The 71646-nt window shown below is 43.5% G+C and overlaps 4 protein-coding genes across 4 annotated transcripts in view; 3 read left to right on the forward strand and 1 right to left on the reverse strand.

Annotated features, from left to right (window-relative positions):
- Positions 1–10524: 10524 nt before the first annotated feature.
- LOC137835408 (uncharacterized) lies at positions 10525–13758 on the forward strand. Its single transcript, XM_068643911.1, has one exon. It carries the CDS (start codon positions 10525–10527, stop codon positions 13756–13758), a length of 3234 nt encoding a protein of 1077 aa, XP_068500012.1.
- Positions 13759–14806: 1048 nt separating this feature from the next.
- LOC137835416 (uncharacterized) lies at positions 14807–15391 on the forward strand. Its single transcript, XM_068643919.1, has one exon. The coding sequence runs from the start codon at positions 14807–14809 to the stop codon at positions 15389–15391; it is 585 nt and encodes a 194-aa protein (XP_068500020.1).
- A 13828-nt stretch (positions 15392–29219) lies between these two features.
- On the reverse strand, positions 29220–34387 carry LOC137821106 (transcription activator GLK1-like). Its single transcript, XM_068625537.1, has 6 exons — positions 33403–34387; positions 32733–32873; positions 31769–32077; positions 30822–30878; positions 30469–30573; positions 29220–29724 (listed from the first exon to the last, which is right to left on the reverse strand). Exons 1-6 carry the CDS (start codon positions 33919–33921, stop codon positions 29575–29577), a joined length of 1281 nt encoding a protein of 426 aa, XP_068481638.1. The 5' UTR covers positions 33922–34387; the 3' UTR covers positions 29220–29574.
- A 37177-nt stretch (positions 34388–71564) lies between these two features.
- LOC137835425 (uncharacterized) overlaps positions 71565–71646 on the forward strand; it is a 2769-nt gene continuing 2687 nt past the window's right edge. The window contains exon 1 of the mRNA XM_068643932.1: positions 71565–71646. This exon is cut by the window's right edge and continues 2687 nt beyond it. Coding sequence (XP_068500033.1) covers positions 71565–71646 — 82 coding nt within the window.

The following is a 71646-nucleotide window of genomic DNA, read 5'->3' on the forward strand; positions in this document are numbered from 1 at the left end:
AGGGTGGGGGTCAGGAATGTTATGTTGGCATCCGACACCCTCTTCCAGAATAGGCAGAGGTCTCGGTCCAAAGCTCCCATGCTATCAGGACTTCTGGGCCTCCTGAAGCAGCTCTTGGACTCCTTTTTCCCCTTGTCCACCCAGTACAAGGGGAAACCGTCGAGAAGGGAAGTATCTTTATCGTTTGCGCGAACCTGGATGAACTTCCCCTTCCAGTCCTTGTATGATTGCTGGAAGATGGTAAAAATGGATCTCCCAGCAATGGCATTCAGGCTGACCCACAGGCGGTCTCCTGGGTGCTTGGCCTAAAAAAGAAACAAAAACACGTCCACCGACGCAGGCAGCCCCAGGTGGTCGCACATTATTTGAAAGGCTCGAACAAACGCCCAGCTGTTGGGGTGAAGCTGGGCGGCAGCAATGTTGAGCTCGGTCAAGAGTTCCCTCTCGAATCGGGTGAGGGGAAATCTGAGTTTGACTTTCTTGAAGAAAGTTGTGTAAACAAAGCAAAAGGGCCCGTCGGCGCTCACTTTGTCATCAGCGCATACTGGCAGAGCGGCGGGGCAAGGCAGCACCATCATCCTCTCATCGTGCTCCTTGTGAAACGATTGATAGGCCTCGTCCCCCTTTGTCAACCGCAGAACTGCTCCCGCAGTGTTCACCGACGAGGTCTCCTTTAGAAGGGTTGGGGTGGCCCAAGGATATAGTGATTTGAAGTCTGGCAGAGGCACGGGGGCTCCTCCAGCGTTTGGTGGAGTCGCCTGGGCCAGAGCAGTTTGGGAAGATGCAGGCCTCTCAGCCTGCGAAGAGGAAGCGCCACGAACTTGGGTTGGGTCGTGCGCTTGTGAAGAAGGGTTTCGTGTTGATGGAGGGGGGTTCGGGGTGATCTTTGTGCGAGTCATGATAGCAACTGCAAAGGAAGAAGAAAGGAAAAACAATCAGGGGGTTACAGAGGCTGACTCGGTCATGGAAGGAAGGTGAAACGACGAACGAATGTGAGTTCGTTGCGACGATCGGCAAAGCCCTAAGTTACGCAGAAGAGAAATGGAGAAACGACCCACAGCGTATGCACCAGGCAGTTACAGGATGATGCAAATCGGTGAAAATGCAAGGAAACCCAGCAGATGAAGGAAAGTAATTACCTTTCAATGATCAGGAAGACGAGGGAGGAAGATGGTGATCTGGAACTTTGAAGAGCGTCGAGAGTTTTCGCAGAGGGAAGTTAGAGCGTTTTGCAAACACGAAGAAAAGTGATGGAACAGTGGAACGTAATGGGTTTAAGGGTTTTCGAAATGGTTTTGGGAAGCGCTAACGGCAGATGAAGATAGCCGTTGATGAAAGCCACGTGTCGAACGATGCGCGAAGGGTTTGGTGGAGCGTCAGAGCAGCAGAAAGTACTATCGCTTGGAATTCTGCGTCAATGCCACGTAGACCGGTGTTAACGAAGGCTCTTTCAGTCTTTTCGCTAGACAAGTCTTCGCTTAAGACTGGGGGGCTTGTGTACCGCCCTGGTGGTCGGGTATGATGACGTGGCACCCTGCTATAGTGTAGGCGTGTTGACAAGGCGCCAGGTTGGCAAGAAGGGAAGGAAGTCGGGAGGCACGTGTAGTCGCCGATTGTTAAGTTGGCGTGTTCCGATCTCCAGCTTACCAGAATAGGCGATCGCCAGGTTGAGGATGAAGTCGCCAGATGCAGACTCAGGCGACCAAGCAGTCGGAGATCGCCAGAACAGGCACATCGCCGAAGATAAAGGAGAAGCAGATTATGAAGGCGGCCGGCGAGACCACAGGGAAGGTGTATGAAGGCCCTAACTCGCCAGTTTCAGTAGAGATCGCACTCCTAAGTTTGCTATGCACTGGGCAGTACCATGCATACGTAACTTAGCCAAAATGAGAGTAGAAGCAGCGCCAAGTCAGGGAGCCTCCAGATGATGGCACGTGTACAGTTGGATACGAGCCACGTGTCCAAGTCTGTAACTGCCAGGAGAGAGAAAATCACCAGGTATATAAGAGCTCTTAACGAACTTTCTGAGGTACGCACGTTCAGTTCATACACTTTACGCTTGCGAGTGACAGAGCTGTTTGTGAGAGAGAGTTTGCACGGTTCTAGTTCTTAGTATTTGGTGATACCGTCACTGACTTGAGCGTCGGAGTGCGATCGGCCGCAGCGGCGCCGTGTCGTTTCTTTGCAGGTTCTTGAAGTAGATCCAGAGGAGGAACGAAGGAGATAAGCGGTGCGCACGTCGATCCTTTGACGAGGCATTCTCCAGCGCTCCGGAAAACAGGCAGGATCAAGTGTGAATCCTGATTCATCAATTTTAACCCCACTTTTATTGGCAACCCATTTACACTTGAAAACTGGAACGAAAAACTTAGTGTAGTCAACCGCCCATATCTCTTCTATAAACCCATAGTATGCCATTGATGCAAGTACTGGATTTGTATCTTTCGAAGTCGAAAACTGCATTGACTCGGCTTCAAGAGTAACACCAAAATTTTAAACTGTACTCTTTTCATCCATGGACTTCGTGTAAAATATACAATTATTCACTTCATACGCTGTACATGAGATGACATCAAACTTCAATCCAGCAGCCAACCAGGTCAAGGTCTCTGATGTCGTTGAATCCTTGAACACCTTGTCTTTAAACCAAGGCATGAAAGTTCTATTATGTTCCATCAAGACCCATTTCTCTGCTTGTCTTGGGTTACTTGCCTTCACAATGGCTTTATGAGCTTCTATGTAAGGTATAACTTCATCAGTGTTATTCAATATGTACAAATGTGCTCTTCTGATCATCAAAAGGTAACTTTTTTATCACTCCCACTGATTTTTGTTGCATTTTAATCGGTTTGCATCATCCATTAACTGTCTGGTGCAAACGTTGTGGGATGTTTTCTCTGTTTTGCTTTTCCTTTTCTGCGTTTAGGGTTTCTAGACCTTTTCTCTGCGAGCCCCCCCTTGTTCTTCTATCTCCTTCTCTTCTGTCGAGTCTCTCTGCTTACGAACTTTCATATCTTCCCTTTTCATCTTCTTGCAGCTTCTTCGATGGCTCGCTCCAAAATTACACCCAACCCTCCTCCATCTCCTCGCACGGCGAACTCCCGTAGGGCAAGCCCCTTCTCCTTCCGCGACCCCCCAAGGGACCCTAACGTCCCTCTGAGCCAGGTTGTGAGACCCGCGCCTTCTCGTCCCAACCAAGCGCAGCCAAACCCACCTCACACCAGCGCAGATGTGAGGCCCCTTCCCAACTACAAGCAACTGTATCTGTGGGCCTTCGCAACCCTGCTGGATGAGACTTCATCCATCAACTCTGATCGCGATATCCTCCGTCACAAGAAAGGTGACCAAACTCACCTTTCTTTCAGCAAGGAACACGATGACAAGGTATTTGTGCATCCTTGTCCCCCTGGTGAGCCCATCTGCACTGATAACCAGGGTCACGACGGCGACCCCTTCTGCTTCATCTACGCAACGATGTTCAAGAAAGTCAAGCTCCGATTCCCCTTCACCCGCTTCGAGAGGGAGCTCCTGACTGAACTCGACATAGCCCCCGCCCAGCTTTATCCCAATAGCTGGGAGTTCGTCCGGGCCTATCAAATCCTCTGCGCGCACTTGGGACATCCGACCTCAGTGGACGTGTTCCTCTATCTGTTTGAGGCCAAGAACCCAGGCGATCGTTTATGGGTTAGCCTCAACGGGGTCGCCGAGAGGACTATCCTTTCCATCTTCTAGCAATCTTACAAGGACTGGAAGGGAAAATTCGTCCGCGTTTGCTGCAATGACCGAGACCCCTCCCTCCTCGACGGGTTTCCCTTGTACTGGGTGAACAAGGGAAAGAAAGATTCGAGCTTCAGGAAGGCCAGGGAGCCAGAAAAAATGGGGGAGCTCGACAAGGACTTGTGCAACTTCTGGAAAAGAGTTGCCTCTTCCAACGTGACTCTGCCTGCTTCCTCCATCATCGCCTACGAGTTTCTCGAAGGCCAGCTTGCGTAAGATACAACTCAAAGGTGATGCCAAGGCGGTGAAGAGGAGGATTGAGCGAAGATACAACTCAAAGGTGATGCCAAGGCAGTTTAGAGAACGCTCTCAACGAAGAGCTCTGAAGCTTGCGTAAGGACAAGAAGGAACTGTGCAAGAAGCTGCACGACAAGCTTCAGGACGCCGTTGAGCTGGAGAGCAAAATCGTTCCTATGAGGAAGCGAATCGCGGAGCTGGAGGAGGCCCGAAGGTCCGACGTGGAGCAAATGTCCAAACTGGAGAAAAGGTCGACCGAGCGGGAAACTCTTTTTGGCAAGGTCGAGCAAGATCGGGATAAGGCAGCCAAAGATTTGAGTGAGACAGCTACCGAGCTTGCCCGAGTTTGTGAGGAGAACAGCGGGTTTACGCAAAAGATCGACGAGCTTCAACTTGAAATCACCCGGGTTCGTGAAGAGAACGACGGGTTCAAGACAAAGATCGACGAGCTTCATCTTGAGGCTGCCCAAGTTCTTACTTCCGGCTTTGGAGCGGCTTTGGAGCAGTTTGCTTGCAAACTCCCCGATCTCGACCTCTATGAGTTTTCAGTGTACAATGAAGTGGTGGATGGCAAAATGATGCCTCCAACTTAACTGCCCCCATCTGCCACTTCAATTCTATCACCTTGAAACCTCTTGTAGTTAACTTTGATTTCCATGTAATGACTTTTGTTCTGCTCAAACTGTCTGATATTCATGTGTATATATATCTATGATCTTCTAGTTTTATCCGTTGTGCGATCAACTAGCTCGACTGGCTGGCCTTTACTCAGCCTGATTAACTTAACACAAACTGGCGCTTAATTCTCTGGAAATCAACTTAACTTAAGCAAAACGGTTAGGCTGTAGCAATAACGTTTAACGCGAAACCACTTATTTGGCAATAAGGGCGTGGGTCGATCTTAATATCTGCAATCCCATTCGCCCGCTCTGCCGAAGGATAAGCGAATTTCTATGCTATCGCCGCCGCGTAATGTTCTTTCTATTTCAATCCCAAGCCATGGGTTTTCGGCAATGCCGTTTTCCTTTAACTGCAAATGTCCCCTGCGGGGCCATCACATGGCTCCACCTTTGCTCATCTGGAAGGAGAGCTGCCTTCCGGATCTCCCTCTACCTTCCCCGAGTTCTTAAACTGAGATAGCTTAAATCATTGTTCCCTCATCTGGGGGTAGAGCCGCCTTTCGGATCCTTCTCTACCTCCCTGAGTTTTAGAACAATGATTTAGGTGGTGAGGTGTCCTCTGCGAACTTCCCCCAACCACCCTTTAACTTCTAATTTAGCTGGTCTTACTAGGTCAATATTGGTGTTTCACTCGAGGGAAAGGAGTTTTTTCTCCAACCCTCCTTTCCCATACTTAAGATTATTAACACCCCTGACTTTTCAGCTTCAGCTTGCCTGAACTCACTCGAGGGTGAGAAGGACTTTTTCTGATGCCTCGACTTGCCCAGGGGTTACATCTCCTCCCCCCTTGGGTGCGTTGAGGGCTTTCAACTTGCCTCAATTTGCTTATGCAAAGAGGTCTTGTGATCTGCTCTTGCCTGTACTCGCTCAGGGCGAGGAGGGCTTTAATCTTTTCTCGCCTACACTCGCTCGAGGCGAGGAGGTCTTTTTGATCTTTTTCTTGCCTACACTCGCTCAAGGCGAGGAGGAGGTCTTTTTTATCTTTTTCTCGCCTACACTCGCTCAAGGTGAGGAGGTCTTTTTGATCTTTTTCTCGCCTACACTCGCTCAAGGCGAGGAGGTCTTTTTTATCTTTTTCTTGCCTGGTGGCGGTCAGAAAATTTAATACTTGTGCCTCCGATCGTCGGGTGGCGGTGAGGACTTAAAACTTGAACTTGCACCTCCGATCGCCGGGTGGCGATGAGGGTTTAAAACTTTATGTTTCGAAAATTTTGTACTGGATGCATGCGATTTGGATTTACCATTGTTTAAAACTACACAAGGGCAATAAAATCTCTCCCCACAAGCTTGAAAAACAAACAGCATGCAAACTTAATAACTGGGAAACTTCGATAAACTTCGAAACCTTCTTTATTGGGTGGCCTCATTAAAAACCTAAGGAAAAAAGAGTGCCCCCTTGAAAAATTGTTTAAACTGATACATCTTAAATTGTTCGAGTTAATTGCTACTTACAATGCCTTAACTGTAGTAAAACTTGAGATGGGTGGCGTTCCAAGTGCGAGGAATCGCCCCTCCTTCCAGCGTCTCCAAGCGGTAGGCGCCGTTCCCGAGTGCTTCGGTTATTCTGAATGGTCCTGTCCACTTGGGTGACAATTTGTTCTCCATCTCGTACTGGTGGGCCTTCCTCATCCCCAGGTCACCATCTCTGAACTGCCTCGGCTTTGTCTTGGAGTTGTACTTACGCTCAACTCTTCTCTTTACTGCTTCGGCCTTCACCCGTGCTTTCTCCCTGACCTCATCCATCAAATCCAAGTTCATTCTCCTTTCTTCGTCCGAGTCTTCTGCCACAAAGTTCTGGAATCTCGGCGAGCTCTCCTGGATTTCGACTGGAATCATCTCTTCGCATCCATACACCAAGCTAAACGGGGTTTCATGGGTTCCCGATTGCTCAGTGGTATGATATGCCCACACTATGCGGGGAACCTCCTCGGCCCAAGACCCTTGGCCTTTTCCAACCTCCTCTTCAAGCCTCTCAGCAGAACCCGATTAGCGGACTCCACTTGCCCATTCGTTTGCGGGCGTTCCACGGAAGCAAACACCTGTTGTGTCCCAATGTCCTCGCACAGCTTCTTCAATAGGTGGCTTGCGAACTGAGTCCCATTGTCTGATACTAGACGCTTGGGTACGCCAAAACGACACACAATATTCTTCCACACGAAACTCTGGATTTTGTGCGCGGTGATCTGGGCTACTGGTTCTGCCTCAATCCATTTCGTGAAGTACTCGATCGCCACAACAAGATACTTCATTTGCCTGATCGCCAACGGGAAGGGTCCCAGAATGTCGATTCCCCACGTGTGGAACGACCAGGGGTTGTAGATTGACTTCAACTCTTCTGGGGGCGCCTTGTGCCAATCGGCGTGCTGCTGGCATTGCTTGCAACGCTGGGCATATCTCTTGCAATCTTCCCTCATTGTGGGCCAGTAATAACCTGCGCGGACAGTCCTCGTCGCCAGAGCTCGACCTCCAATGTGGCTCCCACAAATCCCTTCGTGGAGCTCGGCCATAATTCTCGTGCACTTCTCTCCGTGTACGCATACAAGAAGAGGGTGTGTAAATCCGAACCTGTACAGCTCGCCGTCGATGAGGGTAAACTTGCTGGAACTCTTCTTTATCTTTTTGGCCTCTGTTGAGTCCATTAGGAGCACGCCATCGGCCAAGTAGCGCTGGTATGGCATTATCCACGTATCTGGCTCGTGGATAGCGCAAACTTGCATCGTTCTTACTTCTTTCGCTAGGCGCGCTCTGATCCTCGGCGTCCTCAAAGTTTCTTGCGTTAGGGATCTATGGCCCCTCACCGTCCTTTCCGTCGACCTGCAAACATGAAGAACCTGGTGGTCTGCCACGAATGCTCGAGCTGTTTTCATGGTTTCTTGAATAATAGTCCTCTGTCTGCCCCCCTTGCCCGAACTGGCGAGCTTGGCTAGCAAGTCAGCTCGGGCATTCTACTCTCTTGGCACGTGCACCACTTCGAACAAAACAAAGGATCTCCTTAACTCTTGCACGTACTCCAGGTAGGTTGCCATCTGCAGATCTTTGGCTTGGAACTCACCAGTTACCTGCCCAGTGACCAACAGCGAATCACTTTTGGACATCAGCACCTTTGCCCCCATCTCCTTTGCCAGTAGAATACCGACGATCAAAGCCTCATACTCTGCTTGATTGTTGCTTGCTTTAAAAGCGAACCTCAGGGATTGCTCTATCAACACCCCGTTAGGTCCCAACGAAAGTCATCCTTGGCGTTTTGCGCTGTTCCGGAGGACAGCTCGACCACAAAATCGGCGAAGATTTGCCCCTTGATCGGTCCCCGGGGCTCATACTTGATGTCAAATTTCGACAGTGCCACCGCCCACTTCACCATCCTCCCAGCTACATCCGGTTTCTTCAAAACCTTTTGGATGGGTAAGTCAGTCATTACCAACACCGTAAAGCTTTGGAAGTAATGGCGCAGCCTCCTCATCGAAAATACAACCGCTAGCGCCGCCTTTTCTAAGGCCTGATACCTCACTTCTGGGCCTTGCAGCACCTTGCTAACAAAATAGATGGGTTTCTGGACCTGATCTTGATCCTGGACGAGCACCGCGCTTATTACCCTATCAGTTATGGCAAAATACAGCCTGAGTGGCGTTGCTGCTTGGGGTTTGCATAGAACTGGCGGGCTCGCCAAGTATTCTTTGAGCTTTATGAAGGCTTCTTCACACTCCTTCGTCCAGACAAACCTGTTATTCCTCTTCAAGCACTGGAAGTACGGGTGGCCCTTCTCTCCACTGGCTGATACGAATCGGGACAGGGCGGCCATCCGCCCCGTGAGCTGCTGCACCTCCTTCACAGTGGCAGGGCTCCTCATTGCCAAAATGGCGGCACATTTGTCGGGTTTGGCCTCGATTCCCCTCTCCGACAAGAGAAATCCCAGAAATTTCCCTGCCTCTACACCGAAAATACACTTCTCAAGATTCAGTTTCAGCTTGTACCTGGCTATCGTAACGAACAATTCTTCTAGATCGGCGACGTGCCCGCTCTTTTCCAGGGATGTCACGACCATGTCGTCAACATATGCCTGCACATTCCTCCCGAGCATAGGGGCGAGCACCTTGTCCATTAGCCTTTGGTACGTGGCCCCTGCATTCTTCAGCCCGAAGGGCATCACCTTGTAGCAATAGCATGACCTTTCTATCATGAAGGCGGTCTTTTCTTCATCCATGGGGTGCATCTTGATTTGGTTATATCCTGAGAAGGCATCCAGAAAACTGAGCAACTTGCACCCCGATGCACTGTCTACCAGGGCGACTATACTTAGCAAAGGATAAGAATCCTTTGGACAAGCCTTATTCAGGTATGTGAAGTCAACACACATCTGCCATTTCCCGCTGCTTTTCTTGACCAGAACGACGTTGCGAGCCATTCTGGGTACTGGACCTCCCTGATGTGGCCTGCTGCAAGGAGTTTCTGCGTCTCGTCCTTGATCGCCTGCCTCTATTCTTCGTTGAACTTTCTCCTTCTTTGGCGGACGGGTCTGACTTGGGGATCCATTGCTAAGCGATGGCACAAGAAATCGGGGTCGATTCCCGGCATGTCCGAAGCGGACCAAGCAAATGCATCCAGGTGTCTACTTATCACTTTGGCAATTTGGTCTTGTATCTTGCTGTCTAAGGCCTTTCCCAGTTTGAACGTCTTGCCATTTGTACCGTCCCGTCATCGGGCGTTGACCGAAGGTCAGAGTCAACGCATGATGGGGGCCCCTCGAGGGACCCAAGGAAGAGAAGTCAGCAGGTAGACCGCTCGAGTCGTCAGCCAAGTGAGGCGTCGCCCAAAGAGAAGCATCGCCCGAGGGAGAAAGGCGTCACCGGAGAGGCTTCGGGCCTCGACAGTCCAGAATAACAGTAAAGGGAAGAGAAAGGCGGCTTCAAGGCCGCAAGTTTAACACCAGAAGGGGATGCCCTAACTCATGAAGTATCCACGCCACTGCTGGGAGACCCTGGAACATATACGACCCGTGAGAGGGCCATAACCAGGGAGAACCACGTGCATGGTATGAGAGAAAGGTAAATATACCCCAGGGAAAGTAACCAGTGATTGGGGCACGTGATTTGGCACCCAGAACGTCAACCCACGAGCTGGAAGCACTTCGTAGGAAAGAAGGCTCACACGATAGAATAACCCTAAGTTGGGTGACGGCGCTGTGGGACCCTCTACACAGAATAAACGATCAAGTCAAAGGGACAGGTTGCAAGGCACACGTGCTCATTAAAGGTTTCAGTTAAAGTTTGCCAAGGTACGCGTTAATTCAGTTAAGATTCGAATGTTCCAAGGAATGTTTTTATACGCTTTCAATGCGCTTTAACGCGCTTTAAAAAGATTAGAGGTGTATAAAAAGGGACCTGGGGGGCATTTGAAAAAGGGGACCGAGTTTTTAACCTATATTCACACAGATACATAGAGAGAGAAACCCTAGTTGTCTTCGCGGCGCACTCACAGTGGGCACAAGGCAATTAGGGCAACACCATTCTAGTTCTCAGTTTTTAGTCACTTAGCACAGTTTCTTCGACCACCTCCCAAGGGTGTGTCACTTTGATGTTTCTCGCTAGCTGACTTGATCGTCGGAGTGCAAACGGCCGCGAGGGCGCCCCTTTGTTCACTTCTTTCAGGTACTCACAAACGGAGCAAGACGAAGGTGCCCTAGCTCGCGAGGACAGGCCACGCGCAAAGACGATCCCGGTCAGCCGAACGGAACATTTGGCGCCCACTGTGGGGCTGATATAAAACGTCAGTCCCACCACACACGTTTCACAGCTCCAAAACCCGGATAAGTTGAGAAAGTTTCCAGAAAGCCATGACAACCAGATCTCCGCGCTCCAGGAGCGAAGAGATGACCATGCAACAACTTGTGGGCATGGTGCAAGGGCTGCAAGAAGCAATGGCAGCCTCAAGAGCAGATCAGGAACGCATGCAGGCGGATCTCACAGCCTCTCTGGTGAAAAACGAGGAGCTCCACTGTACCAACGAGGAGCTACGTCGCGATCGGCGCGATGTAGACGAACCTGAGACTGCCTCCCCACTTAGGGAATTCACCACACCGTTCTCACAAGCGATCTTAGGAACAACAATCCCCAACACGTTCACAGGGCCCAAGGTGACCTTCAAAGGAAAGGAGGATCCTGAGGCACGTCTCGCGGCGTTCCACACACAGATGATGTTGGTCGGAGGCTCTGACGACGTAAAATGCAAGCTCTTTATGAGCACTTTAACCGGAATGGCCCTGGATTGGTTCGTCAGCCTTCCAAAGGGTCACGTCACGTCCTTTGCTCAACTCTCACGACTATTTAGAGACCAGTACTTAGCCAACAAAGCCCCAGCCCCGGTCTCGTACGACCTTTTCGACGTGAAACAATTCCAAGGGGAGACCCTGAAGGAGTACATAAGCCGCTTTGGAGCGCAAGTGGTAAAGGTGGGTACTACCGATGAACCCATGATTGTGTACGCATTCAAGAAGGGAGTACAACCCGGGTCTTTTGGTAAGTCGCTTAACTGCAGGCTTCCCAAGACATTTGCTGAAGTAAGGCGACAAGCGTTGGAGCACATTGCCTCAGAGGGCGAGGCATACGAGAAGTGCATACCTGCTGCACCTGCACGACCAAGGGCGCAGATATACACACAACCCGCTAGGGTCCACGAAGCTACCACAGAGAGACAGAACCCAGACAGAAAGCGCGCCTACGAGGCGAGGAGGGCCCCGCCAAGGGCCCGAACTGAAGGAAGGAGAGAGGGGAGTAGACCGCTGAGGCACAACTTTGTGGTGGAGCTCAAAGACCTCATCGTTGTGCCCAACATAGCAGTCAGATTGAGGCCGCCAGCGAAGTCTGACAAAGTCCTGGGGCCCCACAAGGAATCATGGTGCGAATTCCACGAAGCATTTGGACATCACATTAACAACAGTTTGGCGCTGGGCTATCAGTTGGATGAACTCGTAAAGAGTGGCTTCTTAAAGGATTACCTCGCATGGCCCGCGACAACAACGACCACAACAGTACCAGAGGAGGGCCAGGCACACGAGATGCCAGTCCATGGGGAGGTTCACACCATTTCTGGTGGATTTTCTAGAGGGGGGCCCACGGCCTCTCAACGTAAAAAGTATGTGAGGTCAGTAAGCTCAGTTGCAGAAGAATTCCCGGATGATCCTTGGGAATCAGACCTCATGTTCACAAGGGCTGACCTACGGGATGTCGTCCCGCACGACAATGACCCCGTGGTCATCTCGGTAGTTACAGCAGGAAGGAGGGTACATAGGGTTCTCGTCGACCAGGGCAGTTCCGCTGATGTCATGTTCTGGACGACCTTTAACAAGCTACAGTTGTCCCCGGACCTTTTGAGACCCTACACCGGATGCTTGTATGGATTTGCAGATAACCCAGTGGAGGTACGTGGGTACTTGGAGCTGAGGACGACGTTCACTGATGGAACGGCGTCGCGTACCGAAAGCATCCGATACCTGGTGGTTAACGCCAACTCAGCCTATAACATTTTGTTGGGCAGGCCCGCCCTAAACAGGTTGAGGGCAGTACCTTCCACTCGCCACATGAAGATGAAGCTGCCAGCCCTTAGCGGCAAAGTGATAGTCATCAAGTCGGACCAGGAAGAAGCCCGAAAGTGCTATGAGAACAACTTAAAAACAAAGAGAGGTGTGGTCATGGTAATTGAACGACCACCCGCCTCATGTTCATTAGCAGAGCCAAAATCCATGGAAGAAGCGATGCCTGGGGATGACGCATGCACAAATGGAAGACGCCTTGACGCCTCGCCTATGGAAGAAGAAGCAGAGGAGGCGACGCCCGACGATGCGACGCCTATAGAAGAGGACCCCATGAACGAGTCTTGCCCGGTAAACGCGCAGCGTGAACAGCCTCAACCCGACGACAACGTGGTGGAAAACCAAATAGCAGGAAAGGCGTTCAAATTAAGACGCCACTTGAACCGAGAAGAACGAAGAGAAGTAACGACAGTGATCTCACGACACCTCGACGCGTTTGCATGGACCGCGGCAGACATGCCTGGCATCGACCCAGATTTCTTGTGCCATCGCCTTACCGTGGACACTAAGGTCCGCCCTGTGCGACAGAGGCGGAGGAAGTTCAATGAGGAGCGATGCCTCGTCGTGAAGCAAGAAACTCAGAAGCTACTAAACGCGGGGCACATCAGGGAGATACAATACCCTGAGTGGCTAGCCAACGTAGTCCTAGTCAAGAAAGCAAATGGGAAGTGGAGAATGTGCGTAGACTTCACGGATCTAAACAAGGCATGCCCGAAGGATTCGTACCCACTCCCCAACATTGACACGTTAGTAGACAGTGCCTCGGGCTGCAAGATGATGAGTTTCCTGGATGCGTTCTCAGGTTACAATCAAATCAAGATGCATCCCCGGGACGAGAGCAAAACGGCGTTTATGACAGACACATGTAGCTACTGTTACAAGGTAATGCTGTTTGGTTTGAAAAATGTAGGCGCCACCTACCAGAGATTGATGGACAAAATCCTTGCACCAATGCTAGGAAGAAACGTGCAGGCCTACGTAGACGACATGGTGGTAACCTCGAACGAGAGAGGGCGACACGCGGCTGATCTGGAAGAATTGTTCGCCACCATATCAAAATACCACCTGAAGCTAAACTCAGAGAAGTGCGTCTTCGGAGTAGAGGCGGGAAAGTTCCTAGGATTCATGCTCACAAAAAGAGGGATAGAAGCGAATCCTGACAAATGTGCATCCATCATCGCCATGAGGAGACCAACCTCAGTGAAGGAAGTTCAACAACTGACAGGGCAAATAGCAGCATTATCGAGATTCGTATCAGCTGGTGCGGAAAATGGCCACCACTACTTCCAATGCCTCAAGAGGAATAGTCGTTTTACGTGGACAGACGAGTGCGAGACAGCGTTTATCAAACTAAAGGAGTACTTGGCGACGCCACCTGTGCTCTGCAAGCCACGGGTGGGCGTCCCCCTCCGCCTATACTTTGCAGTAACAGAGTGGTCCAGGAACAAGACCAGGTACAGAAGCCCATATACTTCGTAAGCAAGGCCTTGCAAGGCCCAGAGTCAAGGTACCAATCGCTAGAGAAGGCAGCACTAGCAGTGGTATTCTCAGCACGAAGGCTTCGCCACTATTTCCACAGTCTTACGGTGGTAGTAATGACGAACCTTCCCATCCAGAAGGTACTCCAAAAGCCAGACGTGGCCGGAAGGATGGTACGCTGGGCAGTGGAGTTGTCAGAATTGGACATTCAGTACGAGCCCCGGGGATCCATCAAAGGCCAGGTCTATGCTGACTTTGTAGCGGAACTTTCTCCAGGAGGAGATCCTCAAGAGTTAGAATTAGGGGCACAGTGGGTGCTCTCAGTGGATGGATCCTCCAACCAGCAAGGGAGTGGCGTTGGAATAATCCTCGAGGGGCCTAATGGGGCCTTAATCGAGCAAGCTTTACGCTTCGCCTTCAAGGCAAGCAACAATCAGGTGGAGTACGAAGCCCATATACTTCGTAAGCAAGGCCTTGCAAGGCCCAGAGTCAAGGTACCAATCGCTAGAGAAGGCAGCACTAGCAGTGGTATTCTCAGCACGAAGGCTTCGCCACTATTTCCACAGTCTTACGGTGGTAGTAATGACGAACCTTCCCATCCAGAAGGTACTCCAAAAGCCAGACGTGGCCGGAAGGATGGTACGCTGGGCAGTGGAGTTGTCAGAATTTGACATTCAGTACGAGCCCCGGGGATCCATCAAAGGCCAGGTCTATGCTGACTTTGTAGCGGAACTTTCACCAGGAGGAGATCCTCAAGAGTTAGAATTAGGGGCACAGTGGGTGCTCTCAGTGGATGGATCCTCCAACCAGCAAGGGAGTGGCGCTGGAATAATCCTCGAGGGGCCTAATGGGGCCTTAATCGAGTAAGCTTTACGCTTCGCCTTCAAGGCAAGCAACAATCAGGCGGAGTACGAAGCCCATATACTTCGTAAGCAAGGCCTTGCAAGGCCTAGAGTCAAGGTACCAATCGCTAGAGAAGGCAGCACTAGCAGTGGTATTCTTAGCACGAAGGCTTCGCCACTATTTCCACAGTCTTACGGTGGTAGTAATGACGAACCTTCCCATCCAGAAGGTACTCCAAAAGCCAGACGTGGCCGGAAGGATGGTATGCTGGGCAGTGGAGTTGTCAGAATTTGACATTCAGTACGAGCCCCGGGGATCCATCAAAGGCCAGGTCTATGCTGACTTTGTAGCAGAACTTTCACCAGGCGGAGATCCTCAAGAGTTAGAATTAGGGGCACAGTGGGTGCTCTCAGTGGATGAATCCTCCAACCAGCAAGGGAGTGGCGCTGGAATAATCCTCGAGGGGCCTAATGGGGTCTTAATCGAGCAAGCTTTACGCTTCGCCTTCAAGGCAAGCAACAATCAGGCGGAGTACGAGGCGTTGATTGCGGGGATGCTTTTGGCTAAAGAAATGGGTGCTCAGAGCCTCTTGGCAAAGAGTGACTCACAATTGGTCACAGGACAAGTAACAGGGGGATACCAAGCAAAGGAACCCCAGATGGCAGCATATCTGAGGCACGTCGAGGTGTTGAAAAGAGCCTTCGCTGCGTTTGAGCTGGTGCATGTCCCCAGGGAGCAAAATGCCAGAGCTGACCTGCTCGCCAAGCTGGCTAGCTCAGGCAAGGGGTGAAGGCAGAGGACCGTAATACAGGAGACCCTCAAAACGCCGCGAAAATTCGTTGCAGATAATAGGGTGGACGTCCTTCATGTTAGTACGACAAGAGGAAAACTAAGGAGTCATCGCTCATTAATTCAAGATACGGTGAGGGCACCCTGCATCAGTACTTACGCAGCCGCGCCAGATGAAGAAAGGAGTGTACATGTGTGTGTTGTGGAGGAAGGCGACACGTGGATGACCCCTTACAGGCGATACCTAGCGGATGGAATCCTCCCAGCGGAGCCAGAAGAGGGCAAGAAGATTAAGAGGAACGCCACCAGGTACACCCTAGTAGATGGGATATTGTTCAGAAATGGGTTTACGCACCCTATCTTGACGTGTGTAAGCGGCGATGAGTGCACCAGGATAACGGCTCAGCTCTACGAAGGCATTTGTGGGAGCCACGTGGGAGGAAGATCCTTGGCATCCAAGGTGATACGCGTAGGGTTTTTCTGGCCAACAGTAAGAGAGGATTGCGTGCGATACGCCCAGCATTGCAAGTAGTGTCAGATGCACGCTGATTGGCACAAGGCGCCGCCTGAGGAGCTGAGATCCATATACAGCCCGTGGCCTTTCCATACGTGGGGGATTGACATCCTAGGTCCATTCCTATTAGCGATAAGGCAGATGAAGTATTTGATCGTTGCCATCGAGTACTTCACCAAGTGGATAGAGGCCGAGCCAGTACCACAGATCACCGCGCACAAGGTACAGCACTTTGTTTGGAAGAACATTGTGTGTCGGTTTGGGGTGCCAAGGCGTCTCATTTCAGACAATGGCACCCAGTTCGCGAGTCAGCAGTTGGGAAAGTTGTGTACAGAAGTAGGAATCAAGCAGGTGTTCGCGTCAGTCGAACACCCCCCGACAAACGGGCAGGTCGAATCAGCAAACAGAGTTTTGTTGAGAGGATTGAAGCGCAGACTAGAGAAGGCTAAAGCGGCATGGGCAAAAGAAGTGCCAAGGATTGTATGGGCTTACCACACCACGCCTCAATCCTCCACTATGGAGACACCTTTCAGCCTAGTGTACGGATCGGACGCCATGATCCCTATGGAGATACACGAGAGCTCGCCCCGTTTCCTAGAAGAATCCAACGAAGAAAGGAGGGTGAACCTGGACTTGATAGATGAGGCTAGGGAAGAAGCGAAAATTAAGGCCGAGGTCGTGAAGAGAAGAGTGGAGCGTCAGTAGAACTCCAAAGTGAAGTTGCGACAATTCCAGATTGGCGATCTGGTCATGAGGAAGGCTCACCCCTACGAATTAGAGAACAAGTTGTCTCCTAAGTGGACAGGACCGTTCAGAGTAACCAAGGCCAAAGGGAATGGGTCGTATAAGTTAGAAACCCTAGAAGGGGGCCCCATCCCACACAGTTGGAATGCGACGAATTTAAAGTTTTATTTTAGTTGAAATTTTGTAAAGGGGACACTCTTTTTCCCTCCCGGGGTTTTTTAACGAGGTCACCCAAATAAAGAAAAGAAAAGTTTAAAGATATTCCTATGCTAGTTTTTTTCCCTTTCATATGATCTAAGATCAAAGGTCAAAGAAACAAAGACAAAGATGAGGCATCGCCAAGGTAAGGCGTCGCCAAGGTAAGGCGTCGCCAAGATAAGGCGTCGCCAAGATAAGGCGTCGCCAAGATAAGATGTCACCAAGAGAAGGCGTCGCCAAGATAAGGTGTCGCCAAGATGAAGCGTCGCCAAGGTGAGGCGTCTCCAAGAGAGGGCGTCGTCAGAACAAGGCATCGCCAGAAATAGGCGTCGCCACCAAACAGTCAAGCAGAAGTCAAGTCCAGGGTAAGATAACAGGTATGCCAGTATAAGTTAAAATCCGGGCGCCTAGTCCTTGAATAGGGTTTAAGGGATTCCTTTGGGACGCCCCCTCCTCAAGCAAGAATAGCTAGCCCCGGTACCAGATAAGTTAAAATCCGGGCGCCTAGTCCTTGAATAGGGGTTAAGGGATTCCTTCGGGACGCCCCCTCCTCAAGCAGGAATAGCTAGCCCCGGTACCAGATAAGTTAAAATCCGGGCGCCTAGTCCTTGAATAGGGGTTAAGGGATTCCTTTGGGACGCCCCTCCTCAAACAGAAATAGCTGGCCCCGGTACCAGATAAGTTAAAATCTGGACGCCTAGTCCTTGAATAGGGGTTAAGGGATTCCTTCGGGACGCCCTCTCCTCAAGTAGGAATAGCTAGCCCCGGTACCGTACAAGTTAAATCTGGGCGCCTAGTCCTTGAGCAGGGGTTAAGGGATTCCTTCGGGACGCCCCTTCCTCAAGTAAGAATAGCTAGCCCCGGTACCATACAAGTTAAATCTGGGCGCCTAGTCCTTGATCAGGGGTTAAGGGATTCCTTCGGGACGCCCCCTCCTCAAGTAGGAATAGCTAGCCCCAGTGTTAGATGATAAATACAAGTTAAATCTGGGTGCCTAGTCCTTGATCAGGGGTGAAGGGATTCCTTCGGGACGCCCCCTCCTCACGTAGGAACAGCTAGCTCCAGCGTCCGATGTTCAGAACAGTTTAAAGTCCTCAGTGCATCTGGGGAAAGGGGAGTACCCCTGGGCAATGTGGAGGCACCAGAGAAAGCCCTCCTCACCCTCGAGTGAGTTCAGGCGAGAACAGATTAAAAGACCTCTTTGCTTAAGTAAATGGAGGCAAGATTGAAAGTCCTCAGTGCAGAACCAGGCCAGCAATGTTTTAGGCGTTAACATAGAAATGTGCATGACACTTAGCAGTTCAGGCGAACGACATTTCAGATATTAAGATTGACCCAAGCCACTGCCCAGTAAGTGATCTTGCATTAAGTGTTATCGTTACGAACTAATAGTTTGTTCAGTTAAGTTGATTTTCACAGGATTAAGCACCAATGGGTGCTAAGTTGATTTCTTTAAGGCAAGAGTTAGTCAGCTATAACAGATGATTACACAACAGAGTAAAGGCGAAACAACCGAGAAATGCATCAAAGGCAAGTACCAGTTGAGCCTTTGATATAGAAAAGAAAGCATAAACGGATAAGAGTGCAAAAGAAGTTAGAAGCGGACAAGAATGTAAAGATGAAGTTCAAATAAGCATTAAAATAAATCCATAGTCATAATTACAGACAAGGTTCGTGACAATTATAAATTGAGAAAAAGGTAACTATCAGATAATTCTGTATAGGCATGGGGGCATGGGCTACTCTTCAGAAGCCTCCAAAGGCACCAGCTTGCCGTCGACTACCTCGTTCAAAGGGCTGCACCCAGAAACGTCGATTCCTGGGTTCACACAAGCAGCCTGAACAAGGGCCTCTGTGAACCCCTCAGCGAAACTTGAAGCAGACTCCCCTACCAGCTTATCTTCAACAACTTTGAAATTAGCGGCTTGAGCTACCATTTCTTGGTCCTTGGAGGCCAAGGCAGAAGTCAACTCCTGAACCTTGGCCTGGAGGGTGGCATTTGCAGTGGTTAACTAGGCGCATTCACCAGTTTTGGACTCGAGCGCAGCCTCAGTTTTCCCCAGCTTTTGCTCCCGATCCACGCACTGATCCTCGAGTTTCTTTTGGTAGGCTTTCGAGGTTTCTGCAACCGCTTCAAGATCAGCAATTTTTGTGCGAAGAGGGACCACTTCATTAAGAAGCTTGGGTCTGGGCCACCTCGTGCAGCCGTTTGTTGACCTCTTCCCTGGCCTTTTGTGCCATCCTTAGAGACTCTTTGTAGGCACCCTCTTGACGCCCCCAGTGGGCGGCCAGCCTCTCTTTCTCCTCTTTGAGCTTCTCCTGCCCCTCTTTCAGAGAAGAAACTTCCTTCTCCAGAGCTTGAAAGGCAGAAGCTTGGGCGGTCCTGGCCCTGGACTGTTTGTGCCAAGTGTAGGCACAAGACATGAAGAGGCCCATGTAATAGTACATGCTCTCCCTCTGAGGCTCTTCAACTTGGCTACTAGCAGATCCCAGGCTCAGGAACCCCCTCAATGACTCCTGCATGGGAAGAGGGATTTTTGGGGCAGGGGGAAGAATGACCACGGGTTCAGCTTCGAACCCCCTCTCCTGATGCATTGATTGGGGAGGGGAGGTGGCGCTCGGTGGATCCTCCCTTAAGGACTCCGCCCCATGAGAAGAGGAAGTGGCGGAGGCGACCATCTGAGGGGCATGTTGGGTCCTTTGTCGTTTGAAGACTTGCCCCTCAGCAGAGTCCTCATCATCAGAAACAACCTCCACCACCCGCTTGCCCTTGTCAAGGGGGGCTGAGGAAGCGCCCGCCTCAACTAGCGCGAGAGGCACGGCGGCGATGGGAGGTGGAGAGCTTTGAAGTAGACGGGTAGAAGCTGGGGTTGTTGGGTTCGTTGGTGTTGTTGCAGGTTGAGGTTGGGGGTTAGGAGAAGATGGAGGTGCGGAAGAGGCCGAGGGAGGAGACGCCAAAGCTCCATCTTTGGGCCTTAGTAACTAGGCTAAACGCAACCGGCGTTGCCTATCCATTTTTGAACCTACACCAATAAAGCAAACATAGCAGAAGTTAGGCATCAGGCGAAAGTAAGACACAAAGAAGCAGGAAAATCGCGCATTAAGCAAAGATCCACCAAGAGCAAAGCCGAAAAAGTCGTAGGAAAAGACGTTCATGCTTATGTATTTTTCTAAAGCATCAGCGTTGAACTCCAGGCTTATCAGGGTGGCGGTATCGAAGCCTCCCATACTGGTCAAGATCTTGCAAGCCTCTCGATCGTTCGAGGGCAATTCATCCAGAGACTTGGACTTCATGGTTTTGACCTCATTCACCCAATATAGGGGAAAACTGTCAAGGGCAGAAGGGTCGTAGTCGGAGCAGCAGACTTTGAAAAACTTCCCCTTCCACCCCTTGAAGGATTGTTGGAAGAGAGATAGGAGAACCCTTCCAGGGATATTGCTGAGGCTCACCCAGAGGTTTTTCCCCTGTTTCTTCACTTCAAAGAAATGCAGGAATATGTCAACGGAAGGAGTGCACCCGAAGAAGCCGCACAAAACACCAAAGGCCTTGACGAAGGCCCAGCCATTGGGGTGTAGTTGGGCTGGGGCGATGTTAATCTCCGTCAACAGCTCCCTCTCAAATCGGGAGAAGGGCAGACGCATCCCGATACGCTTAAAAACAACTTGGTAGAAATAAAAGAAAGGGACCCCGTTATTGGTCCGCTCATCCCCACAAACAGGCTCTCCTAGAGTGCAAGGGAGCACTGCAATGTCATCATCATGCCTCTTCCCAAAGGCACGATGGTCGTAGGTACATGGTTCCCCTACGTGGTCCCTCCAGGCTTTAGTGGACACTAAGCTTGAACACTCGTCGAGCAGTTCGACTAGAGCCCACGAGTAAAGGTCTCTATAGTTAACGTTGAGGGGTGGAGGATTGGCTGTTGTTTTAGTACGAGCCATTGGCGAAGAGACTGAAGAATAAAGATGAGAAAAAGTTTTAGCAAAAAAGGATAGGAAAGGGGAAAGAAACAAAAACCTTACGAGAATCCCTACCCGCACGAAGAAGCTCAGAAAAGGGGAAGGGGAAAAGGAACAGAGAGATGCGAAAGAGAATACAAGAGATACGAGGAAAATAAACAGTCCCAGGAAGTTGTATCAGTACGAAAGTTAAAGAGAGGGCCAGTGATGGAGAAAGATCATACCTTTTTGAGTATCTGGAGATTCGAGGATCGAAAAAGCGAGAGAGAAAACGAAGATTGCAGAGAGAGTTTGGGGAAGATGAACAGTAGAGAAAATGCAAGAGGTGAATGAAACAGTGGATTGGAGCGCGCGCTTTCGAAAGATGTAACGTTAACTTGGAAGCGCAAGCGACGCTCGTCCTCAGTCGTTGGATCGCACCACGTGTCAAGAGATTAAAACATAACTTAAACGTCGAACACGGAGAACGTCGCGTCAGATGTCTCGAGAGTGTCAAATCAAACTGAACAAAGGAATGTCACGTCAGCAGGGAATGCCACGTAGATAGTGGGGGCGAGGCATTTCTCTTTTCATTGACCAAAGTTCAGAGTCAACAGGTTGACTGCTCGAGTCATCGCCTCATGCAGGCATCGCCTAAGTAAGGCGTCGCCCAAGAAGACTGCTCGAGTCATCGCCTCGTGCAGGCATCGCCTAAGTAAGGCGTTGCCCAAGAAGACAGCTCAGGTCATCGCCTCGTACAGGCATCGCCTATGTAAGGCATCGCCCAAAAATGCACACCGCCTATTCCCCAGTAAACTCAGTTGAAGTTGTTGGTGGTTCGGGCGAGGAAGTTCAAACACATGAACATCCCTCACAGGTACTAAGAGCAAACGAGGCTGTGAGAAAGGGAATCAGGAGGAGAATATGTCACGACTCAAAGGGAAAGAACAGAGAACAGAGGAGAAGGGCACGTGCTACTTAAAGAGTTAAGGTCGAATACACGAGAGGCGAGTGCTGAAGGCAACGCACGCAGTATAACAAAGAAAACAAAAGCGGATGCGAGCAAGCAAAAATAAATCGAGTAGCGTTTAACATAAAGAAAAGATTAAATCCAGAGTTATGGTTACAGATAAAGTTCATAACAGTTGCAAGTTAGGTGAAAAGATAATCCTGTACACGTTCTAATGTTCGCACGGGAAGCAAAAACAGGTCACTCTTCAGTGGCCCCCGGAGTTTGAGCAGTGCGACGAAGAAGCTTCGTCCCCGAATCTCAACGCCTGGGCCAGCAACGACTTTTGTTGATCGTTTATCTTCGAACCTATACAAAAAAAAAGGACAAGCACAGTAAAAGAAGGGCACAAAAAAAAGCATTTCAAAACAAAATCATACAAGAATCCAACGAAAGCAAGGAATAGGAAGGTCATAAGGGAAGTCTCCCGCACATATGTATTTTCCCAGAAGCTCGGCATTATATTCTAGGCTTATTAAGGCTGCCGCGTCAAAGCCTCCAACACCCGCTAGGATCCGGCAAGCCTCCTGATCCCTCGGGGACAACTTCTTAAGAGGCTTAGATTTCAAGGCCCTGGCGTCCTTCGTCCAATACAATGGAAAGCCGTCCAGAGCAGAGGGCACAAGGTCGGAACAGCACACCTTGAAGAACCTACCTTTCCACCCTGTGAAGGTTTGCTGGAAAGGGGTCAAAAGAATCCTATCGGGAACGTTACTGAGAGTCACCCAGAGGTTATTTCTCTGCCTCTTCACCTCAAAGAAGTGAAGGAAGATGTCTACAAAGGGTGCACATCCTAGGAAACCAAACAGAATGTCAAAGGCTTTAACGAAGGCCCAACTGTTAGGATACAGTTGGGCTGGGGCAGCGTTCATCTCTGTTAGCAGCTCTCTCTCGAACCTAGAAAACGGAAGGCGCACGCCGACGCGCTTAAAGACCACCTTGTAAAAGTAGAAAAAGGGGACCCCATCGTTGGTCCGCTCGTCTCCGCATATCGGCTCCCCTAGGGTGCAGGGAAGCACGGTGATATCATCGTCGTGCCTCTTCGCAAAGGCACGGTGATCATAGGTGCTCGAGTCCCCCACATGTTCCCTCAAGGCTCTGGTGGAAAGTAAACTCGAGCACTCATCAAGGAGTTCGCGCGAAGCCCACGCGTAGAGATCCTTAGGGCTAACTCTGGCGGAAGAAGGGTTGGAAGACATGTTGAGACAAGATGTCAATAAAGGACCTAAATGATCAAAGAAGAAGGATCCGACAGTAACACAGAAGGGAGAAGTCGACGATAAAAGAACGCAAGAAGAACTCTTTCCAAGAAGAACTCTTTAGAAGGAAAGATGAACTGATATGGGAACGATGAGTGCAAGTACGGGATTTCAAAGACCCAAACATTACAGTTGAGGCGCCGAAAGACGCCAAACGGGGGTCGTGCGATTGAGCCATATGTCATAAGATCACGGCATGACCTGGAGAGTCACTTTTCTTGCTTAGAGAATATCACATCGTCAGAGTCCTCGAGGGTACGTAGTGCCGACGGTGCAGAAAATGTCACGTCAACCAGTCAGGGAGTGACACGTCATCAAGATATCGCAAGGACAACGGGGCGAGGCCTTAGCCTTAGTCTTTTCGCTGAAACTAGTTTCAGCTCAAGACTGGGGGGCTTGTGTACCGTCCCGTCATCGGGCGTTGACCGAAGGTCAGAGTCAATGCATGATGGGGGCCCCTCGAGGGACCCAAAGAAGAGAAGTCAGCAGGTAGACTGCTCGAGTCGTCACCCAAGTGAGCCATCGCCCAAAGAGAAGCATCGCCCGAGGGAGAGAGGCATCGCCGGAGAGGCTTCGGGCCTCGACAGTCCAGAACAGCAGTAAAGGGAAGAGAAAGGCGGCTTCAAGGCCGCAAGTTTAGCACCAGAAGGGGATGCCCTAACTCATGAAGTATCCACGCCACTGCTGGGAGACCCTGGAACATATACGACCCGTAAGAGGGCCATAACCAGGGAGAACCACGTGCATGGTACGAGAGAAAGGTAGATATACCCCAGGGCAAGTAACCAGTGATTGGGGCACGTGATTTGGCACCCAGAACGTCAACCCACGAGCCGGAAGCACTTCGTAGGAAAGAGGGCTCACACGATAGAATAACCCTAAGTTGGGGGACGGCGTTGTGGGACCCTCTACACAGAATAAACGATCAAGTCAAAGGGACACGTGGCAAGGCACACGTGCTCATTAAAGGTTTCAGTTAAAGTTTGCCAAGGTACGCGTTAATTCAGTTAAGATTCGAATGTTCCAAGGAATGTTTTTATACTCTTTCAATGCGCTTTAACGCGCTTTAAAAAGATGAGAGGTGTATAAAAAGGGACCTGGGGGGCATTTGAAAAAGGGGACCGAGTTTTTAACCTATATTCACACAGATACATAGAGAGAGAAACCCTAGTTGTCTTCGCGGTGCACTCACAGTGGGCACAAGGCAATTAGGGCAACCCCATTCTAGTTCTCAGTTTTTAGTCACTAGCACAGTTTCTTCGGCCACCTCCCAAGGGTGTGTTACTTTGATGTTTCTCGCTAGCTGACTTGATCGTCGGAGTGCAAACGGCCGCGAGGGTGCCCCTTTGTTCACTTCTTTCAGGTACTCACAGACGGAGCAAGACGAAGGTGCCCTAGCTCGCGAGGACAGGCCACGCGCAAAGACGATCCCGGTCAGCCGGACGGAACACCATTGATCTTCCTCTCAAGCTATTCCTCCACCGGCTGAGGCTTCTTCTCGCTGGCGATCACCACCCTCGCGATATCCGTCTCCCTGGCGGTCACCGGGCAGCTCCTCTCTCCCTCCACCTAGGCGGCGCCCTCAGACCTCGTCTCGATGTCCTCCATCGGCACATCACCCTCGGCGGCCACCTCCAACACCGTATTCGCAACTCGCCGGTTATCCTGTGCGGGCTCCACGCCATGGGGCGGCGTTGTGGTTACGTGGCATACATATCTCTTGTTCTTGAGGCTTTTTTCATAGCACTTCTTCGCCTCCTTTTGGTCAGAACAGATGGTGATGATCAAACCTTCCATAGACGGTAGTTTGACCTTCATGTGCCTTGTTGAAGGCACAACTCCTGTCCTGTTGAGGGTTGGCCTTCCCAACAGTATGTTGTATGCCGACGAAGCGTTCACGACAAGGTACCTGATCTTCTCTGTTCGTGAGGCCAAACCATATGTGAACGTCGTCCTTAACTCAATATACCCCCTGACCTCCACTTGATCGCCGGCGAAACTGTACAAGCAGCCCCCATACGGTCTCATTTGATCGGGGGATAGTTGTAACTTTTCAAAAGTCGGCCAAAACATTACATCTACCGAGCTTCCTTGGTCGACCAGCACCTGGTGGACGGTCCTTCCCGCCGTGACAACAGAGATCACAATAGGGTCGTTGTCGTGAGGCACAACGTCCCTAAGGTCTCCTTTGGTGAATGTGATGTCCACGTCGGGTGAGTGATCCTCGAAAACTTCCACCGACATCACCGACCTTGCGTACTTCTCGCGCTGCGATGCAGTACAACCTCCTCCCGAGAATCCACCAGCTATGGTGTGGATCTCACCGTGAATGGGCACCTCGTGTTGCTGTCCTTCGTTGCCCGCCGGTTGGGAACCTGTTGATTGGCCCGCTTGCTTTTCCAGCAAGTAATCTTTCAAGATTCCACACTTGACCAACTCGGCGAGTTGGTATCCCAAAGCCAAACACGAGTTGATGGAGTGGCTAAAGCTCTTGTGGAACTCACACCACGCGTCTGGTTTTGGACCCAAAACCTTTTCCGTTGTCTTCTCAGGCACCTTGAGCCTGACAGCAATATTCGGGATGGCGATCAGATCGGCCAACCCCATTACGAACTCATACCTTGGCGGGCGATTAGTCTCTCTGGGCCGCCCCGGCCCTTCCCCTTATTCTTCTTAGGGTCAAAAGGATGACGCATCCTTTGGTCCCTCTTTCCCGCCGCTGCCTCCATTACCCTCTGCGGCTGGACCCTTGTCTGGGCGTGCGGTTTAGGGTTTAGGGTTTAGGGTTTAGGGGCCGCGTTTCCCCTTTTCTCGGAGACTTCGCTTTCAGCAGCGATGTGAGCCACGGTACGTCGCCGGATTTCAGCAAACGTGGCGGGGTGACTCCTGATAAGCGACTCACTAAAGGGTCCGGGCAACACACCCTTCTTGAAGGCATGTACAAACATTTCCTCGTCTTTACCTGGCAAGCGGACTATCTGAGCTCCGAATCTGTTCAGGAAATCCTTCAGGGACTCCCCTTGGTACTGCCTCACGTCGAACAGGTCGTAAAACACCAATGGTGGTGCCTTGTTCACTATATACTGCTCAACAAACATCTTGGAAAACTGTTGAAATGTGGTAATGTGGCCAGTAGGTAAAATGACGAACCAGTCCAACGCTGTTCCACTAAGAGTGCTCATGAACACCTTACAGTAGACCGCGTCCGACCCCCCCGAGAGCATCATCTGGGTGTGAAACGCCGTGAGATGAGCCTCAGGGTCCTCCACACCGGTGAAAGACGCCTTCACCGCCACCGTATTCGCCAGGACCACCGAGTCCATGATCTCTTGAGAAAATGGCATGGGAAAGCTGCGCTGTGGGGATAGGGGTGCAGATCTGTCCCCGACCGCACGCTCCTCCCGCTCTTGAAGAGCTTTACGCAGCTCTTCGTTGACCCTGTTGAGCTCCTCATTCCTAGCTTGCGAGGCCACCAGCGCCTCGTGCATTCTTTCCTGTTCAGAACGTGATGCAGCCACGTTCTCCTGCAGCGTCCTCATCATGTCCATGACCTGCGTCATAGACACAACATCCTCATCTGTTGACGGCGCGATTGAACTAGAGCGCGTTGTCCTCATCCTTTCCCAGAAAACTCAGCAACTCAAAGAAACTCCAAATGAACGGTGAGAACTTTGAAAATCGACTGCGACAGCAAGCGGTTGGACAGAAAACACCAAAACTTCAGCAAACTCGAACTGCGGTTGGGAATCACCTTTTATACGGCCCCACGGTGGGCGCCAGATGTTCCTGCCGGTTGACCTAGCGCAAGAGCGTTGCCTCGTCATGATCCTCCTCACCAGCTTCACACCACGTGCCCTTCAAGTCCACACCACAAATAGCCTCTCTGAGAACTTGAAGAACACAAGGTGGCGCCTTTGCGGCCGGTGGCGCTCCGACGCTCAAGTCAGTGACACAAACACCCAAAAACTGAGAGAAAAATATACTCTGTAGAACCGTACTAAAGTGCACACAACCCTAGCAATGGGCCGTAATGAAAAACGTACCTCTGCAAATTCTGTTAAGTTTACCTTTATAGCTAGGTTTTTGCTCTCTCCAGGCAGTTACGCTTTGGACGCGTTGCTCGCATTCAACCCTGCACGTGTCGCCATCTGGGCTGGGGTAGCAGGTAGCACCCAGCCCTACACGTGTCATCATCTGAGCTAGGATAACTCGAGTGTCATTTCCATATTGCAGCCAACCCTACACGTGTCGTCATCTGGGTTGGGTTAACTTGAGCGTTATTTCTGTGTAATAACCAGTCGTGCGGCTAAGTTTCCTACTCAAGGAGTAATCTAGCACGTACTATGCTCTGGAACACCACCTGACAAGGCGAGTATCAGACGCAGCAAAGTGCACCATCTCTGTGATATCGTTTGTCGCAAGTGGCACCTTCCTTATTGCTACGCCATGCATGTTCTAGCTGAGGAAACCTTGCCACCAACGAATGTCCACTCTAGGAATCCTGTCGCTGATGGGAAAGTTGTTCCCTTCAACCCACACGACCTTCTCGCCCTATGCTGGCGCAACAATCATCTTACTGAGCTTATACGCTTGAACTTACTCCTCTGAGCCTCCAGCAGCTTCAACTAAGCTTACTGGGAGATCCGGCGACGTGCTCCTTGTGGCGATGTCCGGCCAGCCGATCTTCCATTACGTACTACGTCGATCACACAGAAATCCAGCGACAACCGATCATGTTCGCTATAGAACGCCAGTTCCACGAATCGGCGACTATGCTCACTTCTGAACTATTCATCTTCCTCTTGTCCACGTGTTCTGCTGAGCACGCCCCACATAGTCACGTGCTAGACACGTCATCATACCCGATGACCTGGTCGGTACACTAACAACTAACATAACATAAGTACAAATTATAATAATTACTGAATAATATAAATTTTAAAAAAATAAAAATTATAATTAATACATAAAAAAAAACAAATTCATAACATTCAAAAAAATCAAAAAATTTAAAAAACCCACCAACCTTGTGTGAGAAGGCTTCGTTGGTGAAGAGTGCACAAGGAGCGGAAGCGGGGGCGGCGGCAACGAAGGCAGTGGTGGACAATGAAGCTGTGATGGAGCAAAGAGAAAAACCCATCAAACACGAAGGCAATGTAACAGTAACTACCAAACCAAAGAAAAACGAAAAATACATTCGGCGCAACACAAAACGATGAGGACGAAGAACTTACATGGAGCAGAAATGGCGCAAACGCGAGTTGGAACGGAACAAGAACAGTGAAAGGAAACGCGGAGAGGAGAAAGAAAGTATGAAAAATGTGGTGCGCTCCAAATGTTAGGGTAAAAAAAATTTACAATTGCGGCTATTAGGTAAAGCCGCATTTGTAAATCAACATAATTTCAAAAATGCCACCGCGTTTTTTACGAATGCGTGTGTAAGCGCAAAACCGCACTAAATAAATAATAGTCTTTTCTTCATTTTGCACTAGTGTGCCCTACTGGCAAGTGATTATTCTGTTATTATTTTATGCACTCCTTAGATATAAGATTCCTTTCTGTTGTTGCACCTAAAGAGGGCACCCCTAAACAAAATGTTTTCATGTTGACTATGCTTTCAGTTGAGATTATATTCCCGTGAGAGAAAGCTGTTACAAAAGATAAGCTATAAAATAGGCTAGAGACCCCAGGTAAAGGTATGTTGTTTCTAGGACTAAACCTGAAAACTTCTTGATTTTTAGCAAGCCCTTTACTGACTTGATCGTGTAAGTGCAATCAACAGGTAGGACCCCCTCTGTTTCAAAGGAGGCACATTCCAGTACAACAAGACGTAGAATAGATTCCAGAAGAGGCAGACCTGGGCTAGAGCTTGTTGTCAAGATCAACCAGCAAGAACAATTAGTATTATGTTGGCTTGTTGTATTTGGAGTTGTTTAAGGTTGGTTCACCTTAAGTGATCCATATTTATCTATTTATTATTAGTGATTAAAAAAATCTCATATTTTATGATAAAAGGGAAGGAAAACTTAATTATTATTTTTCTCTTCAGTTTTATTCTCAAATGTAGGGTTGCTGATTAAAAAAATTCTCAAAAGTAGGGTGTGAATGATAGTGTAAAAGAAATGAGGTGAAATCCTAGAGTGATCACTTAACTAATTAGAGGTTTACCTGAAAAAAGAAACTTTTGATTACTTTATTGAGATTTTCTCTGCTCATGAAGCTATTACAAAAATAGCTGCCTTTACAACCGTACATATACAAAATGGCTATACTCACCACGCCATGATGAAACCACTGACTCATGCATTATAGCTCCAGAAAATTCGAAAAGTTTTTGAAGTTTCTTCTTCTTTTCTTTTTGCTGTTGAAAGCAAAACAAGAAGCATTTGAATGAACTCACACAGTAGCTTAGATGTAACATATAGGAAAATGCAACATCTAATGGATGAGAAGTCGTCAAATTAGGGTTAAGTGGCCTTCAGAGGACACCAAAGGAAGAACTTTCCCTCAATGGTTGCTTAATTTCAAGCACTAGTTGGTGGAATGTTTGGAATCCCTTGTCTCTGTAATTCACTCATCACACTATCAATTGCTGGAGCCTTCAGTCCAAGAGGTAAGGGCAGCCATGGCTTTGATAAAACATCTCCAATAGCTGCATCTATGCATTCTTTTGACTGTAAATCAATAAAAAAAATATACAAAAGAAATTAATTAGTCATATGTAGTTTTCTTTTCTTATGTACAGCAAATATATATATATATATATATATATATTTATCACAATGTGTGTGTGTGGTTATTTATCACAATGTAATGGAAGAAAATAATATAATAAAAAGAAGAGAAGAATAAAGAGAAATGCAATGATTGAAGCGTGAAAATATACAAAATTATGTATAGAATATGCATGTATGTCTATATGCTACCACTTTGTACTAGCCTCCAAGTTCAACACATTTACTACTGAAATTGAAACATGCCAAGGGAACAGACAAATTTTAGATAGAGGGACAAATTTTGTGCGTATGTTTGTGGAAAAGAAGTGATGAAGCACAATGAAAGGCAAAAGCAAAGAAACCTTCACTGGTGATAGGTTAGTGAGGTATGTGCTCACTCTACAATAATTCATCATAAAAGGTTATTACACCTACAATACAAGAGTGTTAGGCTAATGTTACTCGTACCTTGTACATGTAAGAGACACTATTAAAATGAAATGAAATTTAACCAGAAAAACCTAGTACACAATTCAATGAACTTTTCCACATGCAAACATATGTTTATGTGAGGAAAGAAAACAAAAGAATTAGGTTATATATCCCTAGGTTTATGATATCTGATTAACAGTGAAAAATGTTTTATACTGTTTATACATAACCATTAAACTAAAAAGAGAAAAAAAAAAGAGAGAAATTTACCGGATGAAAATCTAGTAGGGGACGGGGACCCTGGATGCCAATGGTTTGATCTGCTTTGTACATGGCATGAGGTGGGATGCCAGGGACAAGGTGAGTTCCAAAACCCTGCATGATATATTTGTATTTTCTCTATGGTGAGTGAGCCAAAATTATACTGCAATATAGTATGTGGTTTTGGTTGACAAAAAATGCGACAATGATTTTATACTACTATATATATAGTTTTGTGTTTGTGGTTGCAAGTAAATATGACAATAACTTTACACTAGTAATGCTTGTAAAATGATCCAAGAATATAAAGGTGAAGACAATGTGCATGGCTCCAAAATAGTAAGGCTGTAATGAGTAGTTACCGTTGGTGTCAGAGGTTGTGGGAAACAAGCTGTTCCTGGTATTAGTGCACTTGGAGCCTGTTTCAAGGCATATATCAGATTTTAAACAAATAAAAAAGGTGGTAATATTTTAACACACAAAGCATACAGTTAATTTAAAATATTATTATATTGTTAGATTATTATAATAGTTTGTCGGTGTATGTGTTTTGTTTTTGAATGTTAAAGAATTTTTTTCCAATAAAGAAAGGTGAACTATAAATAGATTTAATTTTAGTTTTTTGCGAAAAAGAAAAGTTACACTATAACATGTATATGTATGACGGAAATATAGAAGATACTATGATTTTTATAATCAGTCATTTTATTTCTTTTATGTATTCAACTAGAGGCTTATTGACTGGTATAAACCACTCAAACTAGTTTTTCTTATCAGTATTTTTTTTTCTGTCTCTCTCTAGTTAAATACTAAAAGTATTTTTAATAAAACTTTCTAAAATAATAAAATATATAATATTTCGTAAGATAAAATGTTATTTTGACAACTATACATTAAAAATACTAATTTAAAAACTATGATTTGAATAATATAATTTTTTAAACTATTCTATTTGAATAAGGAAAATAAAACCTGGACAGTGACGAAATATTTTAGTTAAATGGAGATAGAAAGGACAAGTAATTTCTGAATATAAAAATATGGCATTCATTAACAATATAAAACAATATCAAATTATAAACCACTGTGCACATAGGTTTATAAAGTTTTATAATATATAATATATAGTACGAGTGAAATATGATTAATTGATAAAGTAAAAGTACTTTATACTGTTTGCACATGTGCCTGCATAATTATTGAAAGGTAGTTCAAATTTTGAACAATTATCAATTATCAGTTGTTGAGAAAAAAGAGAAATAAGAATGAAGAAGGGTTTGATTGGTAAGAGAAAGTTGAGAGAGTTAACCCGTTGGTGCCAAAAAGAAGGGTCTTGGGGTGGTGCAGGTGATGGCCATGAGAGTGGTTGTGAAGGTGGAAGATGTTTAGGCCACATGTGCATGAAGGAGTGGTCCGTGGAGGGGTGTCCCCATACGTGCAGAGGTCTAAAATGGTGCATTGTGGTCATTGGAGGAGGGAATCCCATGGTGGGTGCTAGCCATGGACTCCCCCCTCTCTTCCCTCCACTTCCACCAACACCGTATATGTGCCTTCTTTGACTCCAACTTGCTGCTTCAGCCTCACGAGCCAGCAAGTGTTTCCTATGAGATCTATATTTCTGCACTCAAATACAGAAAACCCACATGTTTCAGAAATCATCCTCTCAAATCCTGCTTTTCAATTATTATCATTGATTCAAATCCAAGCATCCAATGTGTGGAACCATAAGACAAACAAAAAAGTCCAACCAAACTCTGACCACTACATGTAAACAAACCAATGTGTCATGTCATATATATAAGCTAATATAATCTTGATTAAAGCACAACTTTTGGTAAGAGATTTTAAGCTTTTAACGAAAGGGTGTATTTCTTTGTATTCCTTCAAGAATATCTATTGTATAGAAAGAGAAAGGAAAGAACCAGAGAAGAGTTCCTTTCTGTTGTTGTTACAAAATTATCAAGAATTGGAGAAGCAAACTTGGACATGAGGGAAAGGTTACTGTTTCCAATCTTATTCTGTGAATTCTCCCGATCTTTGTTTACCATTCGTGTGTGGAGGTGTATACCACATGCTTATATAGTAGAAAGTTCAAAAATTTGAATTCCACTTTGCTTCCATAAAAAGGTGTAGTATCTAGTCACGTGAGTGAATGAACTTGACCACACAAGTTTAGAATCAACCCTAAGCTTAACTAGCTGCAGCTTGAAATTGATTTACAGAAATATTAAAAATAATGAGTACACAAGGGAAGAATATGTTGGAGAATGTACTTGAAGGTGGCTAGCAATGTTATGACGAGTGAGACTATCAATTCCCATAATCTCCAAAATCCTTGAAGGCACTGCCTTGTCCACTCCTAGCTGTTCCACAGCTTGCACAAATCTCCTGTGCAATTCTGGGGTCCAATCCACCTACACATAACCAGGAAAAAACAAAACATAAATACACACATGTCCATACTGCCCCATATGACTACTTCAACATTAAAACCTCTAAAAAATTCTCACTATCAATTTGTAATTCATCAAAAAAACTTAGATGCTGTTTTCTCTTCATATTTTTAATTTGAATTGGATTTTTGTTGTTGTAAAGAAATGCATATAAGGTCAACACACTATCCAAACAAACCCCCCAATTCTGATATAAGAAAATTACTAAAAGCTCTTGTAGAATTAAATCTAAGTTTCTTTCTTTTCTAATGCTAACACTGGTACTTTGAATGTTCTCTCTCTTTACACCCCAGGGTACCCGTGAATTTTTACACTAAGGGACCTTGTCAAGACTCATAAGTGAGACAGTGACAGAACCTTAAGTGTTAGCTCAGTTGCACATGACTCGTGTCTCATGACATTCACCGAAACCAATTCCCTAAGTAGAAGAGAAAGAAAAATAAAAGCAACTTATTAGAAGATAAGTTATAAGTACAAACAATCTAGCTACCTTCAGTTTTCTCTTCCCTTGAGGATTATTACTATTACTATTATTCTTCAGTTGAGCCGATGAAGATTTTTTTCCTTTTCCACCTTCCTTTGGAGCCGGATTCACCACCACGGATTCACCATTCTTATTGCTCACTATCTCCTCTCCTGGGTTTGACCCCGAGTCTTGAGGCGAAGCAGCACAAGAACTTTTATCTTCCTCTTCCGTCTTTGAAGCAGTGATAACACAATTTTTATCATTTTCCTCCTTGCTGTTATCTGCTGATGAGTTCATCTCCGATGACTCTTCACCGGCGCTGACGGAAAACTCACCAAACATCTCCAAGTCCGGCAAGACATCTCCATCAACGTCGATGCCGACGAAGAGGTCGTCGAAGTTGATGCTCTCCAACAAGTTCCCTTCAGAAAGGTCAACAAAGTCAAAATCATCTGGTGTTGTTGCTGTGGCCATCGAGAAACCCTCCATCTCTCCTTGGTTCTTTTCATCTTTGATGCTCCTCAAAGGTGCCACGGCAAGCATCAAATCCAAATGAACACTCTATGTTACACCAAATTGGAAACTCCAGTGATATGTGTTAGCAGAAACTATATATCAGCGTACCCTTTTTCTGAATCAGTGCTAGCTAGCTACATGTATGTATAACACTAACTCACGTGCATAGAATAAAAATGTAATTCAGAAAGGCGAGGCAAAGTGTAAAAAAAAAAAAAATGGGTAATGGAAATTCTGCTTTGAGTTGAATCTGAAGGAGTGAGGTGAAAGAATTGAGCTACATATAATGGTGTGTGGAATGGTTTTATGTGATGTTCCCTTTTTGGAAGTGCTGTGAAGGAGAAGGGAGATTGGATCTCAGCCACAAGTTTGTTTTGGTCGAGTTTTAGAGGGAGTTTTGTTTTTATGCTTTTCGTTTGCAAAGTGTGCGTGTGCTACTTGTACTGTCGCTCTGCATCCATTATATTGCATTATTATAGTTTGTGGATGCTATTTTTTTGAACAATCAAAAGGGCTTTCTTTGCTTTTTCTCTTATTTTTTGAAAATGCACTTACAAGTGCTCTCGTGAACTTTTTGTAATTATGTGCACACTCATATTCGAAATGAAGACAGAGAAACACATAGGTGTCATAAGCTCATCAATGGTGTCTGATCCTCACAGTGGTTAAAGGCATTTGTGCTTTGTTAATGCTTGCCAGTGCCAAAATTCACTGCAGTATTTTTGCATTTCTAGATAACAGATAATATTAGCCATATGTATGGGTCGAGTTCATGGGTACATGTATGTCATGCTTATATGATATATAACTTGTATTTATATTTTTCTGTTATTATAGTATAGTTTTTTTCTCTCTCTCACTCTCTATTTCTTTTCTAATTTGGTATCATTTTTTTTCATGACATCGTTGTATTCCACTCTTAATATCTTCTTGCCAACCTTTAGGTTTGTTCCGTATCACTTTAACACACCACTAATTAATCTCAAGCTGGATGAAGAAATTTTCTCATATGGAAGTAGCAAAGAAATTTTCTTATATGGAAGTAGCAACTTCTTGCAACGAATTAGAATCTTAAGGTGAGATTCTACGTTTCGCGGCTATTTTAAATTGTGATGTGATAAAAACTTCTTTCTAATACTTGGGAATGTCTATAGGGGTGTCATAAGAAGGGAGTGTTTTGGAACAAAGTGGTTAGTAGAAAAGGAGCAGATTAGGCAAGTGGAATAGTAGATTCATCTCGATGGCTGGGAGGATCTGTCTCATTAAATTTGTCTTGTCGTTTATCCCACTGTTTTATCTCTCTTTGTTCAGATTGTCATTTATTGTGCTAAAGAAGATAGTGAGTCTGCATAGGAATTTTTTGTGGGGATGAGTGTATAAAAGGAGGAAGATTGCATATAGATGATAGGCAGTTCAATATGGCTTTGTTGGGAAAATGGATTTGGTGTCTGAATTTGAAAGAGAGTGTGTTGTGGAGGGAGGTTATTGAGTATAAGTATGGGGGTTGGAGAACTATGAAAGATCAGAGAGTCAGGAACAACAAAGCCTCGCTGTGGTGGAGAGATTTGAAAAAGATTTGGAAGTCAGAGAAAAGGGGAGGGAAGTTTGAAGACTATTATAATTGGGAGGTTGAAAATGGAGAGATATTATGTTCCAGGAAGACGACTCGTAGGATCTGGAGTCTAAATAGATTCCCGAGGTCGTTTTCTCTGTTTTACAATAAGGAGGCTAAGTTAAGCGTCTACGGAGTTTCGGTCAATAATGTTTGGTAGTGGAACTTAACTTGGAGAATGGGGCTTTTTGTTTGGGAAGAGTCTGAGGTATGCCAATTGTTTGAGTTGGTATCTAGTAAGAGCCTCGCCTTGGAGACTGAGGACAAATGGTTTTGCACTACAAAAAAAATCAGTATTATCTACAAATTTTTACCCACGGATCTGAATCCGTAGGTAAATTCAGCATTACCTACCAACTATTACACACGGATCACTATTACTTACCAACTATTACCCGGGAATCTCTATTACCTACGAACTATTACTCACGGATCTCTATTACCTACCAACTATTATCATAATAATTTTATACATAATATTAAAAATATTATTATAATATGAATAATTATATAAATACTATTAATAAAATTAATATTATTTATATTATTAATAATATTAACACTATTTATAATATTAATAATATTTGTATCAACCAGTTCTCGGGCGTCATTTGACCACTAGTAATGATGGGGCCACGTAAGGTGGGTCCCACGAGCGGCATGGGTTAGTGTCTCGCAAGGCACGTGCACCAAGGTACCGAAGAGTGGTCAGACATCGATCACCAGGATGTGCTGATGTGTCCTCGGCAGTGTAGAGAGATCGGACATCGGTGACTCGAACAGCAGAGCTGGGCCACGAGAGGTGGATCCCAGACCACACACCAGTTGCCAGTTATGGAGAAGCCTAGATCACGAGGGGCCCATGCATGTGGTGTGGATGACGTGTTCAGGCATAACACAAGTAAAGAGCCACTGGAAGAGATACGAACCGTGAGGGTCACGTTCTAGGGGTGAGTCGCATGCATGGCACGTGAACAACTAGGGCACTCCTAGGACGGATGGCCCCAGAGATTAGGTGCACAAGTTGGTACCCAGGTGGTCATCCCGTCAGAGGTTGCACTCCAGGAAGGGAGCCTTACATGCTAGATTGCCCTAAGAGTGGGTGATAGCGACGCTAAGGCATGCCCTCAGTAAACCTAATTATGGTTAGCGGAATTAGTGGAAACTCTAGAGTATATAAAGGGTAGTATCAAACGTAATAAGGTACGCTATACGCGATTTGTACAAAGCTTTTACGCTATTCTTGATACGCGATTCATACAGAGCTTTTACGCTAACACACATAGATACACAGAGAGCTTTCTACGGCTTACCTTTGGTGTTTCCTAGCCCTATACTGACTTGAGCGTCGGAGTGCAAACGGCCTCTAGGGATACTTGGGCATGTGATCGTCATAGGCGCGCGAAGACAATTGAGTCAACAGGCAGGAACATTTGGCACCCACCGTGGGGCACGATCTAAAACGCTGTCCCATCCGCAAGAACAAGAAAGATAAAGAAAGATCAGATATACGAGGCAAGGATCTGTTGCACCGAATGGAGGCGAAAGCCTCACCCTGCAACAGATCATGGAAACGATGCAAGCTCTCCAAGAAACGGTGGCTAGATCAAAAGCAGATCAAGAACGCATCCAGATTGATTTGGCTGCGTCGTTGGCAAGAAATGAAGAATTGCAAAGAACCAATGAAGAATTGCGTAGGGGGTTGCGGAATCAAGGGGGGAACGTGAGGTAGAAGATTAAGAATCAACGATGCCACCCAGGGAATTTCCAATGCCATTCTCGTAGACGATCATGGACGTCGTAATACCAGCCACGTTCGTGGGTCCTAAAGCCACCTTCACAGGTGTAGAGGACCGAAAGGCTCATCTCACGGCCTTCCATCCGCAGATGATGCTGGTTGGGGGGTGGTCTGACGCGGTGCGGTGCAAACTGTTCATGAGCACGCTGGTGGGCACGGCGATGGATTGGTTCATCAGCCTCCCTGATGGCCACATAACGTCGTTCGTGCAACTTTCTAAGCTGTTCAGAGAGCAGTACATCGCGAATCGGGCTCCCCCACCCATTTCTTATGATCTCTTTGACGTAAGACAGTACCAGGGAGAGTCCCTGAAGGAATTCCTCAACCGTTTAGGTAGGTGCTTAGAGGGAAACCTTAGATACCTCTTTTGTAAAGCATCTTTAGGCATTAGTTTAGAATTTTCTAGAAGGTGACCTTCATGTCTCACTATAGGCGTTAGTAATGGGTAGCATGAAAGAGACTTTTGGTTAGCTTGTTGTGTAAGCTTTGTAAGCTTCATGACAGGTCCTTTCCCTATAAAAGGAGGGCTTAGGTCCTTCAAATAATAGAATTGATTTTTGAAGTAATGAAACTCTCCCAAATTGGTGATTGAGTGAAGTGAGAACTTGCCTTCTCCTCTTCCTAGTCTCATCTTGAGTGCCTTGGTTCCTCAAGTGGCGGAAATTCACACATATCTTGGAGCATTCACACTTCAAGTGGCGTGTTCATCAACCAAGTTCTTCAACCACATAAGTCTTCTCTCTTTTCCATCTATTTCTTTCATCTCCATGTCTATGTGAACTCTTAAAACATGTCTTAGGTCCTTTCTTGCAATTCTATTCGGTGCTTTAGCTTTATTTCATGTTTTGTTCGGTTCATCTTCTTCCTTGCTGAGTTTAATCGGTTCATCTTCCTTCTTTCTTGCTTTTGTTCGGTGCATTTCAATTGTTAAGCATTTTAATTGGTTCATTTGAATTCTTAAGCATTTTAATCGGTTCAATTGGCAAGAAATGGACTTCCATATGAGTTTTGGCTTGGTTACTTAAGTTTTGGTGAGTTCTTGAATGATAGAACATTGATCCAATTCTAGAAAAGTGCCTAATCATATTCCAGCTCAAGTTGATTCCATAAAATGTCAAAGAATCATCTATATCTTGCTATTGGAATGGTAGGTGTTGGCCAATTTTGAATGGCCACTACCTTAGATTGATCTACATGCACCCCTTGTTTACTCACAACAAACCCTAGGAATTCTATATGATCAAGTGCAAACATACATTTAGCAAGGTTAGCATACAAATGTTCTTTCCTAAGGGTTTCCAAGACTTGTCTAACATGCATCTTATGGTCACATAAAGACAAGCTATAAATGAGGATATCATCAAAATAAACAACAACAAATTTGCCAATGAATGGTCTTAAAACATGATGCATGAGGCGCATGAAAGTGCTTGGAGCATTAGTTAAGCCAAATGGCATAACCAACCACTCATATAAACCAAAGTTGGTCTTAAAGGCCGTCTTCCATTCATCACCCAGTTTTATACGGATTTGATTGTAGCCGCTTTTAAGATCAATCTTTGTAAAAATTTGGAACCATGCAATTCATCCAACAAATCATCAAGCCTAGGTATGGAATGCCTATACTTAATTGTAATGTTATTTATAGCCCTACAATCCGACCACATCCTCCATGTGCCATCTTTCTTAGGGACAAGGATAATAGGCATAGCACAAGGGCTCTGCTATCTTGAACCCAACCTTTAGCAATTAATTCCTCAATTTGTTGGCGAATTTCCCTAGTCGCACTTGGATTGGTCCTATAGGCCGGACGATTGGGTAAAGAAGATCCCAGAATTAAATCAATTTGGTGCTCAATCCCTCTCAAAGGTGGAAGGCCTTTTGGAGGATCTTGAAACACATCTTGAAACTCCTTTACCAAATTATCCAAACAATGAGGACTATCTACAAGTGGTTCTAACTTAAGAGGTCTAGGAATAGCTAAGAAGATAGGATTGTGAGCCACTATATCCCTTTGGACCTCATGCCTAGAAACAAGAAGCGTAAGCTTAGGACTCTTTACTTTTTCACTCTCCCTCTTTTTCTTCATAAGAATTTGGTCCTCATGGACTTCTCTTGGAGAGAGAGATTTCAAAATGACCTTGTGACAATGGAAATCAAAAGAGAGTTTATTGGTAAAGCCATCATGAAAAACTTTTCTATCATATTGCCAAGGCCTTCCCAAAAGAACATGTGTTGCTTCCATGGGTACAACATCACATAAAACCTCATCCTTGTATTTTCCAATAGAGAAATTAATGAGGACTTGCTTATTCACAATGATTTCGCCCACTTCACTAAGCCATTGCAATTTGTAGGGCTTTGTATGAGAGATAGTAGGTAATCCAAGCTTATCTACTACTCTTGTACTAGCCACATTAGCACAACTACCACCATCCACTATTAAAGAACAAATGTTGTTTTGAATAAGACATCTTGTATGAAAAATATTTTCCCTTTGACTTTCATCAAAAGGTTGTAAAACTTGTCCAAGAAGTCTTCTCACAACCAACAAATCTCCTTCAAGTGGACTCTCACTCTCATGCTCACTAGATGATCTAGAATGTGAAGAATGCTTAGGTGAATCCGAATCATGCTCACTAACTACAATGCCATTATGCACAAACATATTCCTTTTAGAAGGACAATTAGCCGCAATGTGACCATAACCCATACACTTAAAGCATTTCTTACTAGACGATTTGATTGGAGATTTAGGATTAGAAGGTGAAGGCCTAGATTCCTTAGGTTCGAAAGAAGATTCTTTAGAAGGGTTTTTGGAAAAAGATTTTCTATTTTTCCAAGAGTTTTTGTAGTAACCATCATTGGGAGAATTTTTAAAAGCATTTCTTTTAGCAATTTGGGCCTCAACCTTCATTGCAAGATGAACCAAAGATCCCAAAGATGAATACTCTTGAAGTTCAACATCATCTTGAATATCCCTCCTTAGACCATTTACAAACCTAGCTATCAAGGCTTCCTCACTGTCTCTCAAATTAACCTTAAGCAAAAGCGTTTCCAATTCCTTGAAATATGCATCCACACTTAGCGTGCCCTGTTGAAACCGTTGGAGCTTCAACATGAGGTCTTTCCTAAAGTGTGGTTGATGTGATTCCAATAGCAAAAAAGAGAATGATTCTTGACATTCTTAGGAATCAACTTGAGTTGGACAATAGTTAGGCACTTTTTCTTAGAATTGGATCAATGTTCTAAGTCAAGAACTCACCAAAACTAGCACCAAATCCAAACTCATATGGAAGTTCCACATATTGTCAAATTGAACCGAACAAAATGAGAGGAAAAGCAAATGCACCGAATAGAAATGGCTAAGAACATAATTGAACCGATTAAAATGAATTAAAAGGCAAGAATGCTGAAAAGGAGTGCTGGAAATGTAAAAGCACCGAACCAAAACATGAAAAAGAAGAAGAACAGCTGCTAGAAAATGAACTAGCCGAACCAAAACACAAGAACACAAGCTTAAAACATGAATATCAAAAGAGAAGGAAGGAAGGAGAGGAGAAAGCTCATGAAGATGGATGTATGGTTGGATGATCACGCCACTAGAAGGATGGAGACTCCTAGATGAGTGCGCAAGCCGCCACTTAAGGTAACCATGGAACCATCAAGATAAGACTAGTGAAGAAGGCACAAAGCTCTCCAATGCTCTCTCAAAAAATGAGTATAGTTTCTTTAGTCTAAATTCAAATCTGAATTGTACAAGCTAAGCACCTTTATTTATAGCCTAGAGGTGCTGAAAAATAGGTGGGAAAATTCAAATAAACTCATTTGAAATTCCTACCAAAAACAAGTCAAATGGGAGGTGTGACCTTTTTCTACTATGACACCTCCTAAAAACTACACCTACACCACTCTCCTAAGTCACATGGACAATGAGACTTTATTTTACATTTTCACACTCCTTTATTTAATAACCACACCTCCTAAAACTATACAAGAGTATTTCAAAGCTTGGCCTTGCCCCTCATGGGATGGACTTGAGCTCTTTGGGCTTTGGCCTTCTTGGGCTTTGGGCTTGGGCCTCATCTTTATTTTATGTCTTCTTTTAATTTTGAGAAGACTAAAAGGAAGAACTTCAAATGTGAGGGTGGATGTCCTCTTCCTCCATTAATAAAAGCCTCCTTTATTTGATTCTCATCAGTGGTGGTACAAACCTAAAGCGCATACACTCAACCAAATTGTTCCAAGAGACCACGGGAGGTCTCTTGTTATAGCAAATGTACGTTACATAACTATGCCACCATTTCATGGCATAATCAACAAATTCTAGGGTGGCTATCTTCACCTTTTGGTCCTCCTCAACCTCATAGGTGTTAAAGATTTGTTCACATTTAGCCTCCCAATCTAGATATACATTAGGATCACTATCTCCATTAAAACTAGGAATTTTGACAAAAGGAACTTGAGGCTTGAACTCATGGTGTTGTCTTTGGTCACGGTGATGATTTCTCTCATTGGAATGATGATGATGCCTCCTTCGTCTAGGATCATCCCTAAAGCCGTGAGCAGATGCAGAACCCTTTGAAGAATGCTTAGGAGAAGGTTGTCTCTCATGCAAAGAATGGACAACTCCTTGTTGCAATTCAATCTTAGCCAAACGTGCTTCTAATCTTTGCAATTCTTCATCCTTTTGAGCAAGAGCCTTCCTTGCTTCTTTCAATTCATTAAGAACATAAGCTCTATGAGTAGAGCGTGGCTTTGATTCATCACTTGAATAGGTATCCATTAGAAAAGAAAACAGCAAACACAAGAACAAACAATGTTAAGAAAACAAAGTTAGCAACAATTAGAACAAAATGCCGAAGGGAAGAGTCACTCAAAGCACTCCAATGAAAGAATACTCCCCTTTACCAATCTGATCTTGAGGCCTTTAGTAACCTCAAATGAAAGATTTCAAAACAATAGCACACAATCTCAAAGCTAAACACCACAAAACCAAAGAAACAATGAAAGGCAATCAAGAAAAGGTATAACAAGAAACGACTATAACAAAAGGAATACAAGATATATGACAAACTCAAAGATTAGTGAGTACAAGACAAGCAAGAAAATAAGGTACTCAATGAAAAAGAAGGCACACAAAAGAGACCTAAAGAAAAAGAACTAAAGTAGATGAAGAAAACAAAAACAGAACTACTGGAAAAAAAATTTCATGAATTAAAGAATGTAAAGTTCTTGAATTAAAGAGCATACAAACAACTCAAAACTCAAACAAGAAGAAACCTAAACTCTAGATACCACATGATATGATTCCAATAGCAAGTTATAGATGATTCTTTGACATTTTATGGAATCAACTTGAGCTGGAATATGATTAGGCACTTTTCTAGAATTGGATCAATGTTCTATCATTCAAGAACTCACCAAAACTTAAGTAACCAAGCCAAAACTCATATGGAAGTCCATTTCTTGTCAATTGAATCGGTTAAAAGACATAAGAATTGAAATGAACCGATTAAAATGCTTATCAATTGAAATGCACCAAACAAAAGCAAGAAAGAATGAAGATGAACCGATTAAACTCAGCAAGGAAGAAGATGAACCGAACAAAACATGAATTAAAGCTAAAACAACGAATAAAATTTGCAAGAAAGGACCTAAGACATGTTTATGAGTTCATACGGACATGGAGATGAAAGGAAAAAATGAAAAAGAGAGAAGACTTATGTGGTTGAAGAACTTGGTTGATGAACACGCCACTTGAAGTGTGAATGCTCCAAGATAAGTGTGAATTGCCACCACTTGAGGAATCAAGGCACTCAAGATGAGACTAGGAAGAGGAGAAGGCAAGTTCTCACTCACTCAATCAATCACCAAATTGGGAGAGTTTCATTACTTCAAAAATCAATTCTATTATTTGAAGGATCCAAGCCCTCCTTTTATAGGAGCAAGGGCCGGTCATGAAGAGTCACCAAAAGTCCCCTTTTCCTCACTTCTAACGCCTATAGTGAGTCATGAAGAGTCACCTTCTAGAAAATTATAAACTAAAGGTTTCTTCTTGTTTGTGTTTTGAGTTGTTTGTAGGCTCTTTAATTCAAGAACTTTACATTCTTGTTGTTTCCTTTCTGTTTTTAGGTTATTTTTGAGTTTTCTTGCTGTTTTTCCTTTTGATAGTACATTGTGTTTGTGTCATTTTAATTTTTGAATCCTTATAAGTTTTAGTCATGTTTTTTCCAAGAATGTTATCAATTCTTTGTGGTCCTTTTGTTTTAATTTTTGTTTCTTGATTATGTGTAATGCAGTTTTCTGAATTTGTTTCTTGATCCTTTGAAGCATTTTCTTTTTAGTATTGAGTTCATACTTGTATTTTAGACCTATACAAGTTCTTATACATCATTTCTATTATGTCTTTGTTAGTTCTTAATTTTGTTTTTCATTCCTGTTAGGATTCCTCTGTTTTCCTGAAAATGTGCTAACTGTTTCGATTTATTGCAATTGATTTACTTACTGGAAATTGTTGAAATTTTGGATTTGAGTTCTTCAAAGTGTTATAAAAAAGTAGAAAAAAGAAGTACTTCAAAATTCAAAGTACAAAAAAATGATAAATGAAATACAAACAGTGTGTAATTCTGCCGAAAAAAATACGGTAATCTAGCAGTAATTTTAGAAAATTTATCACAATTAATTGGCTTACTGTTTTTGATTAATTCCAGTGCCATTGTTGAGCTAAGATCTTGAATTTTTCTGTGGTTACAATTTCATTATCCAGTTAGCTTTATATCATTCCAGATAAATCGGTAAACATCACGCACAGTTTGCACAATTTTTTTTTTCCAGTAGTTCTATTTTTGTTTTCTTCATCTAATCTAGTGCTTTTCTTTAGATCTCTTTTGTGTGCCTTCTTTTTCATTGAGTACCTTTTTTTCTTGCTTGTTTTTTATTCACTAAACTTTGAGTTTGTCATATATCTTGTATTCCTTTTGTTATAGCCTTTTCTTGTTTATACCTTTTCTTGATTGTCTTTCATTGTTCTTTGGTTTTGTGGTGTTTAGCTTTGAGATTGTGTGCTATTGCTTTGACATCTTTCATTTGAGGTTACTAAAGGCCTCAAGATCAGATTGGTAAAGGGGAGTATTCTTTCTTTGGAGTGATTTGAGTGACTCTTCCCTTCGGCATTTTGTTCTAATTGTTGCTAACTTTGTTTTCTTAACATTGTTTGTTCTTGTGTTTGATGTTTTCTTTTCTAATGGATACCTATTCAAGTGATGAATCTTCAAAGCCACGCTCTACTCATAGAGCTTATGTTCTTAATGAATTGAAAGAAGCAAGGAAGACTCTTGCTCAAAAGGATGAAGAATTGCAAAGATTAGAAGCACGGTTGGCTAAGATTGAATTACAACAAGAAGGAGTTGTCCATTCTTTGCATGAGAGGCAACCTTCTCCTAGACATTCTTCCAAAGGTTCTGCATCTGCTCACGGCTCTAGAGATGATCATAGACGAAGGAGGCATCATCCTCATTCCAATGAAAGAAACCATCACCGTGACCAAAGATCTCACCAAGAGTCCAAGCCTCAAGTTCCTTTTGTCAAAATTCCTAGTTTTAATGGGGATAGTGATCCAAATGTATATCTAGATTGGGAGGCTAAATGTGAAAAAATCATTAACACCTATGAGGTTGAGGAGGACCAAGAGGTGAAGATAACCACCCTAGAATTTTTTGATTATGTCATGAAATGGTGGCATAGTTATTGTACCGCCCTGGTAGTCGGAAGTGATGACGTGGCATCAAGCTATGGTATAGGCGTGTTGACGAGACGCCTTGCTGGCAGAAGGGAAGGAGGTCGGGAGGCTCGTCCCCTTTCTTCAAACGAAGAACTGCCCCAGCAGAGTTTACTGAGGAAGTTTCCTTCAGCAAGGTCGGGGTGGCCCATGGGTATAGTTTTTTGAAGTCTGGGGAAGGAACGGAGGCTCCCCCGGCGACAGGTGGAGTAGCCTGAGCCAGGTTAGAGCGGGAGGGTGCAGGCCTCTCAGCCTGGGAAGAAGAAGCACCAGGTGCTCGCGGTTGGTTGTCTGCTTGAGATGAAGGGTTTCGTGACGAGGGAGGTGGATTTGGGGTGATCTTTGAGCGAGCCATCGCGGAAGTTGCAAAGGAAAAAGAAAAGAAAAGGTGATCAGGGTTCGCAGAGGCTGGCTCGATCGTGAAAGAGGGGTGAAAAACGAACGAACGAAGGTTCGTTGTAACGAAGACGAAACCCTAAGTTACGAGAAAGGAGAAACAGGAAAAACAGCCCACAGCGTATGCACCAGACAGTTAAAGGATGATGCGAATCGGTTGAAATGCAGGAAAAACCAGCAGAAGAAGTAAAGGAAGTACCTTTTTATGATCGGAAGAGTGATGAAGGAAGTTGGTGATTCAGGAGGTTGAGGAGTGTCGAGAGCTTTTGCAGAAGAAAGTTGAAGTGTCTGAGAAAACGAAGAAGTGATGGAACAGTGAAGAGAAATGGGTTTAAGGGTTTTTCGAAATGGGTTTGGGAAGCGCAAACGACAATTAGAGGTAACCGTTGATGAAGCCACGTGTCGAGCGATTGGAGGAGTGGTTGGTGGAGCGTCAGGAAAGCAGAAAGTACAACCGCTTGGAATTCTGCGCCAGCACCACGTAGATCGGTATTGACGTGACTCCTTTAGTCTTTTCGCTGGACAAGTCTTCGCTTAAGACTGGGGGGCTTGTGTACCGCCCTGGTAGTCGGAAGTGATGACGTGGCATCAAGCTATGGTATAGGCGTGTTGACGAGACGCCTTGCTGGCAGAAGGGAAGGAGGTCAGGAGGCTCGTGTAGTCGCCAGTTATTAAGTTGGCGTGCTCCGATCTCCAGCACACCAGAACCGGCGGTCACCGAGTTTAAGATGAAGTCGCCAGATGTAAACTCAGGCGACCAAGTGATTAGAGATCGCCGGAGCAAGCACATCGCCGAAGATGAAGGTGGTGCAGGATCATGAAGGCGGCCGGCGAGACCACAGGGAAGGTGTGTACGAAGGCACCCTAGATCGCCAATCCAGTAGCGATCGCACTCCAGGACAGCTATGCACTGAGTAGTATCATGCATAAGTAACTTAGCCAAAGGAGAGTCAGAAACAGCGCCCAAGTCAAGAAGGCTCCAGATGATGGCACGTGTACAGCTGGATGCGAGCCACATGTCCAGATGTGTAACTGCCAGGAGAGAGAAAGTGTCCAGGTATATAAGGGTTTCTCAACGAACTTCTGAGGTACGCACGTTCAGATTGTCTTCTTTACGCTTGCGAGTTCTTGAGTATACTGTGAGAGAGAACATTGCACGGTTCCTTGAGAGTTCCTGAGTGTTACTCTTAGTATTTGGTGGTTCAGTCACTGACTTGGGCGTTGGAGTGCGATCGGCCGCAGCGGCGCCGCTCTGTTCTTTTGCAGGTTCTTGAGGTGGATCGAGGTGAAGGACGGAGGTTGACGCGGCGCACACGTCGATCCAAGTTTGACGAGGCAAGCTCCAACGTTTTGGTCAACAGGCAGGATCAGTTATGTAACGGACATTTGCTATAACAAGAGACCTCCCGTGGTCTCTTGGAACAATTTGGTTGAGTGTATGCGCTTTAAGTTTGTACCACCACACTTTAGGAAAGACCTCATGTTGAAGCTCCAACGGTTTCAACAAGGCACGCTAAGTGTGGATGCATATTTCAAGGAATTGGAAACGCTTTTGCTTAAGGTTAATTTGAGAGAGAGTGAGGAAGCCTTGATAGCTAGGTTTGTAAGTGGTCTAAGGAGGGATATTCAAGATGTTGTTGAGCTTCAAGAGTATTCATCTTTGGGATCTTTGGTTCATCTTGCAATGAAGGTTGAGGCCCAAATTGCTAAAAGAAATGCTTTTAAAAATTCTCCCAATGATGGTTACTACAACAACTCTTGGAAAAATAGAAAATCTTTTTCCAAAAACCCTTCTAAAGAGTCTTCTTTCAAACCTAAGGAATCTAGGCCTTAGACTTCTACTTCTAAATCTCCAATCAAATCGTCTAGTAAGAAATGCTTTAAGTGTATGGGTTATGGTCACATTGCGGCTAATTGTCCTTCTAAAAGGAATATGTTTGTGCATAATGGCATTCTAGTTAGTGAGCATGATTCGGATTCACCTAAGCATTCTTCACATTCTAGATCATCTAGTGAGCATGAGAGTGAGAGTCCACTTGAAGGAGATTTGTTGGTTGTGAAAAGACTTCTTGGACAAGTTTTACAACCTTTTGATGAAAGTCAAAGGGAAAATATTTTTCATACAAGATGTCTTATTCAAAACAACATTTGTTCTTTAATAGTGGATGGTGGTAGTTGTGCTAATGTGGCTAGTACAAGAGTAGTAGATAAGCTTGGATTACCTACTATCTCTCATACAAAGCCCTACAAATTGCAATGGCTTAGTGAAGTGGGCGAAATCATTGTGAATCTCATTAATTTCTCTATTGGAAAATACAAGGATGAGGTTTTATGTGATGTTGTACCCATGGAAGCAACACATGTTCTTTTGGGAAGGCCTTGGCAATATGATAGAAAAGTTTTTCATGATGGCTTTACCAATAAACTCTCTTTTGATTTCCATGGTCACAAGGTCATTTTGAAATCTCTCTCTCCAAGAGAAGTCCATGAGGACTAAATTCTTATGAAGAAAAAGAGGGAGAGTGAAAAAGTAAAGAGTCCTAAGCCTACGCTTCTAGTTTCTAGGCATGAGGTCCAAAGGGATATAGTGGCTCACAATTGTTGAACCGAGTGGTGTTCAAGCTTTGAAGAATCCAAATCCTTTGAAGGATGTTGAAGCCTCTATTGTGCTTGATGTTGTTGTGCTGGTTTAAGCTTTGTTTTGGGGTAGTTTATATGTTGTAATCCACCCTATGATTAAATCTAAAGCATTAGCATTCTTAATCTTTGTGAAAACAAAATGATTTCAAACTAAATAAAAACAACCGATTGTTTTGTCGAAACAACTGATTGTTTGTACTTAGGTGTTTTGAGAAAAAGTTTGAAAACTGTTTTGAATGGTTAACCTGTTAAGTACCAAAACAACCGATTGATTCGAGGAAACAACTGATTGTTTGTTTTGGGACCATAATAGAAAAACTGTTTTCTTTGACTAAGCTTTAAATGATTTAACTGTTTACGCTCCAGTCATTAAATGCTTTGACCAATCTTTTAATGCAATTTAAGAGTTTGTTAAGATTTGATAACAAACTACATCTTTGAATATATTCAGAAAAACAGATTTAAGAATTAAGAATCTTTGACAAAGTTTTTCTAAGAGAGTTTTTCAAAGTGCTGAGATTGCTAAGTTGCTTGTGATTGATCAAAGTGCTGGAATAGGGACTTTGCTTGTATTGATTTCAGATTATCTTCTGTAACAAGTGTAATCCTTGTACTCTATTGCACAATTTTGTTTTCTGTGTTTGCTGAGATTGGCTGGCTGTGTGTTCTTGAGGTGTTCAAGATCAACAATCTTAGTGTTGGCCAAGGAGAGTGTGTTTCTTGAGGTGTTCAAGGTCATTATCTTGGTTGTTGTGTAAGTGATCAAGTGGTGATTGCTTAGTGGATATCCTCAGGGTTTCTGAGAAGACTGGATGTAGCTCTGGATTTGGAGTGAACCAGTATAAACAACTGTGTACAATTTCTCTATCCCTATCTCTTTAAATTTAGTTGTGTCAATTAAAAACTGGTATAAACAACCGATTGTTTCGGTAAAACAACTTATTGTTTTTCCAGTATTGTGCTTTTGCTTTATGTTTTGAAAAACTGATTTCTTAATCAAGGTTTTCTTGAAGTATTTTCATTCTAAGCTTAAAAGTTTACTAAAATCTTTCTTAAACAATTCACCCCCCTCTCGTTTAAGGCCATATATTCTAACAATTGGCATCAAGAGCTTGGTTCTAGAAAGTTATTCAAGTTGATAAAAAAAAAATTCTATGGCTGGAAAACTTCTTTTGAGGAAGGTGCTTCAATCTACAAACCACCTTTATTTTGTGGATTGAATTATAAGTTTTGGGAAGCAAGAATGAAAATCTTCATTGAATCTATTGATCAAAGAATTTAGGATTCAATTGAGAATGGTCCTTACATTCCAAAGTTCAAAAAGGATAATTCTTTCATTGCAAAACCTTTGTCAAAATGGACAAATGATGAATGTAAGATGGCCCGGCTTGATCGGTCTGCTCAAAACATTATTGGTTCTGCACTAGATACTAATGAATTTTTCAGGATATCAAAGTGCAAAACTGCTAAGGAAATGTGGGAGACACTCAAGGCTGCTTATGAACCAAAGGAAGCAATGACAAAAAGTCAAGCAAGAAGGAAGAGAAGGCAAAATAAGAAAAGCCTCAATCTTTGCTTAATGGCCAGAAGGGAGGATGACTCAAGTAGTGTAAGTTCATCAAACTCTGAAAATTATGGTCAATTACTTCAAGCCTTTCAAGAAACGCATGAAGAAGCCAACCGATTGGCTCTCTTGAACAATGGGTTAAAAGAAAAGAATAGTTGGCTTGAAAACAAAGTAAAGACACTGGAAGAGGATTTAGAACATTCAAAAACAGATTTTGAAAATATGGAAATCATTTACAAAAACTCCTCTTGCAAGTGTGATACTCTAGTTTGTGAAAATTGCGAAAATCTTGAAAAGAAGGTCCACTATCTTGTTAAAATAATGGATAAGCTTTCTAAAGGCCAATCCAACTTTGAGAGTGTGCTAGCATCTCAAAATTGTGTTTTTGGAAAATCTGGATTGGGTTTTAATCCACAAAGCAAACAAGATAGATTTTCAAAATCATTTTCAAAAATGCCAGAAAAACAATTGATTAGACCATCGAAACAACCGATTGTTACATGCTTCTATTGCATGAAAAGAGGTCATTCTGTGAGGTTCTGTAAAATCAGAAAACATGTTAGTCCTAAAGGGCTTATGAAGTGGATTCCTAAGGGAAATAAAGCTTTACTTGATAAATATAAACAAGATGGACCCACATTCATAAGGGGACCAAATCTTTGTACTTGAAAATCTCTTTTGTAGGAAATCTTGGAGGAGAGAAAGCAATTGTGGTACTCTGACAATGGATGCTCCAAGCATATGACAGGGGACAAATCAAAGTTCCTGAGAATATCCTTTAAGCAATAGGGTCATGTCACCTATGGAGACAACAACAAAGGAAGAATCCTTGGGAGAGGATCCATAGGAGATGAGAGCATTTTGGTGATTCATGATGTGCTCTTTGTTGAAGGCCTAAAGCATAATCTGCTAAGCATTAGCCAACTTTGTGACAAGGGATATCAAGTGATGTTCAAGTCAAACACATGTGAAATCTGTCTACCCAACACCAAAGAGGTAATGTTGGTAGGTAAGAGAGTTAACAATGTTTATCTTCTAAATATCTCTTCACCATGTTAAATTGGATGTCTTCTATCCAAGCAAGATGAATCTTGGCTTTGGCATAGAAGAATTGCTCATATTCACATGAATCATTTGAACAAGCTAATATCAAAAGATCTTGTGATTGGGCTGCCAAAACTCAAGTTTGAGAGGGATCACATTTGTGAAGCATGCCAAAAGGGGAAACAAGTGAAAAGTTCTTTTAAAACCAAAAATGTTGTCTCTTCTTTGAGACCTCTTGAACTTCTTCACATGGATCTCTTTGGACCCTCTAGAACTATGAGTCTTGGTGGAAATTATTATGCTCTTGTTATTGTTGATGATTTCTCTAGGTACACTTGGACTTTGTTCTTGGAATCAAAGAGTGATGCCTTTGCTGCATTCAAAAAGCTAGCTAGAAGATTTCAAAACACAAAGAGCAGCAACATAGGTTCTATAAGGAGTGATCATGGAGGAGAATTCCAGAATGAGAAGTTTGGCAAATTCTGTGAGAAGTTGGGAATTCTGAACAATTTCTCTGCACCAAGAACACCACAGCAAAATGGAGTTGTAGAAAGGAAGAACAGGTCTCTTGAAGAGCTTGCAAGAACAATGCTTAGTGAATCATCACTTCCTAAGTATTTTTGGACAGATGCAGTAAGCACCTCTTGTTATGTGATGAATAGGGTGCTTATAAGGCCCATTTTGAAGAAAACACCATATGAACTTTTCAATGGAAGGAAGCCTAACATCAGTCACCTCAAAGTCTTTGGCTGCAGCTGTTTCGTTCTTAACAATGGAAAGGAAAGATTGGGAAAGTTTGATGAGAAAGCGGACCTTGGTATATTCATTGGTTATTCACTTACAAGTCATGCATATAGAGTCTACAATAAGAGGTTGATGACTGTAGAAGAATCAGCTCACGTTGTCTTTGATGAGGTAGATCGCAAAATCAGTCAGATCCCAAAGACTAGTGCTGAGGAAGATGAACAGAGCATCAGTTTGGAAAAGCTGGAAATCTGTGCAGAAAAACAACCAGTTGATTCGTAGAAACAACCGATTGAAATTCTGCAACAGAGTGAGCTGCCCAAAGAGTGGAGGATTCCTAGAGATCTGTCAGTGGACAACATCATAGGGAAGATAAAGGAAGGTGTCTCCACACGTAGCTCCATCTCAAACTTTTGCAGGCACACAACTTTTGTCTCTCAAATTGAACCAAAGTCAATTGAGGAAGCTCTCAAGGATGAGAAGTGGGTTGAAGCTATGCATGAAGAGCTAAATCAATTTGAAAGGAATGAGGTATGGTTTCTTGTCCCTAAAACTAATGAAATGAATATTATTGGTTCGAAATGGGTTTTCAGGAACAAGCTAGATGAGGATGGTGTGATCACAAGGAACAAAGCAAGGCTAGTTGCCAAAGGCTACAATCAAGAAGATGGCATAGACTATGGTGAAACCTTTGCTCCTGTTGCTAGATTGGAGGCTGTGAGGCTGCTGCTGGCCTTTTCATGTATGAGTGGTTTCAAACTCTTTCAAATGGATGTAAAGAGTGCTTTCTTGAATGGCTACATCAATGAGGAAGTTTATGTAGATCAACCACCGGGCTTTGAAGATCACAAGTATCCCAACCATGTCTTCAAGTTGAAGAAAGCTTTGTATGGACTGAAAAAAGCTCCAAGGCAGTGGTATGAGAGGCTTAGCAACTTTCTGCTATCTCATGGTTATGAAAGAGGAATGGTAGACAAGACTCTCTTCATCAAGAAGTCAAATGCATAAATAATTCTTGTGCAAATCTATGTTGATGATATCATCTTTGGTGCTACACAAGATAGATTGTGTGAAGAATTTGTGGCTGCAATGAAAGGTGAGTTTGAAATGTCTATGATGGGAGAACTATCTTTCTTTCTTGGATTGCAGGTTAAGCAAACAAAGGATGGGATCTTCTTAAATCAATCAAAGTATTGCAAGGAGATTCTCAAGAAATTTGAAATGGAGAATTGCAAAGAAGCAAGCACTCCAATGCCATCAAGTTGTTACATGGATGCTGATGCTGCTGGAAAGAGTATAGATCAAACAAAATACAGAGGTTTGATTGGATCTTTGCTATATATAACAGCTAGTAGGTCGGACATCATGTTTGCGGTGTGTCTATGTGCAAGATATCAAGCAAATCATAAAGAGTCACACTTCAAAGATGCAAAAAGAATTATGAAATATCTCAAAGGAACATCATTTGTAGGATTATGGTATCCTTCTCACTCTCCAATACATTTAATTGGTTATTCAGATTCTGACTTTGCAGGTTGCAAGCTAGATAGAAAGTGCACAAGTGGCACTTGTCACCTTCTTGGCTCAAGCCTAATATCATGGCATAGCAAGAAGCAAACATGTGTTGCTCTCTCTACTGTTGAAGCTGAATATATAGCTGCTGGTAGCTATTGTGCACAGATTCTATGGCTCAAGCAACAACTTGCAGATTTTGGTTTACAAATCAGCAAGGTTCCCTTGATGTGTGATAACATAAGTGCCATCAATCTTACCAAAAATCAGATTCAGCACTCAAGGACCAAACATATTGAGATAAGACATCATTTCATCAGGGATCATGTACAAAATGGGAATTGTGAAGTGAAGTTTATGGATACCAAACTGTAGTTAGCTGACATTTTCACAAAGCCTTTACCAAAAGAGAGGTTTTTCTTCTTAAGAAATGAGTTAGGTATTCTTGATCTTAATAATCCCTCCTAAATCTGTTTTTGATACATGCTAAAGTCTATTTCTGAAGACAAATAGGGGGAGAATATATTGGTTCTTGTATATCTTTGTCTGATACTACATAAAATGTTAAAATCTCTGATATGAAAGTGTTTTCTGCTGCTGCTGATAGAAACAACCGATTGTTTTGTGTAAACAACCGATTGTTTATTATGTTTCATGCTTTAAAAGAGTAATAAACTGACTTGCTGCTGTAAGAAGCTTTGGATAGTATAAATTCTTTTTCTGCAGGAACTACTTCAGATTTAATCAGATCAAACACAAGCACCAGGGATTTGTCTTCATCAAATAGGGGGAGATTGTTGAACCAAGTGGTGTTCAAGCTTTGAAGAATCCAAATCCTTTGAAGGATGTTGAAGCCTCTACTGTGCTTGATGTTGTTGTGCTGGTTTAAGCTTTGTTTTGGGGTAGTTTATATGTTGTAATCCACCCTATGATTAAATCTAAAGCATTAGCATTCTCAATCTTTGTGAAAACAAAAATGATTTCAAACTAAGTAAAAACAACCGATTGTTTTGTCGAAATAACCGATTGTTTGTACTTAGGTATTTTGAGAAAAAGTTTGAAAACTGTTTTGAATGGTTAAACTGTTAAGTACCAAAACAACCGATTGATTCGAGGAAAGAATCGATTGTTTGTTTTGGGACCATAATAGAAAAACTGTTTTCTTTGACTGAGCTTTAAATGATTTAACTGTTTACGCTCCAGTCATTAAATGCTTAGACCAATCTTTTAATGAAATTTAAGAGTTTGTTAAGATTTGATAACAAACTACATCTTTGAATATATTCAGAAAAACAGATTTAAGAATTAAGAATCTTTGACAAAGTTTTTCTAAGAGAGTTTTTCAAAGTGCTGAGATTGCTAAGTTGCTTGTGATTGATCAAAGTGCTGGAATAGGGATTCTGCTTGTATTGATTTCAGATTATCTTTTGTAACAAGTGTAATCCTTGTACTCTGTTTAACAATTTTGTTTTCTGTGTTTGCTGAGATTGACTGTGTGTTCTTGAGGTGTTCAAAATCAACAATCTTAGTGTTGGCCAAGGAGAGTGTGTTTCTTGGGGTGTTCAAGGTCATTCTCTTGGTTGTTGTGTAAGTGATCAAGTGGTGATTGCTTAGTGGATATCCTCAGGGTTTCTGAGAAGACTGGATGTAGCTCTGGATTTGGAGTGAACCAGTATAAACAACTGTGTACAATTTCTCTATCCCTATCTCTTTAAATTTAGTTGTGTCAATTAAAAACTGGTATAAACAACCGATTGTTTCGGTAAAACAACCGATTGTTTTTCCAGTATTGTGCTTTTGCTTTATGTTTTGAAAAACTGATTTCTTAATCAAGGTTTTCTTGAAGTATTTTTCATTCTAAGTTTAAAAGTTTACTAAAATCTTTCTTAAACAATTCACCCCCCCTCTCGTTTAAGGCCATATATTCTAACAACAATCCTATGTTCTTAGATATTCCTAGACCTCTTAAGTTAGAACCACTTGTAGATAGTCCTCATTGTTTGAATAATTTGGTAAAGGAGTTTCATGATGTGTTTCAAGATCCTCCAAAAAGCCTTCCACCTTTGAGAGGGATTAAGCACCAAATTGATTTAATTTCGGGCTCTTCTTTACCCAATCGTCCGGCCTATAGGACCAATCCAAGTGAGACTAGGGAAATTCACCAACAAATTGAGGAATTAATTGCTAAAGGTTGGGTTCAAGATAGCATGAGCCCTTGTGCTATGCCTATTATCCTTGTCCCTAAAAAAGATGGCACATGGAGGATGTGTTCGGATTGTAGGGCTATAAATAACATTACAATTAAGTATAGGCATCCCATATCTAGGCTTGATGATTTGTTGGATGAATTGCATGGTTCCAAAATTTTTACAAAGATTGATCTTAAAAACGGCTACAATCAAATCCGTATAAAACCGGGTGATGAATGGAAGACGACCTTTAAGACCAACTTTGGTTTATATGAGTGGTTGGTTATGCCATTTGGCTTAACTAATGCTCCAAGCACTTTCATGCGCCTGATGCATCATGTTTTAAGACCATTCATTGGCAAGTTTGTTGTTTATTTTCATGATATCCTCATTTATAGCTTGTCTTTGTGTGACCATAGGATGCATGTTAGACAAGTCTTAGAAACCCTTAGGAAAGAACATTTGTATGCTAACCTTGCTAAATGTATGTTTGCACTTGATCATATAGAATTCCTAGGGTTTGTTGTGAGTAAACAAAGGGTGCATGTAGATCAATCTAAGGTAGTGGCCATTCAAAATTGGCCAACACCTACCAATGTGAATGATGTCCGAAGTTTCCATGGTCTTGCTTCTTTTTATAGAAGATGTGTACCCAACTTCGGTACCATAGCTGCACCTCTCAATTATATAGTGAAAAAGGATGTGGTTTTTAAATGGGGAGAAGCACAACAAAATGCTTTTGATGTTTTAAAAGAAAAATTGACTAATGCTCCCATTTTAGCCCTTCCTAATTTTGCTAAAACATTTGAGATTGAATGTGATGCTTCAAGTATAGGCATTGGGGTTGTTCTCTTTCAAGAGGGCCACCCCATAGCTTATTTTAGTGAGAAATTGAAAGGAAGTCATCTCAACTATTCCACTTATGATAAGGAATTGTATGCACTTGTTAGAGCTTTGTTTACTTGGCAACATTATCTTTTTCCTAAAGAGTTTGTGATTCATAGTGATCATGAATCTCTTAAATATTTGAAAAGCCAAAACAAAGTTAACAAGAGGCATGCTAAGTGGGTGGAATTTCTTGAGCAATTTCCTTATGTGATCAAGCATAAGCAAGGCAAAAATAATGTTGTGGCCGATGCACTTTCTAGACGCTATGCCTTGCTAAATCTTTTCTCAATTTCTTGGCTTTGATCACATTAAGGATCTTTATCATGATGACTTTGATTTTTCTCTTATCTATCAAGAGTGTATCAAAGGAGCACACAAAGATTTTTTTATACAAGATGGCTTTCTTTTTAAAGGAAAACGTCTTTGTGTTCCCCAAAGCTCCATTAGATTATCTCTTGTTAGAGAAGCACATGAAGGAGGATTAATGGGTAATTTTGGGGTTGCAAAAACTTTGGATGTGTTACATGAACATTTCTTTTGGCCTCATATGCATAAACATGTTCATAGTTTGTGTAAAAAATGCATAGCTTGCCGTAAAGATAAATCTAGATTGCATGCCCATGGTTTATATACTCCTCTTCCTATCCCTTCAATGCCTTGGGTTGACATTTCTATGGATTTCTTCTTAGAATTACTCAAGACATCTAAGGGAAAGGATTCTATTTTTGTGGTAGTGGATCGTTTTTCAAAGATGGCTCACTTTATTCCTTGCCACAAAGTGGATGATGCATGTCATATTGCAAACCTCTTCTTTCAAGAAGTGGTTCGTTTACATGGTATTCCTATAACTATTGTGTCCGATAGAGATTCCAAGTTCTTAAGTCACTTTTGGAAGACCTTGTGGGGTAAGCTTGGTACTAAACTTTTATTTTCTACCACTTGTCACCCACAAACCGATGGTCAAACCGAAGTGGTAAATAGAACTTTGGGACAAATGTTGAGATGCTTTATTTCCGGGTATCCTAGAGTTTGGGAGAATTTACTACCACATGTTGAATTTGCTTATAATCATGTAGTAAATTCTACCACTTCACATTCTCCTTTTGAGGTTGTCTATAGGTTTAACCCCTTAACACCTCTTGATCTTCTTCCTATTCCCGTACTTGATGATGTCTTGTGCAAATATGGTAATGACAAAGCTTCTTTTATTAAAAATTTGCATAAAGACATCAGGTTGAGAATTGAGAAGAAGGTTGGCAAGTATGCTGAACTTGCCAACAAAAGGAGAAAAGCATTATTATTTGATGAAGGTGATTGGGTTTGGCTTCATTTGAGGAAAGATCGTTTTCCTACTCAAAGGAAGTCCAAACTAATGCCTCGTGGTGATGGACATTTCCAAGTCCAAAAGAGGATTAATGATAATGCTTATGAGTTAGATATGCCTGATACATACCTTGGTAGTCATACATTTAATATCAATGATCTAACTTCTTTTTCTGTAGGTCTCCAGAATTCGTGGTCGAATTCTCTCCAACTCGAGGAGTATGATGGAGATCAAGATCAAAAAGAGGTAGAGGCCGAAGATCAAGATCAAGAGGAGGTAGAGGCCGAAGTTGAAGAGGCTCAAGAAGACATTAGCCTACCTCAAAGGCTTACAAGGAGCAAGTTTAAAGAATTAGGAAGTAGTGGTAGAATGTTTTCTCTTTTTATAGTGTCTTTTGTAGAATGTTTAAATATATAGTTTTTAGGAAGGTGCTTAGAGGGAAACATTAGATACCTCTTTTGTAAAGCATCTTTAGGCTTTAGTTTAGAATTTTCTAGAAGGTGACTCTTCATGACTCACTATAGGCGTTAGAAGTGAGTGAAAGGGGACTTTTGGTTAGCTTGTGGTGCAAGCTTTGTAGCCTCATGCCTGTCCTTGCTCCTATAAAAGGAGGGCTTAGGTCCTTCAAATAATAGAATTGATTTTTGAAGTAATGAAACTCTCCCAATTTGGTGATTGAGTGAGTGAGAACTTGCCTTCTCCTCTTTCTAGTTTCATCTTGAGTGCCTTGGTTCCTCAAGTGGCAGCAATTCACACTTATCTTGGAGCATTCACACTTCAAGTGGCGTGTTCATCAACCAAGTTCTTCAACCACATAAGTCTTCTCTCTTTTTCATCTTTTCCTTTCATCTCCATGTCCGTATGAACTCATAAACATGTCTTAGGTCCTTTCTTGCAAATTCTATTCGGTGTTTTAGCTTATTTCATGTTTTTTTCGGTTCATCTTCTTCCTTGCTGAGTTTAATCGGTTCATCTTCATTCTTTCTTGCTTTTGTTCGGTGCATTTCAATTTATAAGCATTTTAATCGGTTCATTTCAATTCTTATGTCTTTTAACCGATTCAATTGACAAGAAATGGACTTCCATATAAGTTTTAGCTTGGTTACTTAAGTTTTGGTGAGTTCTTGAATGATAGAACATTGATCCAATTCTAGAAAAGTGTCTAATCATATTCCAGCTCAAGTTGATTCCATAAAATGTCAAAGAATCATTTATAACTTGCTATTTCAATCATATCAGGTGGTGAGGTTAAACACCAAGGATGAAACAATGATGGTGCACGCGTTCAGAAAGGGCATTGTGCCAGGGCCTTTCATCGAATCACTCATCAGAAACCACCCCAAAACTTTCGGCGAGATAAGGCGTCGAGCGGTGGCTCACATTGCTGCGGAGGGAGAAGTCAATGAGAAGCGCACGTCCGTTGTTCCCACACGCCCACGAGCACCAAGTCGACCTCAACCCCTGAGGGTACACGAGGCAACGACAGAGAAGAGGGCTCCAGCGAAGCAGCAACCTTACGCCACCAGGAAGCCCCAAACTAGGGGACGCGCAAGGGAGAATGTACCACCAAGTGACAACTTCGTGGTGGACCTGAAGGACCTAATCGCCGTCCCCAATATAGCGGAGAGGTTGAAGATACCCGCTAAGTCTGACAAAAAGTTAGGGCCCAACAAGAACGCCCAGTGTGAGTTCCACCAAGCGTTTGGCCACGCCATATGCAATTGCTTGGCGTTGGGACACCAATTAGATGAGCTGGTGAAGAGCAGTTTCCTGAATGACTACTTGGCGGAGTCACAACGAGCCCCGAACTTGACAGTATCAGGAGAGGATCAGGGGCACGAGATACTCGTGCATGGCGAGGTCCATACTATCGCAGAGGGGTTTTCAGGAGGAGGGTGCACCGCTTCTCAGCGGAGGAAGTATGCACGAGCAGTGATGTCGGTAGAGGCGCAAGAGTTAGACGACGCCCTTGACGTCGACCTTGTCTTCACCAAGGCCGACCTCCGAGATATTGTCCCCCACGAGAATGACCAGGTGGTGATCTTAGTAGTAACCGCTGGGAGGAAGGTACATCATGTACTAGTGGATCAAGGAAGCTCGGCAGACGTGATGTTCTGGACGACCTTCAACAAAATGCAGCTATCCCCTGATCAGTTAAGACCTTATACTGGCTACCTGTACGTCTTCGCAGAAGACCAGGTGGAGGTGCGTGGGCATTTGGAGTTGAGGACCACCTTCACAGATGGTACCGCGTCCCGTACGGAGAACATCAAGTACCTCGTCATCAATGCCCCCTCCACATATAACGTACTGTTAGTAGACCTACGCTGAACAGGCTGAGGGCGGTGGCGTTGAGGAGGCACATGAAGATGAAGTTGCCTGACTTGGGACGGAAGGTGATTACCATAAAGTCAAATCAGAAAGAGGCTAATAGATGTTGTGAGAACAGCCTCATGACGAAGAGAGGGGAATTCATGGTTACCACCAGGGCACCAGGTGAATAAGGGGTCACCCCAACAGAGATCGCCCGGGAGAGGCGACCCGAACCAGCAGGGGAAGTCCTGGAGAGGGAGATCAGAGGAAGGACATTCAAGCTTGGCAAATCACTAGGCCAAGCAGCACAGGATCAGATCGTCGAGGTCATAGCACGGCATTTGGATGCCTTCGCATGGTCCGCCTAGGACATGCCAGGCATAGACCCAGACTTCTTGTGCCACCGCCTCACCATGGACTCCAAGGTCAGGCCTGTCCGCCAGAGAAGAAGGAAGTTCAACGAAGAAAGGCGACAAGTTATTAAAGAAGAGACAAAGAAGTTGTTGAGCGCTGGCCACATAAGGGAGATCCAGTATCCCGAGTGGTTGGCCAACGTGGTCTTAGTGAAGAAGGCCAACGGGAAATGGAGAATGTGCGTTGACTTCACCGACCTCAACAAAGCATGTCCGAAGGACTCCTATCCTCTACCAAGCATCGACGCGTTGGTAGACAACGCCTTGGGCTGTAAGATTCTCAGCTTCCTGGATGATTTTTCTGGGTACAACCAGAACAAGATGCACCCAAGGGATGAGTGCAAGACAGTGTTCATGACAGAGCTGTCTTGTTACTGTTACACCGTGATGCCCTTTGGGCTCAAGAATGCAGGCGCCACCTACACGAGGCTGATGAACAGAGTGCTCGCGCCCATGATAAGGCGAAATGTGTAAGCCTTCGTGGACGACATGGTGGTGACCTCGCAAATGAAAGATCAACATGTAGCTGACTTAGAAGAGCTATTTACAACAATAGCTAAGTACAGACTGAAGTTGAACCCCGAGAAGTGTGTGTTCAGGGTGGAAGCGGGTAAGTTCTTGGGTTTCCTTCTCACCGAGCGTGGGATAGAGGCGAATCCCAAGAAGTGTGCTGCAATCCTTGCGATGAGAAACCCAGTCTCGATGAAGGAGGTGCAGTAGTTAACAGGGCAGATGGTCGCTCTGTCCAGATTTGTATCAATTGGAGGAGACAAGGGTCACCCTTACTTCCAGTGTCTGAGGAGGAACAGTAGGTTCATCTGGACCAGGGAGTGCGAAGAGGCGTTCCTCAAGCTGAAGGAGTACCTGGCCAGTCCTCTAGTGTTGTGGAAACCACAACTAGGTACTCCACTCCGCCTATACTTCGCAGTGACGGAGCGGACAATCAGTTTGGTCCTGGTGCAGGAGCAAAACCAAGTTCAGAAGCCTATATACTCTGTGAGCAAAGTATTGCAAGGGCCTGAGGTGAGGTACCAGGCCCTAGAGAAAGCGGCCCTAGCAGTGGTGTTCTCGGCTAGGAGACTTCGCCATTATTTTCAAAGCTTTACAGTGGTGGTGATGACAGACCTGCCAATCCGCAAGGTCCTACAGAAACCGGATGTGGCGGGAAGGATGGTACGATGGGCAGTAAAACTCTCAAAGTTCGATGGGCAATAGAACTCTCAAAGTTCGATGTCCAGTATGAGCCCCGAGGTCCTATCAAAGGCCAAGTTTACGCAGATTTCGTGGTAGAGTTCTCCTCTACAGATGCACACCAAGAGGAAGCCAACTTCCAGTGGGTGCTCTCTGTAGACGGGTCCTCTAACCAACAAGGCAGCGGGGCAGGTGTCATCTTGAAGGGACCGAACGGGCTGTTAAGAGCAGGCCCTACAGTTCGCCTTCAAGGCCAACAACAATCAAGCGGAGTACAAAGCCCTTATTGCAAGCATGATGTTGGCAAAAGAGATGGGAGTGCAGAGTCTGTTGGCAAATAGCGACTCCCTATTAGTCACAGGTCAGGTGAATGGGGAATACCAGGCCAAGGACCCTCAGATGGCTACCTACCTAGGGTTTGTCCAGATTCTGAAGGGGTCATTCGCGGTGGTGCATGTCCCCAGAGAGCAGAATGCCTGAGCTGACTTGCTAGCTAAGCTCGCCAGTTCAAGCAAGGGGGCAGGCAGAGGACGGTCATACAGGAAACCCTGAAGACACCTCGAACATTCACCGCAGATAACTGAGTGGGGGTGCATCAGGTTAGCACGACAAGAGGAGGGGCGAGGAGTCATTGGTCATTGACTCAGGAAACACTGCAAACTCCCAAGGTAAGCCTATATCCAGTCCTAGGGTGGAATCAATGCAGGTTTTTCGGGTCGAAGGAGGAGATACCTGGATGACACCCTACAAGCGCTACCTGGCTGATGGGATACTCCGGCTGGAACCCACAGAATCCAGGAAAATCAAGAAAAATTCTGCCAAGTACACTCTCATTGACGGAGAGTTGTTCAGACATGGGTTCACCCATCCGATCTTGGTATGTGTAAGCGGAGACCAATGCGTACGGATAATGGCAGAACTCCACGAAGGGATATGTGGGAGTCACATCGGTGGATAATCTCTAACATCAAAGGCCATTCGTGCGGGGTACTATTGGCCAACCGTAAGGGAAGACTGCACGAGGTACGCACAACAGCGCAATGTCAACAACATGCTGACTGGCACAAGGTGCCGCCAGAGCAGCTCAGGTCGATTTACAGTCTTTGGCCTTTCCATACATGGGGAATCGATATCCTGGGGTCCTTTCTTTTGGCGATAAGGCAGATGAAGTACCTCGTGGTTCCCATAGAGTATTTCATGAAGTGGATAAAAGCTGAGCTAGTGGCGCAGATCACGATCCACAAGATCCAACACTTTGTGTGGAAGAATATAGTGTGCCACTTCGGGGTACCGAAGCGCTTGGTGTCTGACAATGGCACAGAGTTTGCAAGCCAACAGCTGGGTAAGCTATGCTCAGAAGTCGAAATAAAGCAGGTGTTCGCATCAGTCGAGCACCCCCAGACAAATGGGCAGGTCGAGTCTACCAACAGAGTCCTGCTTAGAGGTTTGAAGAGGAGGCTCGAGAAGGCCAAAGGAACCTGGGCAGAGGAGGTTCCTAGAATTGTGTGGGCTTACCACACCACTCCCCATTCCACCACCAGAGAGACACCCCTCAGCTTGGTGTATGGGTCGGACACGATGATTCCAGTGGAGATCCAGGAGAGCTCGCCACGCTTCCAGAACTTCGTGGTTGAAGAGTCCAACGAAGAGAGGAAGGTGAACCTGGACCTACTGGACGAGGTCAGGGAGGAAGCAAGAATTAAAGCTGAAGCATTGAAGAGAAGGGTGGAGTACAAGCACAACTCGAAGCTTAAGCCTCGCCAGTTCCAGGTTGCGACCTGGTGATGCAGAAGGCCTACCCATATCAACTAGAGAACAAGCTGTCCCCCAAGTGGATTGGTCCTTTCAGAGTAACAGAGGCCCTTGGGAATGGAGCATACAGGCTTGAGACGCTGGAGGGAGGCGCGATTCCTCGTACATGGAATGCGACCAACCTCAAGTTTTATTTCAGTTAAACAGTAACATTGTACATTGTTCTTATGGGGCGCTTTTTTTCCCTTATAAGGGTTTTTTAATGAGGTCACCCTATAAATTTTGAATGAAGTATATTCTCAAATTTTTGTACAATACATATACGAACTGTTCCCTTGCGTTAGAGGTCTCGAGAGAGGGAAAGGTAGGTTCGTAGAGAACACCTCCCCCCTCGAGTGAGAACACTAAGGTTGAACGAAATAGTTCACTAGTGAAATCCTCCTTTGCCTTTGAGCGAAGATGAGGTCAGTTACAAACTGTTCACCTTGCGTTAGAGGTCTCGAGAGAGGGAAAGGTAGGTTCGTAGAGAACACCTCCCCCCTCGAGTGAGAACGCCAAGGTTGAACGAAATGGTTCACTAGTTAAATCCTCATCGCCTTTGAGCGAAGACGAGGTTAGTTACGAATCGTTCGCTTGGGTTAGAGGTCTCGGTGGTAGGAAAGGTAGGTTCGTAAAGAACACCTTCCCCCTCGAGTGAGAACACCAAGAATGAACAAGTTTGGTTCACCAGAGAAATCTTCCCTCGCTATTGAGCGAGGATGAGGTCAGATACGAGCCATTCACTTGCGTTAGAGGTCTAGAGTGCGGGAGAGTTAGGTTCGCAGAGAACACCTCCCCCTCGAGTGAAAACGCTAAGGTTGAGAGAAATGGTTCATCAGAGAAATCCTCTTCTAAGAGGTCAGTCACAGGCTATCCCTTGGGTTAGAAGTCTTGGGAGCGGGAAGGGCAGGTTCGCAGAGAACACCTCCCCCTCGGGTAAGAACGCCAAGGTTGAACAACGCAGTTTACAGTTAAATCCTCCCCCGATCCTAAGCAAGGGTGAGGTCAGTTCAGGTTAGTATGCAAACCCCCACTACCTAACGGAATATACGGCAGCATGGGGCAGGGAAGCGTGCTACCTGAGGTTCAAGTGTTAGCCAATGGCGTTGTGAGAAGCATCAGCGCGAGGTACAACAGTTAAGCGGAATAGAAGATCGACATTCAAACAGATCAAGACCAAGGAAGTTAAAGCAGTTAAGAGTTTGAGGCATCTAAACAAGCAAGTTATAAGCGAATAATGCATTAAAAGGAGAATTTTTCGTTGGGAAACAATATACAACTTATGATGGTGGTGCCCTGGGCACGATCTGCCCATCCACCACACGATTCCATGTCACGAAGGGTGAGGCGTCCATTTTAGGGTGCACACAGGAAACCTGAGCAAGGGCGTCCTCGAACCCCGTAGCATACGCATCGACAGCGTCCTAAATCAGCTCAGCCTCACCTTTCTTGAGGTTTTCAGCCTGTTGAGTGAGCTTAGCTCCCGAGCGACCAAGCTGCACTTCCTGACTGGAGGCTCTTTCTTCAAGCTTCGCCATCTTTGCCTTAGTTGTCGCTGCTTCCTCTTCCAGCTTCACCACCTTGGTGCGCAAAGGCAAGACCCTTGACTCAAGATCAGTATACTTTTGACCTTTGTCGAAGAGCCTCTTCTTGGTCTGCTTTTCAGATTAGCGGAGGCTGCTCAGTTCCTGCTCCAACACGGTTTCGCGATTGGTGAAGACTTGGACCAGTTGAGCCAGTTCTTTTTTCTTTTTCTCCTCCGCCAGAGCTAAGTCCTCTTGGGCCTTTACCTCCACCAAGGACAGTTGTTGCCTCTTCTTTGTAAGATCAGTCTTGATTCCTACAAAAAGCTTGTTTCAATATGTTTTAAAGAACTAAGTGTTTTTTCCATGCAAAGGGAAAAACAACCGATTAAAGTTTTGAGACAATCGGTTGTTTATCACTTAGCTGGCAAAGGAATTTTGAAATTGTTTTTTGAATCAGTTGTGTAACTGCTGAAACCATTTAACCAGTTAAATTATGGTTTCAACTGGTTAAAAGTAAGTTTTCATAACAGTATTTTGAAAACCTGTTTTAACTGATCCAGTTGTTCAAATCTGCCTTAAATGGTAGTTTTTCAAAGGTTATAAATATAGCCTTCTTTGAAAAGTTTCACGTGAGAGAAACATACAAGTTTTACACTCTGATTTGAGATCAAAAAGAGAGATTACAATCTATTTGTGAAAAGGAGTTTTCAAGTTTAGCAAGATTGCTTTTGAGCTTTGTTGTGATTCAAAAACTGATCATAGGGCTTCTGGTTTACTGATTCCAGGTGTTTTCTACCCTGTCTTAGTTTCTTGTAATTGTTCATATTACATTCTGTAAACGTGTTTTTAAAATCCTGTAAAATTAGTGTGATTCTGGCTTGAGGTGTGTGCTGTGTTGAAAGAGTGTGAGTAGGTCTTGCGGTTTCAGGATCACCTCTTTGTGTGTGTTTGTAATATGTGTTTGGTTACATAGTGGAATACTCATTGGTTTGATTGAGGACTAGATGTAGCTCAGGGATTGAGTGAACCAGTATAAACCTTGTGTGTAAATATCTCTCTCTCTCTCAACTCATTAATTGTTTGATATTTTCGTTGCCATAAACAACCGATTAAATCGTGTTTTAACCGATTGAAATTATTATATCTATTTTTGTTAGACTGTTTGATTGACTTGATGGAATGCTTATCTGAGTTGATTGATAAAGGTTCATTCTAAAGTAAAGTAATTGCGAAAATCTTTTAGAAACAAATCACCTAGTGAGAACTAGTGTATGGTATACATCTGTTTTGGTTTAGATTACCCTGTGTTTGTTCAATGAATGCAGGATTCAAAAAAATTATAAACAAAGAACATTCCTAAAAGCATCCCAAGGATTTGTCTCCATCAAATAGGGGGAGATTGTTGAAGATGGGAAGCTTTGATGTATCAAATCCTCATGGAACCTGAAGTTGTGTTGTGTTTTAGGTTTGGTTTAGTTTGTTAGAATGTATGACTTTAAACTAGAGGGGGGCATAATGGTTTAAAGAGGGTTTTCACAAACTTTTAAGTCAAGAATGAAATTACTTCGAGAATAACTTGATTAAGAAATCAGTTTGTCAAAACACAAAGCAAAAAGCACAACACCAAAAAAACAATCGGTTGTTTCGCAGAAACAATCGGTTGTTTATACCAGTTCACAAATATCAAAACTGAAATTAAAGAGTTAAGGATAGAGAGAATGCACACAGAGGTTTATACTGGTTCACTCAAAACCCAGAGCTACATCCAGTCTTCCCATAAACCACTGGGGAATCCACTAAGCAATCAACCCTGGATTACTTACAACACAACCAAAGTAGTGACCTTGATCCCCTCAAGACACACACTCCCTTTGGTCCAGCACAACAACACTAAGAATGCTGATCTTGATCCCCTCAAGAAAACACAACACTTCTCAGCAAAACACACAAAGTTTCTTTCAACAGATACAAAGGATTACACTTGTTACAGAACAAATCTGAAATCAATACAAGATGAAAATCCTATCTCACACTCTTTGATCAATGCAATCTCTAAGCAATTCTCAACTTTTCAAAAATCTCAATCTCTTGAAAAACTCAAATATGTTTTTCTGTATATATTCAAAGTTGTTGTTTGTTATCAAATATTAACAAACTATTGATTGCATTTAAAGATTGGTCAAAGCATTAACAACTGGAGCGTAAACAGTTAGAAAAACATTTAATGCTCAGTCAAAGCACAAAACAGTTTTCTGTTATGGTACCAAAGCAAACAATCGGTTGTTTCCACGATTCAATCGGTTATTTTGGTTTTGACAGCAAGTCAACCATTGAAAACAGTTTTCAACCTTTCTAAAAACTCCTAAGTATAAAACAATCAGTTGTTTCAACAAAACAACAGGTTGTTTTTCACTTAGTTTGAAAAACACTTTTCTTTTAAAAAGATTGAGAATGTTTATGCTTTGGATTCAATCAAGAGTGAATTATACATAAAATCTACCCCAAATCCTAACTAAAAGACAGTCAGCAACAGTAAGCACATTCAGCCTTTCATCAACCTTCAAAGCGTGAAAAAACTTCGTTCAACATAGTTATGGGGTTTAGAATCTTTGTAAGATCAGTTTTGATTCCTACAGAAAGCTTGTTTCAATCTGTTTTAAAGAATTAAGTGTTTTTTCCATGCAAAGGGAAAAACAACTGATTAAAGTTTCGAGACAATCAGTTGTTTGTCACTTAGCTGGCAAAGGAATTTTGAAACTGTTTTTTGAATCAGTTGTGTAACTGCTGAAACCATTCAACCGGTAAAAATGTGGTTTCAACTGGTTAAAAGTAAGTTTTCATAACAGTATTTTGAAAACTTGTTTCAACTGATTCAGTTGTTCAAATTTGCCTTAAACGGTAGTTTTTCAAAGGTTATAAATATAGCCTTCTTTCAAAAGTTTCACGTGAGAGAAACATAGAAGTTTTACACTCTGATTTGAGATCAAAAAGAGAGATGACAATCTGTTTGTGAAAATGAGTTTTTCAAGTTTAGCAAGATTGCTTTTGAGCTTTGCTGTGATTCAAGAACTGATCATAGGGCTTATGGTTTACTGATTCCAGGTGTTTTCTACCCTATCTTGGTTTCTTGTAATTGTTCATATTACATTTTGTAAAATCCTGTAAAATTAGTGTGATTCTGGCTTGAGGTGTGTGTTGTGTTGAAAGGGGGTGAGTAGGTCTTGTGGTTTCAGGATCACCTCTTTGTGGGTGTTTGCAATCTATGTTTGGTTACATAGTGGAATACTCAGTGGTTTGACTGAGGATTGGATGTAGCTCAGGGATTGAGTGAACCAGTATAAACCTTGTGCGTAAATCTCTCTCTCTCTCTCAACTCTCTAACTGTTTGATATTTTCGTTGCCATAAACAACCGATTAAATCGTGTTTTAACCGATTGAAATTTTGATATCTGTTTTTGTTAGAATGTTTGATTGATTTGCTGGAATGCTTATATGATTTGATTGATAAAGGTTCATTCTAAAGTAAATTAATTGCGAAAATCTTTTAGAAACAATTCACCCCCCTCTTGTTTAAGCTATCAATTCTAACAATTCACACCATATCACCAAAGATTCTTCAATTTTTCAACAAAGAATATGTCCCTAGACAGGAATACAATGAAAGTTGGTAATGGATCAAATATGGTATTCACCATATTGGTTTCACTCATTTCAATTTACCTTATACTAATACAAACCTTGTTTTACATGAACTATTACGCGTTCCTGAAATCATAAAAAATTTGATTAGTGTTTCTAAGCTTGTTCATGACAATATGGTTTATTTTGAATTTTATCCCAACACATGATATGTCAAACATAGGATACCAATCAGATTCTACTTCAAGGAACAATTAAAAATGGCTTATATGTTTTCTCACTTTAAATACATCCACTAATTTTTCTATTAATCATACTTTTTTTTTCTATAAAACCTACAACTCAAATATGGCATATTCTGATTGGCCATTATAGTTATAAAATACTTAAACAATTTTTTCATAAATGTAAGATGCAATGTACTAAAAACATTTAGTTTTGTGATGCATGTGTCCTTGGTAAATTACATCAACTTTTGTTTACCATGTCATTAATTTACCATGTATACTCAACCCTTGCAACTTGTTTAACATTGATTGTTGGGGACCAAATTCCGTGTGTGCATCAAATGGTGCTAGGTACTACATATATTTTCTTGATATACATTCAAAGTATACATGGATCTATCTCATGCATAACAAATCTCAAGTTTTTGTTGCTTTTAAAAGGCTCAAGGTCTTTTATGAAACACAATATGGATACAAACTTAGAAGCGTACAAACTGATAATGTCAAGGAATTTCTTTGCTTACAATAATTTCTTAATGAAAATCGAATTAGGCACAAAATAATATGTCCATATACCCATGAGAAAAATAGAGTTATTGAACATAACATAAACATATTACATATATGGGTTTAACCTTGCTTGTTGTTACATCTCTCCCCATTAGATTTTGCTTTAAGCTTTCATAACAACTACTCATATTATTAATGTTTTACCAACATGTTTTGCATGGTAACAACCTTTATCAAATGCTGCTTAAAACCAAACCTAATTATACTAAGTTCAAGGTGTTTTGGTTATGCGCGTTATCCTCTTATGAGGCCATACAACAAACATAAAGTTGATTTTCGATTTAATCATTGTCTATTTCTTAGTTATAATGTACATAATAAAGCTTAGCTCTACCTAACATCCACTGATACGACTATTCTTTCTTGTCATGTTATTTTCAGTAAAGCAGTTTTTCTTTATATGGAATCGAATAACAAGTTTGTAATTGCTTCTAATACTTCACATGTGCATGTTCATAAAACACCTTATTTAGTTCTTCTTCAAAGTAATGATAATAATTTTAGGGAAACTACTTCTGTCAATCTTCTTGATTTGTCTCATTTTGATATTCAAACTCATTTTTCTCCCGAGTTATCTTCTTGTGATAGTAATACTAATGATTTAACGGTTACTTCTAACACTGATATTTTACTCCTCAACCTCACGCAAATACATCCCTAATGATTACATGTGCTAAAGCAGGATTTCTTAAACACAAAATATATAATACTATTATTTTTACCATATCTCAAGAATCGTCTTTGGTCAAGGAAGAAATCTTCACCCCTTTGGTTTATTGTCATTCATGATGAATATTCAACCCTTCTTCAAAATCAAATATGGACTCTAACCAAGCTTTCTTCAGGTACCTTTTTTATGGGATGTAAATAGATTTTTAAAATGAAACTCAATGTTGACGGGAGTTTTCAGAGACAAAAGGCTCGCATGGTCGCCAAGGGATATAGTCAAGTCGAAGGATTTGATTTAACAAAAAAACCTTTAGTCCTGTTGTGAAACACAATACTATAAAGGTGGTTCTTACTTATGTTGTGACAGCTTAATGACCAATACAGATGTGAACAATGCCTTTTTGAATGGTGAATTACAAGAAGTCTACATGCAACAACCTGCTGATTTTGTGTCACATGATCTTACGCTTGTCTATAGACTACACAAGGCAATTTATTGCTTGAAACATGCATCAAGGTCATGATTTCAGAAACTCAGCTCTACCTTACAACATCCTGGATTTCATACAATAAAGTCTCCTCTCTTTTTGTTAAATTCTCCATCTCCTCTACTATTTTTGTGCTTATGTATGTAGATGAGATCATTATTTACCGATTATTTGTCTCATAAAACCATAATAAACTCTTAAAGGATCTTGGTTCTCCTCATCAATTTCTGGACATAGAAGCCTCTAGGATTAAGGAAGGATAAACTCAATATATCAAAGTTTTAACTAATATGTTTCAATACAATCCTCAACCTTACACGTATAATATCTTTTGTTCACCTTCAGGAAGATGCCTTCAAAAGTAGTTTTTGATCCCTCTTTTTATTGATTAGTGTTAGTCCATGGATTTTAGTTTTCCTAAAATATTTTTTATTTTTTTTCCTTTAAAAGTTGAATAATCATTTTTTGTCCTGGCTTCTATTTTAAAAGATATCAATAATATTCATTTAAGAATTTAAAAATAAAGATATCACGTATTAAATATTAGTTGATCATAGAAATTAGTTACAATAAATTTTAATTTAAAAAAGACGAAATATAAATAAATCAAAATTCACTTACTTTTACTTAACTTCCAATATTTAAGTCTAAAATAATAAAAGATAAAAAAATTACACGGAGTGATTTTTGTTTTGAAGTGGCGAGTTACTTATAAGTGCTACTTCAAATTTAGAAACTTTGAAGAAAATAAAAAATGAAAATGTATGTTTGAAAAACATTATTTGAATGTGCTTAAACAACCATTAAGCTAGTTTAAGGGAAGCAAACATTTTGTAATAAAAGTGTGTGTACCGGCGGGCACCGGACGAATAGATGTGGCCGACCGACCGACCGAACTCATAATAAATGTGAGGGCGCGACAAGACTAAGGTAGTTAAGATACTCCGAAAAATAAGGAATACGCGTGTGAAGAAGATATTTTCCCCCGTGTATTCCGGAGCACGATTGGTAAAACCTATCCATAACCACCCTGAGCCCAAGAGGTAGAAAGCCCATTTAGCAATCCTATAAATACGGTGCTCAAGCCAGAGAAAGGTACGTTTTGATTCACTTACTAAACCACTCTTAGAATCTCATACTTACTTGAGCGTCGGAGTGCCTTCGTAGGTACCCTCCCCCGCCCGACCGAAGGAGACACCAAGAAGGAGCGACCGACCGAAAGAGAAGAAAACCGACACGTCAGCAACTACACTACATCGACCGACCGTGCCTGGGCCCCATCTCTCCACTCAGGTACAATTGGCGCCCACCGTGGGGCCGAGGCAAATCTTCAACTTTTTGAAGATATAATGGTTGCGACAAGAAACAACAACGAGGCTATGGCAGAACAGATGACTATGATTCAAACCCTCCAAGCTCAGATGGAGGAAC

Source organism: Phaseolus vulgaris, chromosome 11 (genome assembly GCF_000499845.2).
Source record: "Phaseolus vulgaris cultivar G19833 chromosome 11, P. vulgaris v2.0, whole genome shotgun sequence".
Lineage (NCBI taxonomy): Eukaryota > Viridiplantae > Streptophyta > Magnoliopsida > Fabales > Fabaceae > Phaseolus > Phaseolus vulgaris.

What these genes read in the sequence shown, in the direction of transcription:
- LOC137835408 (XM_068643911.1), top strand. Translation starts at nt 10,525, where the DNA reads ATGACAACCAGATCTCCGCGCTCCAGGAGCGAAGAGATGACCATGCAA.
- LOC137835416 (XM_068643919.1), top strand. Translation starts at nt 14,807, where the DNA reads ATGACGAACCTTCCCATCCAGAAGGTACTCCAAAAGCCAGACGTGGCC.
- LOC137821106 (XM_068625537.1), bottom strand. Translation starts at nt 33,921, where the DNA reads ATGCTTGCCGTGGCACCTTTGAGGAGCATCAAAGATGAAAAGAACCAA. An exon ending in CTTCTTTTTGGCACCAACGG is followed by an intron (nt 30,879 to 31,768) that starts GTTAACTCTCTC and finishes GCCTTGAAACAG; the next exon opens with GCTCCAAGTGCACTAATACC. An exon ending in CACAACCTCTGACACCAACG is followed by an intron (nt 30,574 to 30,821) that starts GTAACTACTCAT and finishes TATATCATGCAG; the next exon opens with GGTTTTGGAACTCACCTTGT.